The 71,676-nt window shown below is 45.6% G+C and overlaps 1 protein-coding gene across 3 annotated transcripts; it reads right to left on the bottom strand.

The window, feature by feature from the left end:
* Positions 1-5,087: 5,087 nt before the first annotated feature.
* On the bottom strand, positions 5,088-49,675 carry Ascc2 (activating signal cointegrator 1 complex subunit 2). Of its 3 annotated transcripts, XM_076938210.1 has the most exons (21): positions 49,568-49,631; positions 47,557-47,646; positions 46,387-46,484; positions 40,493-40,651; positions 39,961-40,131; positions 37,005-37,134; positions 31,944-32,011; positions 29,829-29,939; positions 28,656-28,768; positions 23,770-23,844; positions 22,320-22,427; positions 22,051-22,119; positions 21,745-21,819; positions 20,275-20,461; positions 18,578-18,792; positions 17,519-17,638; positions 11,574-11,667; positions 11,368-11,489; positions 10,808-10,907; positions 9,258-9,337; positions 7,779-7,999 (listed from the first exon to the last, which is right to left on the bottom strand). In XM_076938210.1, exons 3-21 carry the CDS (start codon positions 46,465-46,467, stop codon positions 7,828-7,830), a joined length of 2,250 nt encoding a protein of 749 aa, XP_076794325.1. In that variant the 5' UTR covers positions 46,468-46,484; positions 47,557-47,646; positions 49,568-49,631; the 3' UTR covers positions 7,779-7,827. The 3 variants fall into 3 exon arrangements, with proteins under 3 accessions (XP_034364775.1, XP_076794325.1, XP_034364776.1); XM_034508884.2 differs by lacking the exon at positions 47,557-47,646 and having other exon boundaries at positions 5,088-7,999; positions 49,568-49,675; XM_034508885.2 differs by lacking the exons at positions 47,557-47,646; positions 49,568-49,631 and adding an exon at positions 47,394-47,527.
* Between the last annotated feature and the right edge of the window lie 22,001 nt (positions 49,676-71,676).

The following is a 71,676-nucleotide window of genomic DNA, read 5'->3' on the forward strand; positions in this document are numbered from 1 at the left end:
CAGGGGTGGGTAAGCAGGGGAGGACAGAGATTCAGACGTGATTGAGAATGAAGAGATGAGCTAAGAGGAGAGGTTCCAAGAAGACATAATGAGAAAAAACATCTGAAGCCCAAAGAGTCTGATCAATAATACCAACTCTCATGGATTCATGGCTGAGAGGTAGCCATATTAGCATAAGGGTTATTATAGACCATTTAACTGCTCAGCTATTGACATGTAGCTTACAATAAATAAATCTTGGTTTCTATGTGTGGTTACTAGGGACTAGCATAAGAAATACAGCTGCTGAATTAATTCACTGCTTATATTAAAAAAATTCATTTTACACCAACTCTTGGAAGTTATCCTCTGATAGAAACATGCTTACATGTGCATACATGTGCACACACACACACACACACACACACACACACACACACAGTCCAAAACAAAAAAACAACAACAATGGGCTGGAGAGATGAATCAGTGGTTAAGAACACTGACTGCTCTTCCAAAGGTTCTGAGTTCAATTCCCAGCAACCACATGGTGGCTCACAACCATTTGTAATGGGATCTGATGCCCTCTTCTGGTGTGTCTGAAGACAGCTACAGTGTACTCAGATATATAAAATAAGAATCTTTTTATAAAAAACAAAAACAAGCCAGGCAGTGGTGGTGCATGCCTTTAATCCCAGCACTTGGGAGGCAGAGGCAGGCAGATTTCTGAGTTCGAGGCCAGCCTGGTCTACAGAGTGAGTTCCAGGACAGCCAGAGCTATACAGAGAAACCCTGTATTGAAAAACCAACCAACCAACCAACCAAACAAACAAAAACCCAAAAAACAAAAACCAAACTCTAGCCTTTCCAGTCTCCATCTGGGAGACCTGGCAGGCTGCTTCTCCTTTGGAGGCCTGCTTCCTCTTACGTGGGAGATGGAACATTAAGGCCTTCATTGTCTCCTACAGTGGCAGGGAAGCGATGTCACAGTGGTTACAGTATGCCTAGCCCAGGCCTACCAGGTTGGCTTTGCTATACTGCAGTAGCAAAGAAATGAACAGGCGAGGATGGAGAGACAGCTTAGCCCTTACGAACACTTACTGCCCTTGCAGAGGACTCAGGTTTGAGTCCAGCACCCACGTGGAGCCTCACAAACATCCATAACTCCAGTTCTCAGAGAGCCAACATCCTCTTTTGGCCTCTGTGGGCACCAGGTATACATGGGGTGGACAGACATCCCTGCAAGCAAAAACACTTATAAAATAAGTCTAAACAGATTTAAAAAAAATTAAATGGGGGCTCCTTGTCCAGTTTCTAGGGAGCAGCATGAATTAGCATATTTGATCCACTCAGTGAGGGCTGAGAGCTTTGGGGACTGTGCAGATGAATCATCTAAGTGTCTCTTATGTGCTGTTCCTTCTGAGGCCTGATCATGTTCTCTTGATTGCCACCTGTGTCCCTGGCAATCTTGCATCTCCAACACTATTTAGACCTCAGGCACTCCTGGGCAGCCCTTATCTCACCCCACACCTCACCCTGAGCAACTGAATCTTCTTTACTTCCCTGTCCTTGGTATCTGCACAGACCTGGCTCCTTCTCGTGCAGGCCTCCAGTGGCAGGGGCCAGCAGCCGGCCTCTTCCTTGTGATGGCTGATTATTTAATGAAGCCTTTCCAACTGGGCCCTCCTAGGAGACCCCTCCCTCCATGGATAGAGGCTGTGGTAAAGTGGAAATGGTAAAGTGGAAATGGTAAAACCGTATTCTGCCCAGCTTCTTATTTTCCCCTTCCTTTGGCCCTCTGTTTACAGAATGATGTCAATTATAAATTGAATCAGCAGAAGAACCATGGTTAGAATCAAGGAGGTAATGAAACCCCCTAGTCCATGTTAAGCAAATACATTCCCTCCCCAACTCCCCCCCCCACCCCCACCCCAGCTCAAGTACCAACTAGAGAGAAGCAGGAAGCTGAGGGGTTGAGGACGTGGACTTTGGAGGCTGGCTGACCCACCTGAATTCTGCCTTGGCCACTTTGCATCCTTAAGCAAAGGACTGAGCTGCTGCTGCTGCTATTGCTATTTAAATTTGCTGTGTAAATGAGGCTGGCCTGCAACTCTATCTAAGATCTAACAGTCTCTGCCTCCTGTGTGCTGAGATTAAAGGTGCGTGCTGCTGCTCCTGGTCTATTGCCTTTACTTGGGTGTTGGGGATCAGAACTCAGGTTTTTATGTTTAGGCAGCATTCACTTTACCAGCTAGTCTACCTCTCTACCTCTTGGCTCCTGGCCTTCAGTCCACTGCTCTTTTGAACCACCTCCCATCCTCCTTTATAGACGGATTAGCAATAAAAAGAACAGGTACGAGCAGGCCTGAGAATCTGGGTGAAGGAACGCTGAGCAAGTGGACCAAAATGTGAGAGGGGAACAGGACTGAGCCTGTGCACAAACATTAAAAGACCACGCCAGATTCTACAGGACTCAGGGTTCAGCCCAGGAGGCTCCTTTTCTATTTGGCTCTTGAATGAAAACCACTTTTATGGGGCGTGGGGGTGGGGAGCCATAATTACCTTACCTCCTTGGAATGGCAGAACACTTTAAGAGACATGTCACAGTGATGGGTGGTGAGTGTCTTGCAACTGGGAAAAATTGGTGTCATAATGTCCTTTTTTGGAAAACTAGAACTTAGTGTCACTTTAGTCATTCAGACCACAGCAAGTAAACTGATGGAAACTCTGTGTCTCAGAGAGCCCCACAGAGGATTCAGCCCAAATCCTCACGACAGTCTGCTAGGGCTGCAGGAGACACAGTCTGCTGGGGTTTAATAAACTGAGTATGCTGAGGGCCTCTTGACGCCTGTGGAAAACCCTCTATCCTGGTGGCAGAGATTTTTCTGTGATATGAAGGCAAAACGCTCATGGCTATTTCAGGGACTCTCATCCCTCACTCACATCCTGCTATAACATAGGTCTACAGACAGTCCAGTCACCTGCACCAACTGTTTAAAAGAGTTTGTGTAGGTGTTTGGCCTGCATGTATGTCTGTGCACATGTACACCATGTATGCAGCGCACACTGGAGGCCAGAGAGGGCTTCTGATCCCCAAGACTGGAATTACAGAGCCCCACCATATGGGTGCTGGAGATTGAACCAGGGTCCTTTAGAACAGCCAGCGCTTTTTTTTTTTTTTTTTTTTTTGGTTTTTCGAGACAGGGTTTCTCTGTGTAGCCCTGGCTGTCCTGGAACTCACTCTGTAGACCAGGCTGGCCTTGAACTCAGAAATCCGCCTGCCTCTGCCTCCCAAGTGCTGGGATTAAAAGCAGGCACCACCACTGCCCGGCCAGCCAGCGCTTTTGATGAGTAAGCTGCTGCTCAGGTTCCTTTGCAACCTTGGTTAGGGCTGCAGAGCTGCAGCCACCACCTTTGGCCTCGGCCAGGTCCCTCCTGTTGCTTCAGATCCAAGAATCTTGGTAAGAGTGGAGGCCAGGGATAGCTTAGCAGACTGGTTATGAATTCCAGCCTACCTTTCTTCCCATGGGTCCCTGGTACCCTGGCTCCTTTGAGAAAGTTAAAGGTGGGGTTGGGCCAGCCTACCTTGTTTACCTCTAATCCTCCTCTTCTTCCTCTTCAATCCGGAGTTCCTAAATCAGCTTTCCTGCAGCCTGACTCCTCTCTATATCCCCTACCACTGTGAGACAAGCTATGCTAGCCCCATAGCCTCTGGTGACCTCTTGCTGATGCCCAATGCACAAACAGCCTGGGCTTCTTCAGTCCTTCTGCTCTTGGCCTCTTTCTGCTTTTCCAAAATATTTCACTTAATATCCAATGTGTCCTTTGTACTGTGACTTCCAGGAGGGCAGAGGCGGGCCTTATGTACACATGCTGACACTAAGAAGGGGTTTGAAATGCACACTGTAAATGGGGGTACTAGTCCTCACTCTTGGCTTCTCTGTAGTGGATGCTGGCTATTTGGGACAGGCTGGGCTTGTGGTCAGAGCTCTCCCAGGCTTCAATGCCATTCAGAACACCACAACCTTTCCCCCTTCTCTCTCTCTTGGTTTTCCGAGACAGGGTTTCTCTGTATAGCCCTGGCTGTGCTGGAACTCAACTCTGTAGACCAGGCTGGCCTTGCACTCAGAAATCCACCTGCCTCTGCCCCTCAAGTGCTGGGATTAAAGGCACTAGCACCACCACTGCCTGGTTTCCTCCTTTCTCTTAAGGAGAGGTTTCATGCCTATAATTCCAGCATGCTGGAGGCTAAGGCAGGAGGATCTCAAATTTGATTCTGTCTCACAAAATAAGGACCTGGTGAGAAGGTTCAGAGGTTAAGAGTGTGCACTGCTCTTGCAGATGACCCAGGTCCATCTGACAGCACCTATGTCAGGTGGCTCATAACTGTATTTAACTCCAGTTCAGGGGATCCAATTTCCTCTGGTCTGCACAGGCACCTGCATACATGTGGTACATATAAACTCATGCACACATGCGTGCACACACACACAAATACCAACTAAAAAAAGCTTTAAAATAGTTCTTTAAGAACACACACATGCACAAAGTGTTTTTAGTAGCCTGAACAGTAGACTAAACAAACTTCTTGGAAGGAGAGAGAGAGAGAGAGAGAGAGAGAGAGAGAGAGAGAGAGAGAGAGAGAGAGAGAAGAGACCAAGACCCCCAGCTCCAGTTCTGTGGGACAATATCCCATGTTTTTGAGAATTCTACCAGCCTAGTGTGCCCAAGCACCCTGTAAGAACTAGCCTGTGTCTTCTTTGCAGTGAGAGGGGACAGTATGGCTTGAGTCAGGCTTCAGGAGACATCCCTGGGACTGATCCTGGCTTTTTTGTTTTGTTTTTTGAGACAGGGTTTCTCTGTGTAGCCCTGGCTGTCCTAGAATTCTCTCTGTAGACCAGGCTGGCCTTGAACTCAGAAATCCACCTGTCTCTGCCTCCCAAGTGCTGGGATTAAAGGCATGCACCACCACTGCCCAGTCCTGGGACTGATCCTAACTGCGGTCCCTTGCTATGTGACCTCTCCACCTTCATCTTCTCACTTGATCCAGTGTTGCAAGATTAAGCAAGAGAATGGACTCCAGGAAAACACACAGGAAACTCTGGCACGAGTGAGACTCAGGAAACCTGTTTATTGCCAACAGCAGGAATCCCGGTCCTGCCACCACCAGCACATGTGCAGTTCCTTCCACACTGGTGTGTGTGCAAAAGGAGCTTTAACATTCTCACAAACAATGCCTTACAGTACTACGTTCACATATTCTGCCCCTTAAGTTTTTTCTTCAGAAATATTTGGTTTTTATTTACTTATAGACAGGGTCTCATATAGCTCGGGCTATCCCTGAACTGTCTCTACCTTCCAAGAAGTGCGTGCCACCACCATGTCTAACTCTGATTTTATTTTTCTGTGCTGTCACTGAATCTGAGCTCCTGGTATGGCAGTGACATGCAGGCTTGAGCCAACTGTTTCCTCCTCCAGCTTCAGCTGGGGCAGTTTAACAAGGACATGCATCCACTGCTAAGATACTATGGGCAGAATGCTTGCTCTGCTCCTCCCCACAGGCTCTTAGGTTTCTTATAAACCATCTCTGGTTTTGCCTCACAGGGGCACAACGCTCTTGGGCCATGCATAGACATGGAATAAAGACACTTGGGTCTTGTATCCTTTTAGAGGTACAAGGTTTTAAAAGTTTCCTCAGGGCCAGGTGTAGTGGTACATGCCTTTAATCCCAGCAGAGGCAGGATTAAAGCAGATCTCTGTGTGTTCGAGGCCTAGTTTACAAAATTCAGGACAGCCAGGGCTATTACACAAGAGAAACCCTGTCTTGAAAAAAAAAAAGTTTCTCCAGAAACACCTATGAAAGTCATATTCTCTGTAGGGCATAGAAAAGGCACTTGGAGCCCCTCCCCCCTGCATAGGACAGCAGGGGGGTAGAGGTAGGGTGGGTCTAGGAACTGAAGGGTTCACCCACCTAACACTCTTGGGCTGCTAATCTTAAATTTGGAATCCCTTGGGGACTTTATGTAAATAATAAATTTGGAATCCCTTGGGGACTTCCTTTCCGTAGTGATGGGATGACCCTAAGCCTTGTATGTTAGGCAAGGGCTCTCTCTCCTATTGAGCAACAGCCTCAGTAGTCATCTTTAGGGACTTCACCACCACCAAGTAGTGCCATTCATCTCACTGAGGCGGAAGGGAGGGGGTAACAGGAATGCTCCAGGCTAGTTTCAAAGCACCCTGAAAGGGTGTCCTGGAGAGCTAACAGACACAAGCAGCAGCTCCTCAGGGGGCATTAGGTTTGATCTGGCCCAATGAGCTAAGAAACAGAAGAGATGGTGATGTCCTTTCAGCCAGACTGTTCCCAGGAAACCTGAGTGGTCCTCTAGGTGGCTGAAGGAATAGATAGATGGTCAAGAGCAGATATAGGCTGCTGCAGGGAAGCGCAGCAGGCAAGGCAGATGAAGACCAGGAGCTCCCAAGCCCATCAGCCTTGCATGAGACAGCAGCTTGGTCTGAGTTTAGTCAGGGAGGAAAGAAATGACTGTGCCACTGAGCTGGGCCACTGGTGAATGCTTCTAGGAGGAAACAGTTTTCCTGCAGTCTCAGTATGGCCAACTCTGCCAGATCTCAGCTAATTCAGCAGCCCTGGGGAGGATCCCACCCCGTACCTGCTCTGTATCTCAAATGCTCCCAGAGGCCAGCAAGACGCAGAGGGATTGGCATTTAGTTTCACTTGTGCAGCCTGGCCTAATAAAACAATCCATCAAGTATCTGTCTGCCTGCTAGTCCTAGCTACAAGCAAATCAATGTCCCTGGCGTCTAAAAGATCTGTTGGTAAGGCTCCAGGTCCTGTTGCATCAGGAGGAGCCCAGCAGAGACCCCACTGCAGAGCTCCTGAACATTAGTGAAACCCAGGAGACCCATTAGCCGATTCCCCCTGCAGAGTGAGCCACAAGGGGAAGGGGAAAGGGCTCTGGAAGCCAGCCTAGTCCTCACTTCAACAGGGCTTGGCGACATACCTTCACTTCTTAATACCGGTTTCCAATCTCTCCATTGGGAGGGTGGGGCTAATAGTACATTTAGAACTATGACACTCTGAAACTGGCCAAGTGTCCTTGTGCCAGTTGTGACACAGGGGTTGACATAATCTACATGGGTCTAGAGCCTATACTGCCAGGGTCAGACAGAGCTTCCAAGACCTGCTCTGCCATTTCCTTCCTGTGGCCTAGGAACACTCTCAGCCTTCACACCCCACTCCCCTCATGAGTCCTGTAACAGACAACAGTAGCTACTTCCTGAGGAGGGGGCGCAGGAGGTAACCACAGAAGGGACCTTAGGCCTCACACTGGCCACTTCCTTCCACAGGCACAGAGGTCACACAGCACGGTAGAACAGCATTAGAAGGTGTGCCAGGAGGGCAAGCATGGAAAGTCTGAACAGAGTATGGGAGCACCGTGCCTTCTTGTCATTCAGGAGTTGGTGTTTCTGAGGAAGGACAGAGGGAAAAGGCTGGAGCACATCACGGAGCACTGTTGGAAGGTCAGAAACTTTATTCATGGGCCTTTTGTTGCTTCTGAACGTACAGGTCTCCTGCCATCCACTTCCAGAGGTGATGCCTCGCTGCACAAGATGGAGGACACTGTGGTTCTGTATCCCCATCCTGCCTGCCAGCACAGCTTGGAGACAGCCTGCTTGATGGCACTGGGTTCCTCCACCAAGGGATAAGGCACTGTGTGTTTGACAAGAAGGCGCTCATGGCTGGCTGGTAGGTGAGGTGTGGTGGTGGTCTTGAGGGGCTCTGGATGGCAGAGCTGCCTTGGAGGGTCTGCCTCATCCAGGCAGTCTGTGGTCTCAGGACGGGATCATGCCTTTGCTTCTTTTTCGGTCGGCCATGGTTCTACGGCTGTGGTTGGCTCTGGCTGCCTTGTTGGCTTCTTTCTTCCTGCGTTCCTGGGTTGTTTCTCGGCTTTGCCCATGGCCCCGGGGACTGCCTGTCACTGCAGTGGAGTTCTCAGGCCGATACCTAAGGGAGTACCATCCACCCCATAATGAAGGAAATGTGCTGGAAGGAAATGTGGGGTCTGACTGGGAGACCCCACAGCCCACCCTGATGGCTTCTACTAAGGACACACCCTGGCCAGGTCTAGATAGGAAGGGAAATGGAACCCAGCCCCAGGCCTGATTTTCTCCTGAGCCTCACCTCCAGATGGATCCGCCACCATCTGTGGGTATGAACATCAGTCGCTGAATGGTAGCGACTTCCCTCTGCCACACAGATACCTCCTTCCCACCCCGCCCAAATTAGGCAATGCTCATATTTTACACACCAGGTCCTAACTTGGTGGTCCCCAATGGTCACATGTGTTTACAGAGCTGACAGAGGTCTCTTCAGCCCATCAGTCTCTGAAGTCTACTTGGAGCATTAGTGTCAAGGGGTTGGATGGAAGAAGTCAGAATATCTTGCTCTCTGACCAACAACCTATGACTCCCAGTTGCCTTCAGAATGAACTCAAATGTCTCTTGGGGAGGTTTCACCTGTACCCAGAGCTTAGGTTCCATTCACTCCTGGCCCATTTGGCCAGTTCTCCACTAAGAAAAAGAGAGAGCCTCAAAGTCAGGTCAGGGGTCCCTACTAAAGACCCTCTCTGACAGACTTGTGCTTCCTTAGCTCAAGCGCCCAGTGTCTCGACCATGAATCTATGTTACTAAGGTGTTTTACCTGCCGGGCTCTTTTTATTCTGCACATATGAGATAGCCCTGCCTGCACTCTAATGCTGAGTGACAGACTTACACTGTCTGTCAAGCACTGGTTATGAGTGGGGAACATGAAACTGAGCCATCTGGGCTCAATCTTTTATTTACTTGTTTTGGGGACAGGCTCTCACTATGTGTCCTCTGACCACTCTTGTCTTTGCCATGTGCATATTGGGATCACAGGCTTACACTGTGATCTTGGTTGTATTCATGTGCGAAAGAGTTTTGCTACATTGCCAACACTGGCTTTGAAATTCTAGTTTCAAATGATTCTCTTGCTTCAGCCCAAGTAGCTGAGACTATTGGCACTCACTTCATCTTTAGGTACTATTTAATGCTGTATGACCGTTACTAAGTTATTTAATGTCTCTGGGCCAACAGAGAGAATGATACTGGTACTAATAGTTACTTCCTAAAGTCAGATGTTAGCTAAGGAACTACCCAAAAATGGCCCCAGGGATTCCCGCATGGCCGGCTGGTTCTCCTGATGGGTTTCCTCCAGGTGAATTAGCCCCTCCAATGCTCACCCCTTCCGGGCGAGGAAGGCCATGCGCCTAGCTTCAGCCTTCTCCCTCAGCACTGCAGGATCCTGAATGAAATGGTCCGGCTGTGGAAGGAAGAGAAGACAAAATGTGCAATCATGAGCTTTTCCACTTTCCGAGGCTGTGTGGGGCCATGCTGGACGGGATCCTCAAGTGCCCACAAGGGGGCATGGATTGCTACAGCAGGCAGGGAGGCACTTGGGATAGTGCCCACAAGGGGGCATGGATTGCTACAGCAGGCAGGGAGGCACTTGGGATAGTACCCACAAGGGGGCATGGATTGCTACAGCAGGCAGGGAGGCACTTGGGATAGTACCCACAAGGGGGCATGGATTGCTACAGCAGGCAGGGAGGCACTTGGGATAGTGCCCACAAGGGGGCATGGATTGCTACAGCAGGCAGGGAGGCACTTGGGATAGTACCCACAAGGGGGCATGGATTGCTACAGCAGGCAGGGTAGGCACTTGGGATAGTACCCACAAGGGGGCATGGATTGCTACAGCAGGCAGAGAGGCACTTGGGTTGGAGCTGGGGGAATGTGGGGTAGGCTGTTGGGGTTGAAAGGACCACGGGAGGCACATCAATGGGAGTACGTAATGTTTGTTGTCTGAGAAGGCCAACAGGAAAGTACACAAAGGGCCCGAGAGCCATGGAAGGCCCTTGGAAGCATACTTGTCCTAGGACTTGGGACCAGAGAGGCTTCACTCTGGTGCCAAAGCAGAGTGTGTGAGAGCTCCTCTTGAGCTCCCTCTGCCCAGAGTCCATGGTGGTGGGCCTGGCCTGTGCAGGGGACAGCTGGGACCTCAGGAAACCAGCAGGCTCTGACAGATAGTATATCTTAAAAACAAAAACAAATTTCTAAAGGAATAGTATATCTTAAAAACAAAAACAAATTCCTAAAGGAATAGTGACATGGAAAGATAGTGACTTCATATCAAATGTGGATTTAAGCCCAGGTTGAGCAAAGAGGAGGTGAGGCAGTAGAGGGCTGAAAGCCCTGTGGCAGGGCGTGTACCTCTCGTGCTAGCCGGGCCCTCTACACAGCCCTGTAAACATCTATCTCCCTTTGTCCCCTATTGGGGCTAAGGACTGCAGACTGCCTGGCTACTGCCTCAACTAGAGGGAGATCATTTCATCTGTTTTCTATGTTGAGTTTCAAGTTAAGATTTTAGCAGAAGAAAAAGTTTAGCTGCTAAAACTGATTTTTCAGACCTACAGGATCTAGCTGGCTCCAGAGCCTCAGGCCTCTTAAGTCTTTTCTGATTTTTAAGAACTGCCATCTGGGCTCCAGCAGCTACCCTTCCCTCTCCTAGACCATAACACCTAATGAACTCAGCTGCTCAGACCCAGGCTCTAATTTGTCCCCTGAGAGACCCCTGGGCAGTGGAGGTGAGATCAAAGCCAGCAGCTCTCCAAATGGTCTGTATTTAAAAGGACCCTTCCTAACCCCAGAGGCAGGGAGAGACGGGAGGCACAGAGCTTCCGCTTGCCCTTCAGACTGCACTTCTTTTATCTGCCATCTGCCTAGGATATACCTTGGGGGCCTCCTCTTCAACCTCATCCTCTTCATCATCCTCTTCTTCCTGCAATTCTCCAGGCATTTTGGTTCTCAGCACCTGAGGGATGGTGAAAGGCCTGAGGGTTGGAAAAAAAGAGAGATCAAAGACTGGGTCTACTAGGAGAATGGCCTCCTGCCTCAGGGAGAAGGCTGGGGAAGCCAGGGACCCCACAGGGATTTTCAAGCAGGCTTCTCTTTAGTTCCCAGATTCTTTAAAGAAAGGTCCCACAGTCTGATGTGGAGAGAGCAGGGGGTAGCAGAGCTTGAGCCCTTGGGATCCTCAGTCTTCTTTGTTCATCAGGGAAGCCCTGCTTTGATGTGCAATGGGGGAATCTCTACAAGATTCTGCGAGAAAAATGTTCTGTACTTTGGAAAAAAAACCATGGAAAATGACTTGCCAAGACCAAATAAATGCTTCCTGATTTAGTGTGTGCTGAGTTGAAGGAGCAGGAGGTGGGGGTAGGGTTGGGAAGCCTGGCTGTGGCTTGGGTGCTGGTGCTCTTTGCTCTACACTGGTATGTAAGCCTCACAGCTCACCTGCGGCTGATGAGTTCATCATCAGAGTCTGCATCGTTGGCGCCCACCTGGTTGCCGTCATACGTGTCATCATACTCGTCCTCATAGTCATCAGCCTGGTATTCTCCTGGCTGCAAGGGGACCTACAACAACACACTCATGGGTCAGAGAAGCAGGCGGACTACTGGATTTCCCACACCCAGCATAGCCCTGACTGGGCAGCCTACCTCCTCCACTACCACACTGTACTTCTGGTAGCGATGCCACTGTGCCACCACAGCCTCCTTGTCATTCACCAGGCTCCTCACGTTCTCCTCCTTCCTGGAGAGAGACAGAAAGAGGACATCATCAGGTCAGGAAGACTGAGGAAGGCAAAAGGCCCAGAGAGAGGTTGGGTTCACTTCTCTATACCTTGGATCATGCTGAGGCTACATGCAGCTTTGTACTAAGCCTAGGAAAGACCCAAGGTCTCTTGGGCAAGGCAAGAGGGGGTCTGCCTTCTTCCTCTCACCCCCTCACTATGGCAGCTCCTAAATCTCTGTTCTACAGTGGCAGCTTCCAAGTAAGAGTGCCGTGGGAGGAGGAAAGTCTGGTAGTCCAACTGCCATAAGTGAGGACAGATGGGAGCAGTGGAGGGAGAAGGGACAACTTGGCTCACACTGAATTGTACATCAGTGTCAGCAGGGTCTCAGGTCTCTTGATTGTGGCTTTGTAAACCTGTAGAGAAACTTGGCTTGTCAGCCACATACACAAGCCTGTGGAATGTGGTTTTTGGCCCTGCAGGGGAAAATCAATTAGAGATGCCAAGCAAGAAATTCAGCTTAGCAGTGAGATCTGGTCTCTGGAATGTATCAAGAGGAGAGGGTCCAACAAAAAACGGAGACATACAAATTCTGCATAGACCTTCTAATCACCAGCTCTGGGTGGATGGCAGGCATCTGAGTCTGTAGGGCTGTCTGGGAACCTGGGGCAGGTGGGGACTGTAGCCTCAGTGTGGTCAGTAAAGCTTGCTGCCCCATGACAATCTTTATTAAAGGCCTACTATGTACTAGCATTCTAAGGCTGAGAAGGGAGATTTAGAAATGGGTCAGATATGTATCTGTACTCACAGTGGAGTTGTGGGTGAACAGCACAAAATACGCTGAATGGAGGTGGGCCTACTATCTGAAAGGGACAGAAGTGAGCCCTGACGATGGTGCCCAGCATGGGTCTGGGGGCAGAAATGAGGAAACCCCGTGACAAGAGGGTATATGAGTGTACCAGGAGCACTACAATGGGACAGAAAGGATGCTGTATTTGATTTAGATATGAGAAAAACCTTAGGTAAACAGGCATTTTAGCAATAGTGACTCATGCCTATAATCCTAGCGTTATAGAGGTTGAGGCAGGAGAACTGCCGAGAGTTAAAAGGCCAGCCTAGGCTACAGAGATCCCTATCTCAAATACACAAAACCAAAGTTGGGCATGGTGGCACATGTCTATGATCCTAGAATGAGAGGAAGTGAGATGATCAGGAGCTCAAGCTAAACATCAGCTTAGGCTACAAGAGCCCTTATCTTAACCAACTAAAAACAAACAAGCCAACAAACCAACTAACCACTCCAGGAATCTTTTCCAGCCACCAGGACTGGGATTATGGATCTGTCACAGTGGTTTTGGCACTGCACCTGGCTCTCTTTGCCAGGTTGCAAAAAGGGCAAAAAACCGAAAGGGATCTAAGTTTATCCAGGTAGCTTACCAAAGGTGCACAGTCACGCACCCAGCCATGCATCCTGAGAGGCTAGGTTCTGTGCTGGGCCAGGGGCCAACTAAGAACTGGCAGCCCCGAGGCTTCTGATTGCTCACGCCAGTGAGGTAGTTCTTGTGTGTTGGGTAGTCTCTAGTTATATGGCTCTTTGCAGAGCCAGATGTAGAAGCCACCCTCTATGGACCCGACCTGGGCCCTGGGAGACAACAGGCAGCAGAGTCAGGGCCTGGGGAGTCTGTCTAGGGCACTGCACTTGGCTTCTTGACTAGACTTGCAGCCAAGGAGAAAACAAATGCACAGGCAGCTGGGAAAGATCCATTCATAGGCCAGACCATCATCCTAGACTAGAAATAGGCAACATGGGCTTTGGAGCCTGCCTTTGGAATCATGGCTTCCTACAAAGTGGCAGTAAGCACAGCTCTCCTGAAACTGGTCACCTTTTCTCTCCTCATCTACTCACCCTTGTTCTATAAGTCCAGTGCAAACAGGTCTTTATGGCCTACAAAGAACCTGGACCCCCCCCCATTCTTTCTAGGTGAGGAAGCAGTAGCATTCAGAAAGGCAGCAGTGCCAGTCCAGCGTCATACAGCTTCTAAAGAAGGGCCGGGTCTCCTGACTTGACTCTGCTCTACATTTACTTAGCTGTGGATCACAGCAAGTCTCTAGCCTCATTAAATCTTAGTTCTGTGCTTGTGGTGGTGGTGTCTGTCTGCCTGCACTAGCAGGGCTGGAGAGATGGTTAACAGCATTGCTGTTCTTGTAAAAGACCAGGATTCAATTCCCACCATTTGAATGGTAGCTTACGACCATCTGTAATAAAAAACAAAAACAAAACAAAACAAAGCAACCACCCCCCCCCCCAAAAAAAAAAAAAAAAAAAGAAAAAAAAACCAAAACAAGGATAGGGTGAGCCCAGCATTAAGGCAGCAGAGACAGGAGGATTTCTGTGAATTTTAGGCCGGCCTGGTCTACATAGTGAGTTCCAGCCAGCCAGGGCTACACAGTGAGACCCTGTCTCAAACCACCAAGCCCCCTCCCCCAAACCCAACCCCTTAGTTCCTGCTTTCAGCAGTCACCTCTAGGGGTGGGCTGGGAATGAACAGAGATGCGTAGGAGCTGAGCAGAGTGGCTCACTACACACGGCTGCCATCTCAGTGCTTGGGGCACAGAGGAGGGAGAAAACAAGGTCAGGGGCAGCTCTGGCTACTGAGTGAGTTTAAAGCTACCTGGAGTTACAATGGACTCTGTCTCAGACAGAAAAACCAAAAACAAAGAAGACACAAAAGACAGACAGGGACCTGCATTTGCTGCACTCAACACAACGAATCCATTTCTTCTGTTTCAGTTTTGCATGCTAGTATACTCTGTGATTCTCCAAGAGGCAGACAATCAGGCCATACAATCTTTGTTGAGGGGAAACTCTTGTTCCCTTCCTAGGTTTCTATAGAACAGTTCAAAGGAATTAGAGGCCGTGTTGTGTACACAGCTTCCTTCACTGGCTGTGATACACTGGTGGCAAGGTGCTTAGTGTTCAACCTGACACCCTCTAGTCTAGACATTCTAAAAGACTTCATCTTCTTTTTATTATTATTGTTATTATTATTTGCTTATTTTGAAACAAGACCTTATGATGTAGCCCAGGCTGGCCTCAACCTCTAAAGCCTCCCATGTGCTGGGATAATGAGCCAGGCTCAGCTGCTGGGACTCAGGTTTAGATCATACACTTTTACACTCCATATCAGAGGGCCAAAGGCTGGCCCAGTTCTATCGATGATACATGAGGAAAATATGGAAGCTTCTGGGCAAGTTTTGCTACTCTCTAAAAAAAAAGATTAGGGCTAGAGATATGGTCCATTGGTAAAACACTTGCCTGGCATGTGCAAGGCCCTGGCTTTGATCACTAGCATTTCCAAACAAACAAACAAACAAACAAAAGATAAAAGAGACAAGAATGCTTGTCTGGACTCCCTCTTGGCATTATGGTTTCTAGTAGCCAGAGTCCAAATAGCTGAATTCCCCCAACCCCATCCCACCCCAACCCCATCCTCCTAAGAACCCCTAAGCCAGAGTCCCAGAAGACAGAAAAGATCCACTGTGTGCTTGTTACCAAATAAAAACCACAGGGTAACCCAGCCTCACCTCTGGCCCTCTTTAGCTTTGTGTGTAAGGAACAGTGCAGACCCCACGTGTTACCAAAGCCGTCGAGCATACTCAACAGTTAGTGCATATGTACACAGGTGTGACGAGCCTTGTGCTACTTAATTCTCCACCTGCTACCTGAACGCAGGGCCCTCGCCCTTCTACCTTGCCCTGACTAGGACAGGTGTCCCTGTTGAACTCCAAGTGCACCTGCTTATTTGATCATCTGTCTTTCCCACGGTCTCTGCCCTTTGTTGGCAAAGCCAGGGTACCCTGCTCACCTTGTTTTCCTGGTGCCTCACACAGGATCTCGTGCTAGTAAAGCACTTAATAAATATTTGCTGAGTGGATAAATACTGAACACATGAACGAAGGTTTTGCCTTTTTACAATCCTTGCCCCTGGGCTGCCCAGCAGAGTGGGACTGGTAAACACCCATCATCCAGTCTCTGCTGGCAGTCAGAGTGCCACAGAATTAGGACACAGCCTTCAGGACACCTGTCTGCTTCAGTCCTGCTGGTGACCCTGACAGCTGAGAGCAGCCCACTCACAAATGCTCATAGGTCGCCTACGGTTGGGTGGGGATGAGGAGTGACTTAGGTGAATCTGCAGATGAACGTCAAGGGGAAAACCTGCGTCCAGAGATGCTAAGTAATATGGAGGAACCGACCAGTTAGGCTCCCTGTGCCTTCTGCTGGTCTTGGAGACCCTGTCTGACCCTTCCACACAGAAGCCACCTAGAGGGATCTGCTAGGGGGAGGGAAGGGATCCAGGGGTGTCACAATGCGAGTGACTAAGCAATGTGCCAGGGTTTCCTGTCCAGCAAGCCAGATGGCTTCAGAGTTGCCTTGGGCCTGCTGAGCCCTCAGTCACAAGCTTCAGGCAGCACACAACTCCAGGACTCAAGACTGACAGCTTCCTCCCTTTCTGCACTCTGTTGCCTCTGATATTATATTGGGGTCAGAACAGGCTGCACTTGAGCAGAACTCCTAGATTTCTGGCTTCTATGAGTCAATGTGACTACAGAACTTTGAAGCAGAATTATCTATCCACGCTTCCTGCCCCCATTCTTTACCTGGCTGTCACACTTTCTGCCATTACCACGGATTTCAGTTTCTCCCAGGAAAACCAGTTCCAAAGCCTAGTACTTGATTTATTTATGAGATAGGGTCTCACTTAGATTGAGATGGAACTCACTAGGCAGCCATGAAACCTCTTCTTAGTGTCTCAGTTAGAGGCAGGAATGACCATGCCCAGCTTGGTCATTTATAAAACGTAACACTCATGAGCTCATGGTACCTTTCCCTCACTCACATTGGCCCTGAAGCCACTGTTCCTGTTGCTCACTCAGCCTGGGAGGTTTCCCTCCTGGTGTGCAGAGCCACCTCAACACATCCTTCAGCTCTCTGTCATTTTTCCAGAGGTCTCTAGGCTGACACCTCTAGCAGGAGCCCCAGAGGCTGCCCACTACAATGCTTGTTTGATGAGCTGAACAATACAAATTCCACAGGGACACAGGCAGTGTCTGCTTTGCTCTCTACTACAGCTATAGCACTAAACTAACCTAGGGTGATAAGCACCGGGCAAATATTTGGTGAATTAATGAATAGGACATGAATGCACTTTTCAATGCTGAGAAAGCGGGGAGAAGCTAAGCTACAAATAAAAGAAAGCCTTAAAACAGAATTTTTTCATCTTTGGAAAAAACTTAACACAACTTAATTTTCTTGTTGTGTCACAGCCTGAAGACAATCAGGTCAAAAAGTGGCCTCTAGGACGCACTGTCTAGCTCTGCACCCACAGCACCAACTGTCCACATGGCAAAGGGTAAGAGGGACAAGGGACAGATTTGGCCCTCTGGCCTCTACCACTAACATGGAGGGATCACTAACAGTCGCCCCCACACAGCTGGACACTGTTAAAGAACCTGCTCTTGTAGGCTGGCAGTGTACAGGGCCAGGCTTCAGAGGGATCCCTGTGGTGCTAAAGAGATGGCTCAGCAGTTAAAAGCACTTGCTGCTCTTGCAGAGGACCTAGGTTTGGTTCCCAGCACCCACATGGCAGCTCACAGTTGTCTGTATTTCCAGCCCTAGGTGCTTTTCTGGGTGCACCTATGGGCACATACATGTAGGGAAAGCATTCATACAAATAAAATAAAAATAAATTAGGAAGAAGAGTGGTGGCGTGCTCTGAGTGGAAGCCCCATGGCTAAGAGTTCTGTCAAGGGCCCTGCTTTCTCTCCCTACCTCCAGAACTGGGCTCAGAGGCCATGTTTCACCACACTCACCTCCTGCCCTTGTGCACTCGGCTCAGGTCCACTGAGTCCCTGCTGAACACATCAAACTCATCGTTCTGGAAGACGTTGTGACGCGATGACAACAGGGGTGTAGGGTCTGGCTTCGCTTGTCTGGGGATCACAGCACAGAAATCAACTGAAAAGCCCTGCCAGCTAATAAGATCTGCCTATGTCCCAGGCCCCATCTTCCCATCATACTGTCACTCCATTTTAAAAGCTGCACCTAGGACATGAGTTAGGTCCTTTAATGGGGAGCCTTTAATTAGGCTCTCCTTAACCTGGCCCCCGCCAAGAACCCACAGCCACACCTCACCCTCATTCCCTACATACCACACATACTAGTTTTCCATTTCATAAAAGCTTTGTCCCTCATTTAAATGCCCACAACAACCCAATGAGACAGAGAGTTACAGGTCATTCATCCTCTTATTTTGGGGGTAGTGACACTTGCTTTTGGTACTAGGAATGCAATGTATAACCTCACATAACCTAAGCCCATGCTCTACCACTGAGCTAGACCCTCAGCTCCTAATGTCTCCTTGTGTCTCAGCACTTTCATCTGTAAAATGGAACACATACAGGCTGAGGAATGTGTCCAAAGGCACAAAGCTAACTTCACTCATTCATTTGGCAAACATAATTTGTTCATGGAAGAAACATCCATCTGTGTCCTTGTTCCTGCTGTCTCCTGAGGCTTTCGGGATAGCAGTGGGCCCAAACCAAGAGGTTCAATGCTGAGAAAGTGAGTGGCTTGGCTGTGCTAACTCAGAATCTGGGAATGTGCTAAGGATGGCACAGATCTAGAGCTGGGGGTGTGTCACTGGCCTTTGACACACTGCTAGTCTCTAGTAAGTCCTCCTATAAGACCTCGAGGGGACAGCCAGCTGTGTGCTGAGAACCTTGAGGGCCCTGGGTTTGCTTTCTTTAAAGAGGGCACTAGTTCAAACTGTTGGAGACACTGCTGTAAAAAAGACGCAAACTGAACCCCCAGTCTAGGGTAGAGTGGGAGGCAGGGTAAGGGGAGGACCTTTTCCCATCTGTCTCTCCCACCTTTCTAGGCTTCGGTCCAGCTGACTGAGCTCAGGGGCCAGCCGATCCTCCAGGATGTTGTTGATCACCTGCTCTGAATCATAGCTGTAGTGCTCCAGGCAGGCCAGAATAAAGCCCTCCCCGAGGTCTGGCAGCAGGTCCTTCACTTGGGAGATGAGTGAGTCTAGTTCCACACCACTCACGGTGGGGCCCAGGGCAGCTGCTGCACCCATGCACTGCAATGGAGAGCCAGAGTGATGCAGGGCAAGATTAAGCTGGGCAAGAAAAGAGGTAAGAGTCTCCAAACAGCATTGAAGTTGGCATCACAGGCCCTGGCCTTGCCTCTCCCTAGTTGTAGGACTTTGCCAAGTGACTTAAATTGAGCCCCTGTTCGCCTCATATGTGGAGAAAGGGGCTCTATGACTTTCTAGCTGAGTCACCTCTGCTTATATGTCTTGGGGCACTGTACATGAGCTCTCTGAACCGTTTCCTCCTTATGAAGTGGACAAGATGTCCTTAACTCATAGGGTTATTTCAAATAGTTCAACCAAGAGATGCATATTACCCACAGGGAAGAGTGGTATGCAGGAGGGCCTCCATAGACAGTCATGTGCAAGTGATCAAGGTCCTTGCCCAATTCCAAGGTAACTGATTTGGAAGGACAACAGCAACTACAGTGAGGCTGTGTGGAGATGCTCCCCTTAAGTAACATTCTTTTCAGTAAGGACACTTCACTTCAGATACTGCCCAAATGTGGCTTCATTTTATAATGCTTTTTAAGGAGATGGGAAAAGAAAAACAATAAAGGGCTAGAGATATAACTAACTAATGGTAGTCCCTGCCCTTGATCTAGGGTCTTGCACAGCATCAGCAAGATCCTGGGCTTAATCCCAGCACTAGAAAAGTCATGATGATGAAGATGATGATAAAGCCACCAAACAGGGAAGAAAGGATCTGGGGTCTAACAGGAGGAACGGTAGCATTTGCTAATGAGGCACTAAGGGCCAGCTAACCCACAAGTGTTCCATATAGCATTGCTATATGGAACCCCAATAACCTCATGGAAGCAGGCACTGCACACATCTGTATGTCCATAGGATCAACTCTATACAAAGAATACTCTTGAACACAAGAGATATATGACATGCAATTGGCAAGCAGAAGATCAGTTTACCACTGAGCAGCCTGCCCTGAGATCGTGTGGTCTCCATGCTTGTACCACACAGGGAGAAGCCCTTCCACATAGGCTTGGCTGACCTTGGAAAAGCTGGGAGAGGAAGCACTAGATCCAAGCCTTCCAACAGTGTTCAGTGGAGCCCTGTGATTATTGGGAGGTGGGCCAGGTATCACTCTTAGCTGCCACCAAAGAAGCTCTACCTTTTCCAGTGTGTGCACAAGCAAAAGCTTCACCTCTTCATTCTATAGAGGGAAACAGGGCTGGGCATTGTAGTGCATGCTTGTAATCCCAGCAGCTGGAGGTAAACACTGGAGGATTGCTATGAATTCAAGGCTAATCTGGACCAAGTAGGATATCTTGTTTCAAAAGGGCTGGGTTCTCTTTTGTACAGAAGTAGTACAAACAGCCCCAGTGTTGGAAGCTACCAATCCCAAAGGACTTTTCCCTAAAGGCAGAACAAGCAAGGGAGCTTGGCTTCTTGTCTATCAAGAGGTGGCTAGGAGGTCTAAGGAATCAAGGGCAGGGTCTCCCAGATACATACCTCCTCATCCTCTTCTGAGTTCTCCAGCTGTGATGGCATTTCACTGACTGGCTCCGCTGTCATAGTGACTCCATTATTAGAATCCTTGGCCCTTGATGGGTCTTTAATGTCCTTGATTTTCTGTCTGTCCACCCCTTCCCATGCACTTTCCACAGCCTGTAGGATGTAGGCAGTCCGGGTCTCATCCCTAAGAGGTAGTAGTGTTAAGGGCTCTTGTGTTCAGGACCCACTTCCCCAGCTCTGGGGTAGTATGACTTCTCACTCCCTGTCTAGGATCTGACCATGTGGCTTCTTCCAATGGTCTTCTGGTCTGCCCAGTATGTGTCCTGTGGAACAGCATGCCAAAACACTGCCACACAGTCCTCGAACCATAGGACCTGCTGCCCAGCAGAGCAGCTCTGGGCGGAGAGGGCTAGGATTACTATTGGTGTCCTGGACACCGATAGTATGACCCAACAGCTACTCTTTTGCTCTGATATTCAAGAGGGCTATCAGTACTGTCACTGGACTGCCTGTCTACCATGTTGACGCTATTTTAAAGGGGCTGAGGGCCTACAGGGGATCCCTGAGGCAGGACTGGACCTGACTGGACCTGACCCAGCAACAGAAATAGCCCAAAGGCCAGCTCTTCCCTAGCTTCCTTCCTCTCTGCCACTCTGAACACTGGGCTAGAAATCCAAGGCGCCCCCACACCTTCTCTCTGCTTTTATTCCAAACCCACATGATCCATGCAGGGAGGCCTGTAGCAGCCATCTCAGCCTCTGGTGGTCCCAGGCTAGTCATTGTCCTCCCAGAGCCAAATGGAGCCTTTTCAGAGTATGAACAGCTCATGTCACTCTGCTTTTCAGCCTCCCATGCTCCCCAGCACCTGCAGAACTTCTTCATATGTGTCACACAAGGACCTTGACTGTTGGTCAACCCCAGATCACTTGCCACATCCTCACCAGACACCCCCCCCCCAACTGCCACACACACACATACACACACAGAGTCACAGTCACACATGACATTAAAAGACTCTTCAAAGAGCCAGTTCTCTTTGTCCTTCAACCCCTAGGAACACTCTTGTCCTCAACCTGAGCTTGGGCCAGGCCATTTTCTATCTGTCCTATCTTAGGCTTGGCTGTTCTCCTCTGATCCCACCCTGAGCTCTGCTATGTGGCCTGCAGTCTAGCACCTTCTCATGTGACATTTCCTAAGTGCCCATTTACCTGTCCTCATCCCCTTCAACGGGGCTCAAGGTCTCTAGAGTACAACATGAACACACAGGCCCAGACCCTCAGAACACACTTGGAGAAGAGGCTTCCCTTTGTTCCTCTATCAGAGCAGTTGCCAGATCCAGAAGGAGGAACTAAGGCCTTGTTAGACTTCTTGATGTGAGTATTCCAGGGTTACCTTCTATCCCTCTGGGTCCCAGTATGTCATGTCTGACCTAGGCAGGCCTTGGCCCAGTAGGCTACAGTAGGATACAAGGCTGATGACGCCTGCTGCAGCAAGCTGATGTCTTCAGCTACAGGGAAGAATGTGTCATAGTCACGGAGGAATCTATACGGCAGAACACAGAAAGGGGGTCAGGGATGGGACCATAAGGACAATGTTCTCTGGCAGGTCACCCTGTTACAGATGCTGTAACCAGAGCTGCTACCCAACCAGAGTCTCCAGAGCCTCTGTGCCATAGTAAGTATATATTAGTGGCTCCACTGAGAAAGGCCTCATGGGACTGGAGGGTAAGACATAGGTCTGTCCCAGAGCTGGTCCCAGCTCAGTCCCACTCACCTCTTTTCCTGCAGCAAAGAGCTGAAGATTTGAAGGAATTCTTCAATGAAGCCTTGAATGTTGTCACAGCTAGAACAGGACATGAGGGATGATGAGTTCATGCAATGTAACATGATCTGCAGGTTTCATGGGTGCTCTCCCTAGCCCTCTGCAGTCTCTCACCAGTTGGAGAAAAGCATTTTTCTGGGTTTCTCATTATGTTTGGCAGAGAGTAAGGAAGAAATGCAGGAGTGATGAGAAGCGCCTGCTAGAGGCTCCTTGGAGCTTACCTGCTCTCTAGAATGGGAAGGAGGCAGATCTGGTTCAGGATGATGTGAAACACCTCCATTAGCTTCTTCTTGGAATGGGAGAGCCTCTGCCACATGTCACCCAGGAGCCTTTGATGGACAGAGATAGAAGAGGTAGACTTAAGAGATGAAAGGTACCATGGAACGTCTTCCCAACAGTTAGAGATACTTCCCCAGCGCTGAGGCAGTCTTAAAGGTCACTGACGGGAGCAGCTGACAAAAGCCTACAACACTCAATAGAATAGCCAGATGGTCCAGATCATTTCTCAGTTAAACAGAGGGTCAGGAACAGCAAGGTCAGTTACCAAGAGCTTGAAGCAACAGCTGAGCTTACATGCAGGGACCAGCCATTATCTACTAGGACTTGGGGGTGGGGGACACTGAATTAATGGACTTGGGAGCCAAGAAGGACTCTCAGAAAATTTTCCCAGGATAGCCTATAGCAAGATAGTATGTCACTAATATTTAAATCCCTACCAGTGTGGTAGATAGAGATTAATGCAGACTGACTGGTCAGTGTGCAGGGAATGACATGTTAGGCTGTAAATGGTACATCTGTATCAAACCCCCCTCATCCAAAAGTCAGGGATCAGAAGAAGGGGTTGACAGATTGTAAAGCCAGGGGTTGGGGGTGATTACAAGGACACGACAGGGCAGCTGCACATATAAACTCAGAGACTGTGACAAAATGCATAAGGCATATACAAACTCAGCCAGGCCAAATCCTAGCTAAAGGGGGAGGTGGGCACAAAGTCCCTCCCCAGCTGAGGAGCTTTTGGAACTGATAGCTGCTGGGAGAGAGAGTTAGTTTTCTTTAAGGGTATGGCCCCTGTAAGGTTGACCATGCTTCAGTGGAAGGCGACACACATCTAAGAGTATATGAACTTCATATCTTAAAAAAAAAAAAAAAAAAAGGAAAAGAAAAAGGAGGACATAAGGGTTGGGTAGGCAGGGAATGGGGAGTGGGTCAGGAAGGAGTTGGGGGAGGGGTGAATACGGTCAAAATACATTGTATGAAATTCTCAAAGAGCTAAATAAAAATTACTAAAATAAAGCAAACAAACAATAAATCTCTACTTGCCAAAGTGTTTCTCTTTAGGTCCTCACACCAAGTCCTCACAAAGCAGGTATTTAAAAAAAAAAAAATCTTTAAGGGCTGAGGGTAGAGTTCTGTGGCAGAACAGGTGCTTAGCATGCATAAGGTCCAGGGTTCAATCATACACATATGATTGAATCATACACAGGGTTCAAGCACACAACATAAAAAATAAAACCTCAGGAACTGCCAACAAAACAAACAAACGGGGGCTGGAAGACCAGTGAGTATAGGAGCCCAATACCACAGTCTGGTCCCCTTTGTCCAGTAGTGAGAGCCTGCCTGTGCTCAGGCCTCCCTCCCCATGCAGTACTCTTAGTTCTGTCCCCGCCTCACTTGCTGTCTTCAAGTCTCCTCTTCTTAATTGCAGACTCCATTTCCGGAATTGCCATCTCATAAAAGGAAGCTAGTCTGCAGAAGCAAACACAGTAAAAAGGGGATTAATTTATAAATATCACATTTTGGTAGAAAATAAAGCCAACTCAAAGGAGCAGAAAGGTTCATTTTGTTCCCCACAAGCCCACAGCCTGTGTTCCTGTGTGTGTGGAAACCACAGGATAACTTCAGGGGCTGTGCTCAGGAAAGCAGTCCACCTCAGAAATGGGGTCTGTCATTGGCCTGATGCTGAACAACTAAGGCCAACGGGCCAGAGAGCTCCAGGATCTTCTTGTCTCTGTCCCCCAGCACTGGTATTACAGGAAGATTGACATCATATCCTACATTTTGACATGGGTTCTGAAGAGATCAAACTCAGATCCTCACTTTGCTTCACAGAGTCAAGCCACCCCTCCCAGCCCTGCCCAGTCCATAACCATTTTTTGGGGCCACCCAGGGGCTTTCCTGAGTCTACCCTGGAATGATGTACTGTGCTACTCCAACAGCCTCATGGGAAGTGACCATAACTTTGCTTACTCTAACAAAGTGACCAGAGGATCTACACAGGAATCCTGGGTTTGTAAAACAGGTACATGATTACCTTTCTTCTTGCTCAAAATTTGCCAATTCTATGAGCCCTGAAACGCACAGTTAGTTACCAATACCTTTTTCTCACTTTGGCTCTAAGAGATGAAGTAGTTCTGTCTGTTTTTAGAATGATTTGAAATCTCTACAATTGTTTACACATGACAATGCAATGTATTTACTAAGAACAGGCTCAATGTGCTCAGGACTTACATGCATTATACATTGTATTTGTTTTATGAACTAAGCCAGTTAGTTCATATGTAACTTTTCTGAAAGATTTATTTTAGTTATGTGTGTATGCATCTGTCAGTTGGTATGTAGAAATGAGTACAGGTGTTAGGCTTTCTACAATTTTTGTCTGTTCTGTTTTTTGAGACAGCTCTGGCTATCCTGGAACTCTCTCTGTAGACCAGGCTAGACTTGAACTCACAAGGATCCACCTGCCTCTGCCTCCTGAGTGTTGGGATTAAGGGCCTGTGCCACCACTGCCCGGCTGCACTATAACTCTTAGTAAACAGTTACAAGCTAGATGTGGTGGCTCATGCTTGTAATTCTAGCACTTGGGAATTTGAAGCAGGAGGATCATAAGTTGGAAGCCAGCCTGGACTATACAGCAAGACCCTGTCTTAATAGCAAAACAATTAGAAATTATATACACACAACGGGGCTGGGGAGGCAGCTCAGGAGTTAGCGTACTTGTTGCTCTTCCAGAGGACCTGGGTTTGGTTACAAGGACCCACATGGTGACTCACAATGTTTGTAACTCCAGTTCCAGGAGATCTGATGCCTTCTGTACTCCACAGGCACCAGACAAGCACATGGTGTACATACATGCATACAGGCAAAAATACGTGCATGAACAAAATAAATCTGTAATTTCCTCAAAAAATTATACGCACATACATTAAGAGTCTGGCACAGCTACATATGATTGTACTTCCAGCAACTTGGGAAGCTGAGGCAGGAAGCTTGAACCTGGAGTCTGAGACTAGTGGAGGTGGGCGGCACGGTGAAGCAGCTGCCCTTGTCCTCCTCACCCTGCAGCATTCCAGGTCTACCTCCTCACTGTGTACTTAGCCATAAGATTCTTCCTTCCAGGGTCCAGATTTGCTGCACACAGGACATGTTGCCCTGATAACTGACAAACAGTTCTTTTCTAGGGTCAAATTCTTCCTCTTAACATCTTAAGTTTCCCAGAGTCAGAGGTGCACTTAAATGCCTAGGGTAGTGCTGAATTCATACGGGTGCTCTGCAGGCGTGTCCTGTCCTCTGGCAGGCTTCTGCAATGTCTATCTCACTGCAGCACTGCACGTGTAAGCCAAAAGAAACAAGCCCTACTAGACACAGCATCAGCAGGGGCCAGAGAGGACAGCTGGGTGTAAGCTGGTTCAACTCTTGCCAGGCTATGTTGGTAGGAGGGTAAAACTAGACCCACCCCTACGGAGGGTGATTTGGCAAGATGTATGAGAATTAAAGATGCACATACCATCTGTCCCTGAATTTCTACTTCTAGGAATTAATCCTCAAATATGCTTGCAAAGGTAAGAAGTGGTGTGTGTACAATGTTACATATTTTGAAACAGCAAACAACTGAAAAAAGCCACAAAAAATAAAACTCTGTCTCTGGTGTCTAGCATGGCAGATGCATAGGCTGCTCAGTCACTCTGAAGACACTGAGCCATCTCCCTGTCACAGCTTCCAATTTGTAAAAAAAGGGAGGGCTTGGGGAGGGTAGCTCGGTGGTAGAATTCCTGCTCAGCATTTGTAAAGGCCAGGACTTCAGGCACTGCAGAAGGAGTGACAATGTGCTTATCTCCCGCTCTGCACACCTTTGCAAAATCCCACCCACACTAAAGACACTGTTGACCTGAGAGAAAGAACTAGAAAAGGGGGATGAAGACAGTTTATCAGAGAGTATACATTGTTAAAAGTTTTTTTTTTTTTTTCAAATTGTGTTTGTCCGTGTGTGAGTGGCATGTGTAAGAGTCCCCACAGAAGCCAGGAGACCTGGAGTGGTGTTACAGGGTACGGGGAAGTGGACTCTGTCCCTGGAAGACAGACCCTGCTCTTAATTGCTGAGTCACTGTTCTTTTTGAGTTCTGTCAAAGTGAAAGTACTGACTCATGACCAAGAGCAGACACTGCACACTCTGAGTGGGTGGGAGAGGAAAGTGAAACAAGCTCTTTGGATAAGTGTGATCGCTAACCCAGTGCTGTGGGAACTGGGGTTCTGTGTATGTGTGGGTGTCTAGCAAAGGGTTTTCATGTCTGCAGCACAGGCTGGAACATGTTGGGCCAGCTGCAGGCTATAGATGAGTCAAAGGCAGTCACTTCTAAAGTACATCCTTTCTTCCCTATACCCCACGATGGGTGGGGAATCTTCTGCTTTCACCATCTCTTACAGGAGAAATCTGCTCTCCCAGAGCTTCCTCCCTCAGAAGCCATCTGTGCTTATTTGGGGAGATGCTTGGACAAAATGAGAAAACTGCTTAAAGTAAATGGAAATAGGCAGAGTATACAATGCCCAGAGCAGTAGGATTCCTGAAGGTGACTTCAGTCTCTGGCTTTCTATCTTTTTACATTTCCACATGCTCTTTTATTATTAAAGATACCTTTCTCCCCAAAGTAGACAGCTACAGACCTATCCCAAGTCCTTTCCTATCTGGAGAATGCTGGTTGGCACTTTATTCTCATGATCCCTGGGAAACTGATGAACCTTAATGTCTGACTTCCACAGTAGAGGAGATCACAGAGGAGTCAGAGGACCAGCTGCCATGTCTGGCACATGTCAGAGCTAGATAAATGTTCTGTTGAATGGGTGGGTAAATGGCAGAATGGATGGAGAGATGGGAAGGAGGGTAAATGGAGTTGGACTGCTCCCAGAAGCTGCTGCAAATGGTTGGGAGTTGCCTGGCAAGAGCAATAGTTATAGGCCACTGGGAATAGGCCAGTACTTTTTGTTGCCAGGCAATGAGCAGGCGGCTGGTCCTTTCACCATAGCCTGGGAATGCCCTAGCTCACATTCTCCACCTTCTCACAGCACAGAAAGATCTCATGATGCTAACTGGGCAAAGGTTCCCTTCTTGCCATAGATCCCTCTGAGCTCTTTGCTAGGACTCTCTGGATTAAAGCCTCCCATGGTTTCCAGTGTATATGAATAAACACCCATTCTTGCCAGCATTCTCCCACTCTCCACAGCCTGTCACCAAATAGTAAAACCCTCATTTTATTATCAACTCCTTTTTTCTGGAGTCCTGGAGTCCTCAACCAATTTATCAGGCTACATTCCACTCCCTGGTTCTCTCTGGAACAGTCTGAGTGTTTTGTTTGTTTGTTTTGAGACTTTTTCTGTAGCCCTGGAGATCCTGGAACTCTCTATATAGACCTCAAACTCACAGGTTTGCCTGCCTCTCCCTCCCAAGTGCTAGGACTAAAGGCCTGTGCCACCACACCTGGCAGTTCATTAGTCTGGGCTTTTAGTACATTTCACATGTGCTTCAACACTTCTCCTGTCACCAGAACCTTTCTATCTTGAACATTTGGATCCTTCTTCTTCATCTTAGATTCTGAGACCAGGTCTAGTTATGTTGACTAGGCTAGCTTCAAATCCTGGGGCTCAAGTGCCTCTCTTGTCTTAGCTTCCTGAAGAGATGGGATAGCAGGAACAGCCAGTGCACCAGGCTTCCTGCTCATTGTTCAAGGATGTTTTTAGGACTCATTCTCCTTTTGCACACCCCTGCACCAAAGAAGAAACACCTCTGCTGTTTCCTCGTTATGCTGGTTCTTACTGCTGTCACTGTGTCCCCTGATAAGGCATACAAAACAAACAAGGCAGACTTGAAACTGTCATCTTGCTGTGGGTTTTTTCTCCTCTCTTATCCCATTCTTAGCTACAATTGGGAGGGCTCCTCTCAGCAGAAGTTTTACTTATGTTTCTCATTGTGTCCCCAGGCTGGAAAACAGGCTGGTATATTTTTTTTTAATGATTTATTCATTGTAATTGTATGTACATTGGTGTTTTGCCTGCATGTTCGTCTGAGTGTGGGTGTTAGGTCCTCTGGAACTGAGGTTACAGACAGTTGTGAGCTGCCATGTGGGTGGTGGGAATTGAGCCTGGGTCCTCTGCAAGAGCAGCCAAGTGCTCTTAACTACTGGGTCATCTCTTCAGCCCTGCTCTGGTATATTCTAAGAACCATATCAATATATATTTGAGTAATGTATGGACCAGAGCCCTTACTTTAACCAGAAGTCCCACTGTACCTGTAACAAAAGTCATGTTTCTGGAAGGTTTGGCAGGCTAAAGGGAAGATGTCCAGAAAGGCCCACAGTGTGGTGGAAGTATCACACAGGTAGAGAACAATGTCCTTTAATTCCTGTTATCAAGAGAAGACATAGTATTATTCTCTCTACCCCATAGACAGCTCTGCAGAGGGCCTGAATCATAACTGACAAAGGCAGAGTTCCCAGCAGGCAGGAACGAGGGTGTGTGTGGGGCAGAGGGCAGTAGAGTCAGCCTAAATGGTCCATCTATGGGAGGGTAACCTGGACTACCTAATCATTCTAAGTCTCAGAATTTGCTATTGTAGCTTAGTGGCCTACATTCAATGATAGCTAACGTCACCTGTAACTGTGATATAGTCTTTTCTACCTGCAGGAAAATGAACCCTGAATCTGAACACTGGGCCCAGAGAGAGATCACCCAGCCTGGTGAAGACCGAAGCTCACATTTTAAAGAGGGTCCACAGGACACAGGGAGTTTGCTCATCTGCTTTGCTGATTTTCATACCAACTTGAAGAAGCAGGTTGGGTGGCTCCTGGGCTCTCCATGTTACAGGTACGGAAAGTGAGACTCAGAGTCCTAAGATGATTTGCTCCCACAGTTCCTGGCATGTATGCTTCTGAAATACTTGGTCAATGGATATTTTCTCACTAGATGGCAAATGCCAAGAAGGTAACTCACAGTTGCCTTATTCTGGCTGTCTGTAGTGATTAACACAGCACCTAGGCTCCTTAAATGTTTGCTTTCTGTATGTCATCCTCAGTAAAGTTCTAAGTGCCATAAAATGGGTACCATGTCTTCTTCTGCTTGCTGCTTTATCCCTCAGGCTCAGCACAGGACCTGGCATATATCAGAGATCCCTCAGTACAGATTCAATGACTGGTCCCAGGAATGAGCCTGCTAAGCAGAACTGAGGAGTTCTCAAATCCTCATGCCTTGTTCTTTTTGGTGTTCCATAAAGGTTTCCCAGGGAGGAACAAAACCTAAAAGCCTGTTAACCCACAGGACAGACAGAAACAGATGAAATCAAAGGCAGAAGTCAGGGGCAGGGAGGAAACCGCTGTGCCTGGAGCACTGGTGATCCTCTCAGCTCAGGGCAACCAGGCTTTGGCTGAAGGTCTCAGCCAGAAGAAGCTGGGTTCAGGCAACCTTACCAAGAGAGGCATGTCACTGGGGGTCAACCGATCCCTCTCCCCGAGTTTCTGGGGTGTGGTGCTGGTCCCATCCCCTTGCAAACCACAGTGCTGGAGGATATTGCTGAAGACCTAAGAAAGGCAAAAAGGGTTCTCATCCACATTTTGCTGAACAAGCACCTAGGATCCCCACCCCACAACTGAAGACAAGTGACCCAAGAACTGCCTTAGAACCTAGAGACAGAGCATCCAATGGGATGTGGACAGGATTAAATGTAAATCATGTAGGGTTGAGGGTATGGCTCAGTGACAGACTGCAGCCCAAGTACATGTAAGGCCTTGGGTTCCAGGTTGGGTGTGGTACTGTATACCTTTAATCTTAGCACTCAGAAGGTAGAGGTAGGTGAATCTCTGAGTTTAAAGTCAGCCTGGTCTATATAGCCTGTTCTAGGCCATAGTTAAGAGCCTGTCTCAAAAAACAAAACCATGAGTTCCATTTTTAGTAACCATACATGGAACATATATACAAAATATAAACCCCCAAGAATCCTCCATCTATGATTTGACTGAATAGACTCAGCAAATATATATCTGAGAAATACTTTCAGCAATATTTAAGAGAATTTTTTAGATTCCTTTATAGATGACTATAGGATAATTTTTATAAATGTGTGAAATGTGTGGATGTGTGTGTGTATGCATAGATATACATACATACATATATAAACTAAAGTATATATGTATGTGTGTGTGTATATATATATATATACATATACATATATACACATACATACATACATACATACATACACACACACACACACACACACACACACACACACACACATATATTTGAGTAGGGTCTCATGAAGGCCAGGATGCCTTTGATCTCACTATGCAGACAAGGATGACCACCTTGAACTCCTAATCTTTGCATCTCTACTTTCCAAATGCAGAAATTATAGACATAAGCTATCACACTCAGTGGTTATCGGAATTTTGTTAAAACAAAAGACAAATTAACAGAGTTGAAAACAGAATCTGTCATAAAATCAAGCAAGACTGAACTGGCAATGTTGTCTGTCTGTCTTTCCTTTTACTTACTTGTGTGTGTGTATAGGCATGTGTGTGAAAGTCAGGGGATAACTTGTCTCCTTCCACTATGTGGGTTCTGGGGATCAGTCAGGTCCTCAGGCTTGGTGGCAGGCATTCTGACATACTTAGCCATATTGACAGGGCATGTGATCTTGATTTTTGTAATTAAAATCTTAATTTTGAAGCTGGGTATGGTGGCATATACCTTTAATTCCAGCACTTGGGAGGCAGAGGCAGGCAGATCTCTGTGAGCTTGAGGCCAGCCTGGTCACACAGTAAGTTTCAGGATAGAGCTACACTGAAAAACCCTATCTCAAAAAAAAACAAAAAACAAAAAACAAAACCCAAACTCCAAAGCAAAACTACACACACAAACACACACAAACACACACACACACACACCCCAAACAAACACACAAAAAAACCCCCCAAAATGCATTTTTGTTTTTTTGAGGCAAGTTCTCATTATGTAGCCTTAGCTTGCCTAGAAACTCTTATCTCCTGCCGTAGGCCCCCCCCTGCCCCCCAGCTGGGACTACAGGCATGATTCACCACGCCCAGCTCCTTTCAGCTTTTGAACATTCTTCCTATTTTCTACAATACACATTAATCTTTCACAAAACGGTTTTATAAACCCTCACAGCTCCAATTTGAGAAATGCAGGTCTCTGAAAGGAGTAACTGTTGGCTGTTGGAAAAGGAGACAAAATACAAACCAAATCCTTTTGTATGAAGGCCAGATAATCTTTAGATATCAGTCTTGTTCAAGAATGGCAAAGGGTGAATTGAAAGGCATGTAGCCAAGGGTAGGACAAAGACAATCTGGGGAATGAGTTCTTTCTCTTCTCCCCTCCCCCTCCTTTTCCCTCTCCTTCTCCCTTCTCCTGCTGAAGACAAAATGGCCTACACTGTGCTACATTTCAAGATGAGTCTGGGAGGAATGGAAGGCAAACATTTCTCTCAGGTTCCTCAAGAAAAATCCAAAGACGTTTTCTCCCCCTACCTAGCTTGCTCTCCCCAGGGCAGGGGTAAGAGATGGTACCTGAAGTATGGTAGGAATGGTTTCATCCAGGTCACTATAGTAACTTGGCTGCTGGGTAAATATGTTTCCTAAAAAGAGAAGAGAAAGGGAAAAAGTGGGGGGAGGTCAAGAGGGATGGGTAGGACATATTAAAATTGGTTATTAGCATGTTCTATGACCTTTCTCGCTTCCTAAGCCTGCCTGTGGGGAGGATCTAGGATGAGTCTTGGTCTCAGGCCCAGCTAGTACTGAGCTTTGTCCTCATTGAGAAACTTCCCAAGGCTGAGAAAGGAAGTTACTCAGTACTATATATCCTTTTAAGTACCTTTGAAATATGTAAAACAATGAGCAGCCCTGTCAAACCAGTTACTCCTGATGTCCTCAGGGAGTGACCAAACTTGGATAACATGTCTCTCCTATGATAGCACTAGCTGTGGGACTGGGACTTGCATTATGCAGGAAATTTAGGAACTGATTCCTTTATTCAATAAACCTACAATAACTCATGAGTCTTGACAAGCCACAACTCAAAGAATGTGAGGAGATGCTAGGGGGAAATGTCTCTATAATTTTGCTTTTGAACTGCTACCATCTCAATCCACCTTCCTGCAAACAGGAGGCAGGAACAATGCACACAGACGGACTTGGCACATGCTGGCAGTTGTTGGGTTCAGATGAAGCCTGTCTCTGATGTTTATAACCCTTTACCTGCTGCTACATGTGCCTCCTTACAGCATATGGTAGCTAGGACAGAACCCAGTGTTTCTCTGTCCAAATGGGGAGGGAGGAAGATGAGGGAAGGAATCATAGCTGAAGGACATGGCAATGAGAAATACCAGGGCTGAAGGCCTGAGATGTCTCATCTCACCATAATTTTTCCCTCTCAGGCTGGTGGCCAGCTTTGAGCCCCTCTGTCTCTAAAGAGGTCTTGTTTTTATGTTTAGATTTCAGTCCTGTTTGAGAATGGCAAAGGGTGAATTCAAAGAGGTATGGCCAAGAGTAAGACAAAGAAACCATCTGGGGAGAAAGGAGTCTTTTTCTCTGCCTCTGTCTGCGTCTCTCCTGCAATGTACATGAGGGCCAGAGCATACAATATTGACAACCCTGCAGCCCTAGTCCAGTTCCAGGGAAGGGTAACATGAAGGGATAAAATGCCAGGTGAGGCTGATGAGTTAGCAAGTAGCTGGGCTTTTCATCAGCACAGTCCTAGATGCCATTTACTCCTTGATTCCAAAAAGCCCAGCCTCCTTAGCTCACTGCTCCTACCTTCCTGTAATCTATGAAGGTTTGCCAAGACCATCTATACCATCCTCCTCCACAGAGGGAAGGAATGCCCTGATCCTCCAGGGCTAGTCTGAACTGACTTTAATACAAAAAGCCCTAAGAAATCTAGCCCCTGCTGGCACCAAAGACCACCCAGCTTCTACTCCCTGCATCAGAGTCCTCCCTTGGATCTAATCAGAGCCATCCTTAACCTCAGACAACAGTCTTGTCCTGTCTCCCAAACCTCCCAGAGTTCACCCCATCTTAAGATATGTGTCACCTCCTCTACACAGTGCTTCTGGAATAGGCACTCCCAGGGCCATGACATATTTCTCTTGCCATCCTGACCACCAAGAATGAGGTAGACATTTCCTCATTGCCTGCCACAAAAATAAATTCTTTTTTCAAGCATCAAGATAACTCAAATTTTTTCTCCTTTGTTTCCTTTGATTTTTCAAAACAAGGTTTCTCTGTGTAACAGCCCTGGCTGTCTTTTGTTTGGTTTGGTTTTGTTTTTCGAGACAGGGTTTCTCTGTGTAGCCCTGGCTATCCTGGAACTCACTCTGTAGACCAGGCTGGCCTCGAACTCAGAAATCCGCCTGCCTTTGCCTCCAAAGTGCTGGGATTAAAGGCGTGCACCACCACTGCAGCCCTGGTTGTCTTAAACTTAAACTTAAAACTTGCTTTGTAGACCAGGATGGCATCAAACTCAGAGATCTACCTGTCTCTGCCTTCCAAGTGCTGAGATCAAAGGCATATGTCACCACTTCTGGCAAGATAACTCAAATTTCACAATCCAAAGATCCTTAGGGTCTTCAGAGTCTCTTCTTCTTTATCTGATTCCAATGAGAATTCAGATCTCTCTTGCTTTTGATCAAAAAACAAAACAACAAAAACCCAAAACACAAAAAAAAACAGGGCCAGAGAGCTGGCTCAGCAGTTAAGAGCACTTGCTGCTCATGCAGAGGATTTAAGTTCAGTTCAGGATCTACACGGTGGCTCACACTCATCTGTAACTCCAATTCCATGGACCTGATGCCCTCTTCAGGTCTCCATGGGCATCAGGCGCGCGCGCGTGCGCGCGCACACACACACACACACGCACACACACACACACACACACACACACACACACACACACACACACACACAAGACCAAGATTGAGGTGCATGTGAAATTCACAGGAAACCAATAAAAAGTTTTTAAATAAATACATCTTGAGCCTAGAGAGATGGTTCATTGGTTGAGAGCACTGGTTGCTCTTCTAGAGGACCTGGGTTAGTGTCTCAGGACCCAGAGTGTCTAACAACCACTCGTAATGCTAGTGCTAAGGGATCCGATGTCCTCTTCTGGCCTTTGCAGGCACTGCATGAACATGTGTACACATACATTCAGGCAAAGCACCCACACACATATAAAGAAATAAAAAATAAATAAAAGTTGAAAACTGCTTGTTATCTTAAGAATTAGTACAGAGGTTAAGAAGAAGCAGGGCATCCTGGGGCTCCCTCTTCCCTGATGAGCCAGGGTGAACAGGAGACACGGCTATACATGTCACCAACCTATGAAGGATACAGGGCTTCGTTTTTTCCTGATATGCAAAGAAGCTTGAGAGAGACTGAGGAGCCCTGCTTTCGGAAGCTAATTGCTGATAGCCAATGCCAACCTTGTCAGTTTATTAAATAAGAGAGGACCATGATCATCCCCACAGGGCAGCTCACCCTCCCATCTTTTCTTCCTCATCATTTTTATAATAATTGCTTTGCCACAGAGTCTTTGTGGTACTGAAAGTGGAAGCTGCCCTTGTTCCTTCTATTCAAAGACTGAAAAGAGAGCTGCTCTTAGAGAGAGAGCAAGAAAGACAAGCACCTCCGCGGGCTTCTCTACATCTGCGGCCACACACAGGCTCCAAGTGCCTGGTATGCACCTTCTAGGAGCCAAAACTGAGATTCTTCTTACTAAGTCAGTTTAGAATCCTCAACCTGGCGACACCCCACCATTTGGGAGACAGAGGCAGGAGGAGCCTATGTTCAAGTCTAAGGCCAGCCAGGACTATGTAGCAACTTCTAGGCTGATCTTGGCTACACAGTAAGACCAGTCCCAAAACAAAACAACAATCCCCTCCAAAACTTAAGAAAAGTCAGGTATGATTGCCCACATCTGTAACTTCAGCCCTTGTGAGGTAGAAGCAGAAGAGTTCCAGCCTGGGCTTCATATCACTAGTAAGGGGGAAAAACGAACTCATGGCATGCTGTGGCTGTGGCTGTGGCTGTGGCTGTGGCTGTGGCTGTGGCTGTGGCTGTGCCTGTGGCTGTGGCTGTGCTGTGCTGGCTGCAAGCTAGAGTAATTTGAGAAGAGGGACTCTCAACTGAGAAAGCACCACCACCAGAATAGCCTGTATGTAGACAAGTCCACAGGACACTCTTGATGTAGGAGGATCTAGGCAATTGTAGGTGGTACAACCCCTAGGCAGGTGGTTCTAGATGGTATAAGAAAGCAGGCTGAGCAAGCCATGGAGAGCAAGCCAGTAAGCAGCACCAAGTTTCTGCCTTCACTTTTTCAATACCAATGTACTCTGTAAGTTGAATAAATTCTTGCCTCCCTGAGTTACTTTTGGTCATGGTGTTTGTCATAGCAATAGAAATCTAAGACAATCAGCAAGATGGCTCAGCGGGAAAATGCACCATTCATCATGTTTGATGGCCTTAGTTTCATGTCTGGGAGCCACTTAGTGGAAGGAGAGAACCTACTCCTGCACAAAATAAAAGTTTGAAACGTAAGTTCTATGACATCTATCTTTCACCTGATTCTTAAAGCCGGTGGCCCAAATGATGAAAGCCTAGGCAGCAGGTAATGTTTTCTCGGTCTGTCCTTGATACCCATATCCCAGCATCTCCTCACAGCGATCTTGTATTAATACAGCAATTAATCAAAGGTATCATTGCTTTTAACTCACAAGGTACATTACCAAGTCCTAAAGGACATTTTTTCTTCCTCCTCCTCCTCCTCCTCCTCCTCCTCCTTCTTCTTCTTCTTCTTCTCTCTCTCTCTCTCTCTCTCTCTCTCTCTCTCTCTCTCTCTCTCTCCTCCACTATTGTTAAGTTTTTTCTTATAACCTTCCACTCTAACCAAACTAGCCTGGTAACTGTTTCCCTAACTTATTATGCTTTCTGTTGCTCTGGGAACATAAACACGATTACCTATATTCAAGCAATAACTAGACTCAAATGAGAAACCAAGAATGTTTTAATGAAATTGACAGGCAAAAATTTCACATATATTATGATTTAACAGAGAAATGACCTGAAGTGAATAATAAATAAATAAATAAATAAATAAATAACAGACTCATAAATATCTACTAATGATTTTTCTCCTTCTTTGCTCTTTCTCTGTAGGCTGTGGATGTAGCTCTATTAAGAGCACTTGCCTAGCTGGATCTGAGTTTGAGGCCAGCCTGGTCTATAGAGTGAGTTCCAGGATAGACAGAGATATATAGAGAAACTCTGTCTCAGAAAGCAAAAACAAAACAAACTTCTCAAAAAACAGTTATAGATTTATATAGTTACATATAAAATTTAGATTCATATATATATATATACTTTACATATACATATAACTATTTGTATTTCTTTTGTATACGTATAAAGTTATATATAAACTTTATATATATAACTATGTATGTGCGTGTATGTATATAAATTCAGTTAGGAGAAAAAAGAAGAAAGGGAGGGAGGGGGAGAGAGAGAGAGAGAGAGAGAGAGAGAGAGAGAGAGAGAGAGAGAGAGAGAGAAATATCGATCCTCCTTCCTACTTACCTATCATTTTCTGGAGCAGTGGTGAGTTGCCTTTTCCAAAGAGCACACAGAGGTCCAGGATCTTTGGGATGTCAAAGAGGAAGTTGTTGTAAAGGATTTCTCCAAATGCAGATGGAGAAATGAAATGGTCCTAAGGGGAAAGTATGGAGAAAGAGTGGAGGCTGAGTGCAGATGCTGCAACAGCAAACTCATGAGAAAACACCTTGATATTCATCAGCTGGGCACAGGCTAATTCATGGTAGCATGCCCATATTGTATATATGTCTGAGCTTTAGGAAAAGACCCAAAACTATAGTGATTCTGCATTTTCAAGTAAACAGAAATATATTAGGAAAGAGAAGAGTCAGCTAGGGGTTTGCTTTTCAGTATTTATAGGTAAATCATCAGTGTCTAGGATTACATAAACACACTTCAATTAAAAAAAAAACTCAGACTCAACAAGAGTGACAAAACCTTGGTAAGTACACAGGTGGTGTAAGGGGGACATGGGACTCATTGTTCTATACACATGAAGCTTTCTCTTGAGTATATATACATATTTGAAATTTAATCATAATGAAAATGTAGTTTGAAAATCCCCTGGGTTTGTTGGTGAATGCCTGTGAAAGTCAGTCTTCAGAGGCACTGCAAGGATGGCTCAGCAGAAAGCACTTCCTGCTCTTACAGAGGCCACATGTTCACTTTTCAGCATCCACATGGTAGGTAGTTCCCAACCACCTGTAACTCCAGTTCTAAGAGAGCTGATGTCTTTTAACATCTAAGGGCTCATACACACACGTGAGTACATACATATTAAAAATATGCATATCAGTATTTAGATGCGAAAACAGGACAATGGTAAGTTGGAGGTTAGTCTGGCCTACACTGGGAGATCCTGTCTCCAAATAAAGAAACAAATAAAACAAGATCCCTTTTCCACTGTGATGTCAGGGACCAGACCCTGGGCCTTGTGCATACTAGGCAAATACCATACTACCAAACTACATCTCAACCCCAAGATCCAATCTTTAAAATTTTCTGTTCCCAGCCACACAAAACTTCCCTAAAGTAAGGGCCAGAGAAATGGCTGTGGTTAGGAGCTTTTGCTGCTCTTACAGAGGACAGGAGTTTGGTTTCCAGCATCCACACTGGGCAGCTCACAACTGCCTGTAACTCCAGCTCCAAGGGGTCAAACATCCTCTTTTGGCCTCCATGGATACTGACACACATGAGCATATACACATACGGTCATATACATACATAAGTAAAATTAAACAAATCTTAAAAATAGGCACCTGTACATAACAACACAGAGACACACATATAATTATAAATAATAAAAACAGGGCTGGAGAGATGGCTCAGCAGTTAAGAGCACTGACTGCTCTTCTAGAGGTTCTGAGTTCGATGCCCAACAACCACATGGTGGCTCACAATCATCTGTAATGGCTGCACTCTTCCAATGGCTTCTTCTAGTGTGTATCTGAAGACAGCTGTAGTATACTCATATAAATAAAAATAATGCCGGGCAGTGGTGGCGCACGCCTTTAATCCCAGCACTTGGGAGGCAGAGGCAGGCGGATTTCTGAGTTCAAGACCAGCCTGGTCTACAGAGTGAGTTCCAGGACAGCCAGGGCTACACAGAGAAACCCTGTCTCGAAAAACCAAAATAAATAAATAAATAAATAAATAAATAAATAAAAATAATATTTTTTTTGAGACTGAGTCTCACTAAGTAGACCAGGTTGGACTCACAGAAATCCACCTGCCTCTACTTCCTGAGTTACTGGGAATTAAAGGAATGTGTCACTATGCCTCACAAAACAAATCTTTTAAAAAAATGTTAGATTCCATGAAGGAACATGAAATTAGCATTACATTAACAGTAGTGATTTGAAGGCTGATGAGATGGCTCAAGTAAAGGTACTTGCTGTTAAGTCTGATGACCTGAGTTCAATCCCCAGGACCTACAGGGTGGAAATAAAGGCCACGCTCACAAGTTGTCATCTGACCTTCATACATGGGACATGGCACTCACGTGCACACACAAAGGACAAGAAGTCCATGAAGGAACATGCACATTAACAGTAGTAATACTGAGTGCTGACAAGGTGGCTCACTAGAGAAGGGTACCTGTAGCCAAGTCTGATGACATGAGTTCCATCTCCAGGACTTACATGGTTATAGAACCAATTCCTGTAAGTTGTCTTCTGACAATGTACTTATACACACACATACACATACACACATAAAAAATATAATTTTTAAAAATGGTAGTAACTTTAGGCCAGGGGATTTTTGTGAATAGCATTCATTATCTTTCTACTATCTCTATAACACTGAGTTATTTGAGAACAGTACTTATGCTTTCTTTTTTTTAGTATTAGAGATGAATCTTCCTTTATGTCAGGCTCTATCACAGCCAAACTCCCAGCTCAATAATGATTTCTTTTAAGTGCATATATAAGGAGCTAGAGAGATGACTTACTGGTTAAGATGGAGTTCCCTGCACCCCCTTGGTTTGCTTATGACCACCTACAACTCCAACTCCTGGGGATCTAATGCCCTCTTCTGGTTTCTTTGGCACATGTGTAACACATATGCACATACACATATGGAGACATATATGCATATATAAATTAATAAAATAAATATGTTTTAAAGTACACATATTTGAATTCTTCCAAAAGTCAGAATCAGTGTCTTTACTCTTTGTCACATGAGTAAAGTCACAGTCACATGTCAACTGCGACAAGGACCCTAGAGGTCCTGCTGATGAAAACACTGGGTATACTGTGGGCAGGCTGGTGGACTAGAGGACAAGAGAAGTGACACAGATTCTTTCCCCAAAAGGCAGGAATAAAGAGGGGAGACAAAGAGGAAACCTGAACCTCCAGAGCCTTCTTTCCCAGGGGTAGAGTCTGGCACAGAGGTGTTGGGTGTCGAGTGGACACTTGTCCCAGGAGCACGGACTTACTTTGGATTCCTTGTGTGTGGACATTCGAAGGAAGGTGAGGAAAACACTTCGGTGCAGGTGCTTCTGCATGTCAGCAACCTCAGGAGTCGGGGCCACCCACTCATCAAACTTTCGGGGTACATAGTGCAGGTAGGAGTCCAGGCACTTCTGCAGGGTCTCATCAAAAATAACCTAAGCCAGGTAAGAGAGGAGAGCAAGGACTGATTCCTGAGGTTCAAAGGTTTGTGGGTAGACTACACAGGTGCTTATGGCCCATCAGACCTGACTTACTGCAAACACTCCAACCCTAAGGGACCAAGGAGGTATGAATGAGCCCAGGGGTAAATATAAGTTTCTTAAAATGGCATGCTGATGGACAGTGGGTAAACATCAGGAAAGCTGCAACATGAGACAGCAATCCTAACCACAATTTGCAGTTAAGGATCCAAGGAAAGTAGACAAAAAAGCAATTTCAAGGGAAGAGAAAAATAATAGCAACCAACCAGGATATGGCATATGCTTTATCTTCGTGTGAATTTTGATAGAATGTTACCTGGCACCAGAATTTATCGTGAGGCAAGGCCAGGAGCCAGTCGAGGTCATTGGCTACGAAGTTGGCACGTTCCAGGTACTCCTCCACTAGGGCGGGAATGTTGTCTTTAGGGGGCGGTTTGTACAACACAAAATACCGGTCTGCCTTCTGCTCAGGGTGCTACGAATCCAAAAACCACGTGTTAACGTGGCAGAGGTTAGTCAGCGAGGGCCCATTTGCCAACCCACAGCAATAACAGTACTTGGCTGTTCCAACCAGAGACCCTCCAGGAGCTTCTAAATATAAAGAACCCAGTGTAGCTAACAAAGGAGCCATGGTTGCACCCAGCGAATACAAGATGGTTGTTAAAAAACAAAAAAAAAAACAAAAAACCATGTTTTTAGAGCATTTTAGTGGTGAGGGGACAGGTTAAGGGGAGAGAAAGAAGGAAACAAAATTTTAATATAACCAGGTTTGTAAATTTTTTAAGAAGTCAGTGTATTCATATACTGGTACAGATTTCTAAAGAGAAGGGAACAATTCCCAAACTTATACTGGTTATCGTGGGGTTAGGAATTATATTCATTATATTTTTCTGTATTTTCTCTTGAGACAAAGGCTCACACTCTGTAGACCAGCGGGCATCAAAAATTCCAGCACTGGGAGATCCACCTGCCTCCATCTCCCAGTGCTAGAATTAAAGGCATGAGCCACCATGCTTGACCTTATTTTCTCATATTTAAACAATGAGCATGTACTTTAAAAATTAATATTTAATTATCCAAGTAACACATAAGCATCTTTTCAAACACTAAGGGCTCAGGCTGAGGTTACAGCTCAGTGGCAGTGTGTGCTCAGTGTATGGGGGCCCTGGGTTCAATCCTCAGCATGGTGGGAGTGTGAAAGGGGAGAGCAGAGGAAAAGGAGAAGGGAAAGAAAAGGGGAGGGGGGGAAAGGAGAGTGAGAGGGGAGGGGAAGCATACTCTCAGTCTCCATGACCTCCCAGGAAGCCACTGAGCAGATGCTGTCCTAGTGACCTTTCTAAGCATTTACATTAGAATATAGTCATAGGCATATCAAATATTTAAGTCTGTTTTTCCATTCTGATACAAACAAATCAGACAAAATCAAAAAACAAAAAAATCATATTCTATATATCATTATTTTCTTTTTTATAACCAAAAAAAAAAAAAAAAAACCCTCAACTAATTTTTTTTTTAAAGATTCTAATCAAGTAGCTGCAGATCGCAGCTTGGAGTCACAAGTTCTCTTTCCCAGCCCTAACCACACCAGGAACAAACCTCACTTTGTTCACCATAATGAAGAGACGATGGGCTCAGTTTCCACCCCAGTCTACATGAGAGTGGCTTTCTCAGGGAGAAGTTGTAATAAGAGGAGGGCCAGGTACTGCCTCAGCTGTTATCAACCACAGCCTTCCACTTCCAGAGCTGACTCTAGAACAATCAAGACCGAAGGATCAGTCTCCTTAAGAACCTTGTGGGCCTTTGCAGGGATATGCAGGGATATGCAGGTCCCATAGGGTTCACTACAATCATTTAGCATTTGGTTCTGTGGACCCTCTCCCATTTAAATCCCATTTACACAGTGCCAACATTCCAGGTACTGATCTGTTGAAAAAGAGCCCATCTCCTTGCCTTCCAAGCTTCCTTCCTCTGACCCGATGACTCTCTTTACAGGGCCCCCAGTGTGCCAGGTTTGGGGGCACATGAATAAAAATCATTTAGTGATGCAGGTCTCAGAGGCTCAAGTTCTCTCCAGGTCACAAGCTTCACGTTCCACTGGGGAAGATGAACATCTAAGCCACCAAGGGAGCCCTAAACTGATGAAGTAACAACTCAGGCCTAAAGGGTCACAAGAGCACAGGAGAGAATTAGCAGCCTGTGGAAAAGGGATGCCTTTCAGGCAAGGCAGTACCTAAATTGAGCCTAGCAGGAGGAAAAGGATTTTTAGGTGAGAAAAAGTTAGCTTGCTTGTCTTCCCTTCCCTTCCCTTTCTCTCTCTCTCTTTCTCTCTTTCTCTCTCTCTCTCCCTCTCTCTCTCATTCTTACTATATAGCCCTGGCTGACCTGGAACTTGCTATGTAGACTAGGCTGGCCTTAGATTTAACAGGGATCTGCCTACCCGTGGGATCAATGGAGGCGCTACAATTAATAGAAGAAATCACCCCTCCACACCCAAGACAGGGTTTCTCTTTGGAGCCCTGGTTGCCCTGGAACTCACTCTGTAGAGACCAGGCTAGCCTGGAACTCATAAAGACACACACCTGGCTCTGCCTCTTGAGTGCTAGGACTAAAGGTGTGCAACACCACTGCCCAGATGAAGAAATCATTCTTATAGAGGCATAAAAACAGTCATATACCATGCACAGATGGACCTGGACACTGAGACATGGGTTTAAAGGGTGGGAGAATGATGACAACAAACCTATCACCCACTGAGGATATGCCCTACGCCAGCTGTGGAGCAGGCACATCAAACTTCCTATTGCTTTTTCTTGTCCATGATTAGCTAAAAGGGAGACAGCTGTCTGGCAGAGGACAAAACAAAGACTCAGCAGGGTCCAGAACTTTCCTAAAGGCCTTGAGGTTAACCCGGCAGCTGAGGCAGGATTAAAGCATAGCTTACACTGCAGACCAAGTATGAACTACAACACACACCTGCACAACACTAGCTCACTGCTTTTCCTTCTGACCTCACAACTCCCTAATTCCCTCTTAGGCTGGACAAAGAGGTTTCCTCATCTCTCCCAGCACCTGCATTGACTGCACATGACTATGGCTCTTGCTAAACTGCATCAAAGTCACTTTTGGATCAGTTGCTGCTGGCCTCAGGGAGAAAGGAAGGAATGGATTACAGTCGGATACAAGGGACTTCTAGGGAAGGTGAAAATGTTCTCTTGATCATAGGTGATGGTGTCATTAGTATATTACCAATGCTGAAAACAAATTGTTGGCTTTAACTATGATGATTACTGTCTTTCAATGATACTTCAACAGCGCTTGGCATTGAGAGGACTCCACATATTCATTAGCTGGACAAAAGAATGAAAAATCTTTAGGACTTTAAATGACAAGCTTTGTAAAAGGGACTCTATGAGTAGCCATAGATGGTTTCAGAGCAGGAGTAGCAGACTCCAATTGTGTCTCTCCTGCTGAGATTTAATCACACCTTTCAGAAAGTCTGGCTTAGGGCCTATCTGCTCTGGCAGACTAGGAAAATACTGCCCATCAAGCCTTTATGGATCTGGATCTGGATGGCAACTCATTTTCTTAGTGTCCATCAAGGAATGGTGGAAGGGTCCAACACTACTTCTTACAGGTTTTCAAGTGCATGATCCTTGAATAGTAACTAATAAACATGGATGAGCTCACTTATCACTCTGCAGAGGCACTGCTCCTTGGCAGAGATCGTTCTGTCCCAAACTGAGACTCAAAACACAGAATCCTACACATATCTCAGGACAATGTTTCAGGAGCTTCCTGCAGCCTATCGGTTACTGTCCTTCAGTATGACCAACAAGACTTGTCTCCAACCAGGCAATTGTCTTTCAGCTCATCCCTCTTCCCATCCTAGCCCCTAGTCAATGTCACAGCTGCTGCTTGTTATCACCAGCATAATTACAATCTATTGAGTACTGCTCTGTTCAGGCACAGTAGTAATCCACAGACATTTCATTTGATCTCCACCATGCCGGGCCCATTATTATCCTTTTTTGGCTCCTGAGGTCTAGCAGTTAAATACCTTACCAAATAGGTTACAGAGCCTGTGTTCCTTAGTCCTGCCATAGTGCCACCCCACCACCAGGGATCTTTCTTGACCTAAGAGTCAGCCTCCCCCAAGCATCCCTGAGTTTTCTAACCAGGGCCTTGTCCAGATAGAGCTAATGCATCTTTCAACATCCAGTGCAGGACCGCTCTCCTCCAGGAAGCCATCCTTAGCTATACACCCCTCCTACCAGCACAAGATCTTCCTTCTGTGCACTCCAAACTCTGATCTGAACCAGCTCTGCTTTTGTGTCAGAACCCGGCCTTCCTCCTAGTCTACTGTCATCATACTGCTAGAAGCTACTGGTGGCAGGCTGTGGGCCCCACAAGCACAGGACTAGACATTTTCTCTTTGAGGATCTAGCATCAGGCAGTAGGTCTGACTGAGGTTTCTGACTTAAAGAATTTTTCCAGAGAGCTTACTGTGCCTGTTACTGAGAAGCTAGTCATGAAAGGGACCAGACCTCTGCCCTCCTAGTCCTACAACTAACAACCCAGGAGTTCATTCAGCACACAGGGAAGGACTCAGGTTTAAAACCAGCCTCAACCACTCAAGTCTCCACCAGCACTGTCCAACAGAAAAGTCTGTGACAGTGGAACTGTATCGTCTGCCTGAACAACACAGTAGGCTCATCACACAGGATATCTCACTTACATAGTCCACACTTTAAGCACTCTGCACACTACAATGGTTACACGATCCTAGTGTCTGGTACCTGTTAGATGGTTACAATGGTTACACGATTGTAGTGCCCGGTACATGTTAGATGGCTACTGAATTAAATAGTACAGTTTTAGCTTTTCTGACAAACGTCCTCTATATGCAAAGTTATGAACAGGAAAGCAAGCTGCTTTATAGAAGAAAGGGTGAGTACAGGACATTTTGGGGCTGGACTGGCTAATGTACCATCCTAGCTCTCCTGATTTCCTGGCTTTATGGCCACGAACTCTGTAAAACAGTGACAATCAAAACATCCATTGGTAGGGATATGCTGCGGCTTAAACAAGATAACCTGGGGAGATGGCATGAAGTCCCACCGCTAGCTACGGAACTACTGGTAATGGTTAGCTGACAGAGGGAAAGAGTTGGTTTTCTCTAAGGGGACAGGTGCTAGTGGGCTGGCCACCTTTCAAGTAAGGCCACACATCCAAGAGCATATGGGCAGCAGCAAATGGACCCAATGGGCTTTTTAAAAAGGACACAAGGCTGAGTGGGTGGAAATGGGGTTGATCTGTACAAAATTCTCAAAGAACTAATTTAAAATAAGGGGAAAAAGAAAGAAGAAAAATTAATCTGGGTGACTTGTTCAGAATAGGTACCCACACAGGGCACTATGTATGTTAAGTTCTATATTTAGAGATTGAATAGGAAATAATAAAAGCCGACCAAAATGCAGGAAATAAAATACTTAGCTCCCATTTCCCACAACTTTACTCAAGTCTCCAGACACTACTTCTTCCCACCTTGTGCAAGTAAGCTCATATTCTTGGGAAATCTACAAGTGGGTTCAAGAACTCAAATCCCCACTTCTGTCCCTTTCTTTAGCAGCCTGGCACCTCTCCATGGCTCTAATCTCTCTCTGATGCTGGGAACTGGCAGGTTCACAGCCTCCTTAGTTTTCAGTTTCACAGGCCTTGTCAGAGTCTCTCCATGTCTCACTTCTTGTACCAGATTAAAAAGAAGACCAGGTCAACCTCAGAAAACAGTGAGCCTACAGAAGTCTGGGGAGAAGATTTTACACACACACACACACACACACACACACACACACACACTCTCCTACATGAAACCTTAAGTCCCAATAAAGGGAAATCACCAAACTAAGATGTGGAACCATTTCCAGCCCAGCTCAGGCTATGTCAGAATTGCCTTCAGAATGATTGAAAATAAATACAGGGGGGTAGGAGGGGAATGACATGACTTGACATGGAAAACACTATCGAATTTGACTGCTACTCAGAAACAAAGTTCTACACTAGGCTTGGAAGGGCCTAGTAGTGTCTCAACTACTGATCAGTAGCCATAGCCCTTGGGTCATTCTTGGAACAGAAAAGGAACAAATTTCCTTTTTACTTTGCAATTGCGAGGCTGATCCTGCAAGGCTGAACAGCATCAAGGCATTGGCTCACCAGCGCTGCTGAAGTCCTCAGCTTTCCTGTCTTCGGGTCTTTGTGGGTGATCTGAAGTTGGTCCAGGGGCAGAGCTGGCATTGTGCTGCGTGACCCTCCTGAAAGGAATATGGATGGGAAGAAGAAAGCAGACACACAGATTCCTGGGGTAGGGCTTACTCTGGGAGTTATCCCAGCATCAGCGTCAACCCCGGGCCACAGTGGGCTCCTAATATGGGCTTTCAAGATCTCATGTGCATTTGCTGTCCTAGAACAGTTCTCAGTTCTGAAGGAAAATACCTTCCAGATAACTCCTACCCACTATAAGAAAGAAGTCCTGCTAGGCATGGTGGTGCACACCTTTAATCCCAACACAATCGGGGCAGAGGTAGGTGGATTTCTTTGAGTTTGAGGCCAGCCTGATCTATAGAGCAAGTTCTAGGACAGCCAGGGCTACACAGAGAAACCCTGCCTCAAAAAACAAAACGAAAGTCCTGGCTAAAAGAACCTATACTGTTTTTTTATTTTTTTATTTTTAAAACCCAGGGCCTCCAGCTGTACTCAAGCATCCTGTGGGCACTGTAAAGATTGCCCACAGTTCTTTTTCTTGCTATTTTCCCTATAACCAGCACCAGCCTAGCAGATGCAGCCTCACCAAACGTTTGATGAATGACTAGGAAGAGAAATTTCTTTGCTGCTGCAATGGGGACTGAACTCATGACAAATCACAAATGCTAGGCTAGCTTTACCTCTGAGCTACATTCCTCAGAACAAGAACTCTCCTCATAACTCTCACTAGATCTTGGGTCTTTTAAGGATTAGAACAAGGGACTTTCCCTCATATGTAGACCATGTTAAGACTTTACAGTTTCTCCAGGCTTCAAAGAAGGACATGACAAACTAATGGAAGGAAGAGAAAATCCTTAGAAACCTGCCAACATAAGATCCCTTCCACAGAGGAACCAAATTAGTTTCAAAGCCAGGAGTTGGTCAGTGGGGTACAGCTCAGTGATAGAATTTGTGCTTACCACATGCAAGTCCCTGGGTTCAGTCTTAAATAAATAAACAGGAAAGGTAGTCACAGAGTAGACTAGGAGACAGCTCAGTCAGCATTGTCCAGGCTGCACAAGCATGAGAATCTGAGTTCAATTTCCAAAAGCACATTAAAAGGCGGGATGTGATGGTATAGACCTGTAATCTCAGCATTGGGAAAGTAGAAGACCAAAGCTTCCTTGGCCAGTCAGGACAGTCCACTAGGCAAGCTCCAAGCCAATGAGAGACCTTGTCTCAAAAGAAAAAAGAAAAACGGGTGACATCTGAGGAACAACTCCAATTCCCAAGGTTGACCTTTGACTTCCACACATATGCATTTGTACCCACATACATGTGAACATGGGATTCAACCCAAGGTTGACCTTTGAATTCCACATATACACATTTGTACCCACATACATGTGAACATAGGATTCAAAACCAAACTAGCAGAGCAGCTCTTCTGGGTTCTCACTTAGTATTTGTTTTTTTAACACCACTTGGCTTTATCCACAAGAAAGACATGTGTATTGGGCGAATCATGCAATGGAAATCAATCAACCCTTTCAAAAGGCATGCCAGCAAAAGAGCATTACGACATGAACCGTGAAAACATCAGGGCTAGAAGGAAGAAATCACTATGTCCTCCCAGACAAGTTGAGGATATAATCAGCCATTTCTTACTAGGTGTCCCCATGTCAGATGTCTGGCCCAGCACTGGTGATATAAGACATATTGACAAGACAATAGCATCATGTTTGTCAGTACTGAGTGCTCTTTTAAGTGCTTTTCTTGGCATTAACGTAATTTTGTATTTAAAATATCTAGGAAACAAGGTCTCGTGATATAAACTGGCTCCTAACCCCAGCAATCTCCTGCTTCAGTCTCCTGAGTGCTGGTATACACCACTATATTACTATATGCAACATCACACCCGGCTCTCTCTCTTTTCATATATATATATATATAATATATATTACATATAATATATATTATATATATATACATATATTTCACATATATATTTTTCATATGTATATATATATGTGTGTGTGTGTGTGTGTGTGTGTGTGAATTAATTAATTTTGGTACATTGTAAGACAGGGTCTCATGTAGCCTAAGCTGTTTTTGACTCAATCCTTCTGACTCACCCTCCTGAGTGCTGGGACTACAAGTATGTGTCATCACACCCGACTCTAGATGCTTCAGTTCCAACTATGTAGTAGGCAATGATGTCCAGAAAATACCAACGTGGACAAAACAAAAAACAAAAAACAAAACCAAAACAAAAAAAACCCTGATCTGATGGTGACATTCACAAAGCTTAGTCTTCATGAGAACGACAGACACAAATCTAATTGCCAGCCATACAAATAATAACCTATGCCATGATGTTTGCCACATATGCAAAGCTCATGAAGCATTTAACAAAGACTTACAGAAGTTACAGAAGGGAGACATCAAAGAGGACTTCGGTTTTCACTTAACATATGGATAGAAAATAATGCTAAGACTAGACTTTGAGTTGTAAAAGGGCCAGGACAGGTGTGCACCACTATACCTCCTATGCTGGGCAAGGCAGCAGAGGCCAATAGTTAAGGTAAGTGTTTTCAGGTGGAGGGTCGTGATATAATCAACAACTGTAACATGCCAGAGGGCATCTCGAGGGCTACTGTTACCTCAGTTTCTCTATCAGAAATCCTTCTCAGGTTTTCCCCCTGAAGCAGTCTCTCTCCTTGTTACTCACTATCATATTTTTAATTGCTTTATGTATTTATTTGTTAACAGTCTCCTTCCTCTAGACTGTAAGTTTCACAAGAGGAAGAGCCTTGTCTGTCCTGCTGTTTGTACCCTCGGCGCCTAAGTCTGTACTAGACACGTGGGTGTCGGTCAATAAATACATGTTGAATGAATGAATGAACACCGAGGAAACTGAAGCTTGGGAGAAGGTGGTGGGGACCGGGGTTCGTCCCAGGCCACTCTGAGACCAAGCCTTAAAATGAACCGGAACTCCAGGATCTGATTCTCCTGAGAGGGGTGACTCACAGCCCCTAGGGTAGTGTAAGCCTGGGTCCGCCGCGAAGCCCGTGGGCTGGGGGTGCCGAGGGCGTCCGAAGCACGGTCCTGGCTCCTCCCGAGCACCACCGGTGGGGCCCGGGCACGTACTTACCTCCCCGGCTCCACACCCTAAGTTGTTCAGCCGCAATACACAGCGACAGCGTCCACAGATCCAGCACTTCCGGGGTCAAACTGTGATTCCGTAGGCGCAGAAAGGAAGCCCCGCCCTGCTCTGCATGGCCCCGCCCCCGGCGCCAACTGTGGAGGAAGGGACTGCCACGGCAGGGCCACGCCCCCCAAAGACGACTCCGCCCCCTGTAGGCGCAGAGACCTGACCCTGACCCTTCCCTCTTGGTGGCCACCCTCCTGGGTTAAGGCAATCCAGTTTGGGAAGCTCTCAGAAGTCCAGGCTTCCACTTCCTCAGTTAAAACTTTTCAAATATAATCCAGAGAAGTTTTAACGAGTCAAAAATCACAAATGTGACGCTGAGAGAGCAGAAGGCAGATAAACTCGTATAGTTTACTTACTGAATGCTCTAAAACAAAAATGTATAGTAATGGCTTTTGATGGTGGTTACTTCTTAGGTTTGTAAAGAGGAAGGTCCCACAAATGAAGATGGAGGTCTTCATCTTGGCGGTGACCACATACGCAGATGGACTTACTTAGGAGGACTTAGCAAATTGTACACTTATATGTATACAATACAAAATTATTTAGATGGGTACCTTGTAGGCAAGCTGACACAAAACTCACTGTGTAACTCAGTAGAGCTTGGAATTGATGACTATCCTCCTGCTTCAGCCTTCCAGGTTCTGGAATTAAAAGTGTCTACCACAAGCACCACATGTTGTTTAAATCAGAAAGGCTGGGTATAGCTATTTTAAGGGCAGGATGCATTTTTTCCAAAGAAATGTCTCAGATGGTGAAGAGCTAGTGGCTCCCAAGCCTGGATAAGAATCACCACAGAAAACTAGTGGATAATACCCATCTGCTGCTGGCGGTGGTGCAGCCTGTAATTCTAGCCCTTTGGGAGGCTGTGGAATGATTGAGGATTTCAGGCCAGCCAGGGCTATACTGTGGAAGAGTTCACACTCTAGGGAAAACAAGAAAATAGTTGTGAAGTAATGCAATAGATGTTAAGTGGCTGAATAAGTGGGTTGATGGACTCTAAACCAGAAACGGGAGGAGCGTGCTAATTGATTATATTTCACTATGAAACAAATTCTCATAGACTTTGCAACTTATTACAACACAGCCCACATTTTCTTTAGATTAAGAATCTAAACCTGGCCTGGCAGAGGTGGCACACACCTTTAATCCCAGCACTTGGGAGGCAGAGGCAGGCAGATTTCTGAGTTCGAGGCTAGCCTGGTCTACAGAGTGAGTTCCGGGACAGCCAGGACTACACAGAGAAACCCTGTCTCGAAAAACCAAAAAAAAAAAAAAAAAAAAAAAAAAAAAAAAAAAAAAAAAAAAACAAAAAACAAAAAACCAAACCCAAAACAGACAAAACGAATCTAAACCTGGCTGAGCGGTGGTGGCACGGGCCTTTAATCTCAGCATTCTGGAGGCAGAGCCAGGCTGATCTCCATGAGTTTGAGGCTAGCCTGGTCTATAAAGCTAGTTCTATGACAGCCAGGGCTGTTACACAGAAACTCTGCTTTGAAAAACAATAAACAAAAAATGGATCTAGGCATGACTTAGCAAGTTTTGTTACTTCTGAGTGCCCCACAAGGCTTCAATCAAGGTGTCAGCCAGGGTTAGAGTCAGTTCCAGCTGAAGGTCCAAAAAGAATCTGCTTCCAAGTTTACCAAGCTCAGGCTGGGTTATAGTTCTTTTGTGGAGTACTCACCAATGAAGACTACTCAAACATGGCTTTAAGGCAATAGCAAATGGTTATTAGCTGGCCATCGACTACGATGCATGTTCCATATCTCAGTGTAGCACTAAGTCTTTCTCAGGGTGAGCTTTTACATGCAAAAACCATGTCCTGGGTAGATACACTTCCATTAACAAGAACAGTTAGCCAGAAGCAGAACTACAGAAGCCAAAAAACAAGGCTGGTACTTTTAGATATGTTCCCAGAACTATAGAGTTTGATGGATTAGTCCTTGGTTTTGTTTTGGCAGGTGGTGCTGTCTACGCATTGAGTCTTGTGGCCTGAAGGATACTTTCATCATGGAGTCAGTTGTGCTAAGGTCTGGGGCCCTGTTACAGTTCAGTGATAACACACCTGTTTAGCACATACAAGGTTTAATTCCCAACACTCTCTCTCTCTCTCCTCAAATTCCAAGTTCACACAGCTCCAAATTCTATTACTGTCAGGGAGTTAGCCTAAGGCTTTCCCTCCCATGCATCTAAAATTCTCTTAATAACCTGCTTCAAAGAATGCAAACTGACAAGACAGTAAGGAGCTTCTAGGAAGACAGACGTAATCTCACTATGTCACAAAAGTGATTTCTATTTTGCTATGTTCTGTTGGTTAGAAGCAAGTCACAATTCCTGCCTGAGGGCATGATGAGAACCAGGATAGGAGTATCAGAAAGAACCATCTTAGAGTTGGCCTGCCAAGTGGCAATTACCCATCTGCCCCGGGTCTGAGGATGTAGTAGAGACAGTTGTGATTTAATAAACATATTTGCATTAGCCCAGATAATGGATTATGAATTTCATACATATTATTTTCTTGACTATAAAAATAGTCAAGGCAGTAGTAGAAGGCAGTCGTAGTGATACACACCTATAATTCCAGTTCTTGTGTGCCTGAGACAAGAGGATAACCAGCTCAAGGTTAGATTGGCTTAGTATATAGGAAGTATCTGGTCATTTAGTAGAGTTTAGAGACAAAATCTGGGTCCTAGAACCAGTAAGAGAGTAGGAGGGTGGATCTAGTCATACCTGCACCCTAGAACCTATCTTCATGGCCTTCTTGCCAAGGCCTTCCTAAGGCTCAAGAGTCAAGCTTACAGGAATCTTAGTCTAGAAAAAAAAAAGATCTGTGGCCAAATGCCACAGAATGTGTCAGGACAGTGACACTCCCTGTACTGCTGTCCTAGTTTAGCCTTCTATTGATGTGGAAAGGACTACTTTGTTTTAATTTGTTAACATACATATTGGGCACAAAGGAAATACAGTCTGTATCTTGGTAAGGAAATCATGTTGGGAGTAAATCATATATAGCAGCCTTTGGGACAAGGAAAATTTAAGTTAGGACTTGTTGGGGGGAATTAATGTACTGTTTTCATCTTTTCCTATGAATATAAAGATACTCATGTCACTGAGGTCTTAGAGCTACATACCATAATGAGAGACAAAATAGATACAATGAAACACCCAACTTGAGACTGTAGATATGGCTCAGTGTTAGAGTGCAAGGTCTAGGATCAGTTCCCAAAACAGCAGCAACAGCAACAAGAAAAGGTTGGGGGGATGATGTAGCTTCTCCAAACATAGTTTCATTTTCTCTCTCCATCTGTCTCTCTGTCTTTCTCTCTGTCTTTCTCTCTCTCTCTCTCTCTCTCTCTCTCTCTCTCTCTCTCTCTCTCTCTCTCTCTCTCTCTCTCTCTCTCTCAGTGTATCTCTGTGTATCTCTGGCTCTCCTGGAACTTGCTCTGTATGCCAGGTTGGCCTTGAACTCAGAGATTCGCCTGCCTCTGTCTCCTAAGAGCTGGGATTAAAGCTGTGCACCACCACTGTCTAGCTTTCTTTCTCCTTCCTTCCTTCCTTCCTTCCTTCCTTCCTTCCTTCCTTCCTTCCTTCCTTCCTTCCTTTCGCTGGGGTTTCATTTTGCTTATTCTGAAGCTCAGGCTGGGCTTGAATTCATAATCATCCTGCCCTATTCACTTAAATAAATGTTAGCATTACAGGCTTGAGTCACCGTACATGGCTCAACAGATTTCTTTCTGTTTTATAAAAAGTGTTTTGTTTTTGTTTGTTGTGGCTGTTATGTGTGTGTGTTTGTGTCTGTGTGGTGGGGGTGCCACAGTGTGAGTGCACTTTTAGAAGATGACTTTTAGAAGTCAGATTTTGTTGAGGTAGGATCTGTTTTATTTCTGTGGCAAATATCTTGATCTTTAAAAAGGATCCCTATGGGACCTGTGAGGTGGTTCAGGGGTAAAGTTACTTTCCGTCAAGCCCACATGGTAGAAGAAGATAGCAGAACAAGAGAACTGGCTCCTGTGAGTTGTGCACACCACATGCTGTGGAACTGTGCACATATCCACACTAAATAAATGTAAAAATGTTTTCAATAAAAATAAAAAGAATCCCTAAGTCCCTCAGTTCTCACCTCATCATTATAAGACTTCAATAATAAAGAAAATTTCACCACATATAGTGTGTTATGATTCAGATCAGAAATGACCTCCAAAGGCCATGTGCTAGAGGTATGGATGCCAGCTGATGATGTGTTGGTGGGGACTGGAAACCTTAGGGCTGAAGCTAGGTGGGCATGTCCTGGAGGCATGCATCTTGCTTCCAGTGGCACAGCTCCTTTCCCCTTTGACCTCTCCTCCTCTCCTCTTCTCCTGTTTCCCCTTTGACCTCTCCTCCTCTCCTCCTCTCCTCCTCTCCTCCTCTCCTCTCTCTTTTCCTCCTCTCTGGCTGCTGCGAGGTGACTAGCTCTGTTCCCACATGTGTGCCTCACTTTGATGTTTAGCCTCAACACAGAGCCAGAAACAATGGAGCCAAATAACGATGACCTGCCCTCTGGTAAATTGATATTCTCAGACAGTTTGTCATAGTGACAGAACTCGGGTGACAAACAGGTGTCCAAGAAATTTTAATGGAGAGGAAGAAAGGAGAGGGAAAAAGAAAGAAAAGAAGGAAGGGGAGGGGAAGAATGAGGAGGAGGAAGAGGAGAAGAAGAAGAGGAAGAGGAAGAAGAAGAAGAGGAGGAGGAGGAGGAGGAAGAATCAGAAGAAAAAGAGGAGTGGGGAGGAGAAAGGAAGGTACAAGGGAATTCGGGAGAAAGGGTGGAAAGAGTGAGGGGTGGGGACCATTGTCAGAGAGCCTCTCCTTACACCCCTTTCATCTGTCCCCTTTCCCAAATCAGAACAATAAGGAATGTGAGGTTATGCAGGAGGCATCTTTGTCTGAGATAACATGTGTCCAACTGAAAAAATAATTAAAAAGCCAATTTAACAGGTGAAGCCTCAAACCAGGCACAAACTACACACAAATACAGAGGAATTTCTTGGCCCGTATTTTCTTCCCAACAAGAACAGCAGCTGATTTAACTGAAAGGGCAAAAGTTTTTAATTGGCAAATGAGGGGAGATTCCATAGCACTTACCCTCAGACCAAAAGTAAGGGTAATTAGCTGTCAAGTTGCGGTGAGAAAATCAGCATAGGATATAGTGTCAGGGCCTGAGAGTCCTGCCTGGCTTGGAAGACTGACTCACCACAGTGAATCAGTTTTTCTTTCCTTTGCTCTTCATTCCTCTAGCAAGTTTGTACAGAGCACTGCTGACTGTGACTGAGGTTAACTCCTGTGTGGCCCATTCCATTTTTTATGTTTCCCCCACCTGTCCCAATTTGATTACTTTGAGGAGTAATCCCTCCAGGTCACCACATGACTTCTTGCTCTGTGCTATCCCTTGGATCTGGGAGCCCTACCCAACCAAGGACCTATGTATCATAGATTTTGTGCCCAGCCAATGTCACTATTGAGTGGTGGTGAACCTTTAGGATGTACACCCTGCTAGGAGGCTTGGATGTCATTTAGAATGAGTCTTGAAGGGGATTACAGAAACCTGGTCTCTTCTTCCTCCTTTGATTCATAGCTATGAGGACCCTTTTCTCTGTACATATACTCCTGCCAAGATATATTACCACAGGCTCAAGGCAAAAGGGTAAATTGGCTGTGACCCAAAACTATGGGTTGAAACAAATCCTTTTTCTTTGTAAGTAGATTTGCATAGTAATGGAAAGCTGACTAACACATTTACAGTTTAGGTATCTGAATTGTATTAGTTATCTAGTAATGGAAATAAGTCATTATAAAACACAGGGGAGTAAGTACTAATAGTAACTTGTTATCTTACACAGTGTCAATGGGTTCTAGTTAGATGGTCTGGCTTAGGGTCTTTCGGATAGATGCAATCAGATGACAACTGGAATACAGTCATCTGCAAGTGTTCTCAGTTGATTTGTGTTGCTGTGATAAAATACTTTGACCAAAAACAATTTGGAGAGGAAAGGGTAGAATCGGATTACACTTCCAGGACACAGCCATCATTAAGTGAAATCAGGTCAAGGAGTTCAAGCAGGAACTGAAGAAGAAACTAGGGATGCTATTTACTGGTTTGCTCTCTGGCTCATGCTCATCTGGCTTTCTTATAGCCTAGGAGCCACCCACAGTGGGCTGGACCCTCCCACATCAATCACTAATAAAGATAATTTCTCATAGATATGACCATAGGCCAATCAGATTGAGTCTTCAGTTCAAGTGATTTGCCAAGAGATTCTAGATTGTATTAGGTTGACAATAATGACTAGTCAGAGCCTCCCTCCCCCCTCCTCCTCCTTCTTTCTTCCTCTTCTTTCTGCTTTTCTTCCTTTCTTTTTTCTTTCTTTCTTCCTTTCTTTCTTTTTTTCAGACAGGGTCTCACCATGTTTGGACTAAAGAAAGGTATGTGTCACCATACCCAGCAAGTCATTTCTTTTGTCATCTAATAGACTTTTTAAAAGTTGTATTACATTCATGGATGTTTTGTCATCCATTTTCATTCCAGGTACTCACTAGGGCAAGAAGAGGCCATCAGATACCCTGAACCTGCATTCCTGAACCTGCAAGGCCTTCTGGAAGGGCAGCCCAAGCTCTTGACCTCTGAGCCATCTTCCCAGTCCCCAGCAAGGAACTTTGATTGTTGCATTGAAATGTCTACTGTACAGAGGTCAGGGACGCTGCTAAATATCCTGCAACACTCAGCCCAGTCTCTACCATGGAGCTATCTGGCTAATAAATCTGAACAGTGTTAAGAGTAGGACCCTTAGGAACATTTGAGTTTTGGCATGGTGGCTGTGGTGACTTGGGTCTGGGCAGTCAGTCTTAGCACCATTGTGTCCTGGTCACTTGCCAATAGCAACTAAAAGGAGAGAGGATTCATTTCATTCCCAGGTTTTAGAGCCTTCAGATCATAGTCTTGGCTTCCTGGGTGAGGCAGAATGTCCTGGCAGCAGTAGTGTGTGCACAGAAAGCCAGGAGTAGGGCAGAGCCGGGGACCAGATATAACCCTCAAAACCATCCCACTAGTAGCCTGCTTCTTGGCACCAGACCATACCTTCCTTCCCAAAGTCTCCACCACATCCTCAAATCGCCTTACCAGCTGGGGACAAAGCATTCTACACCTGAGCCTGTGAGGAACATTTTATATTCAAACCATGAGACCTCAAAAGGGTCAAAGTGGGAGCTGCCAGACTTCTCAAGCTATAGGCTCTGGAACGTACATGGTATCACTTCTTCCATGTTTTAGATTGAAGCAAGTTAAAGCTGGGAGTGGTGGTACATGCGTATAGTTCTAGAACCTGGGAGGCAGATGCTGGAGGAGTGACATAAATTCATAGACCAACCTGGTTCACATAGCAAGTTCCAGACCAACCAGGGCTTAATAGTAAGACCTTGACTCACACATACACATACACACACGGGGAGGGGGGAGAGAGAGAGAGAGAGAGAGAGAGAGAGAGAGAGAGAGAGAGAGAGAGAGAGAGAGAGAGAGAATGGGCATTTGTATAGGTCAAAATATAAGTCTCCTTTTACTATGTGGGTTTCAGGATTGAACACAGGCTCTCAGGTTTGGGAACAGATACCATTACCCTCTGAGCCATCTTACTGGATCCATATCCAGATTTCTACATGGGCGTTAGGGATCAAACTCGTGTCTTCATACTTGCCTAGCAAGCACATTACTGCTAAAGTGATTTCCCAAGCCACTTCTGGCCAGTCGTGATTCAAAGGAGAGAAGAATTAGTCTTCTTTCCCACACAATCTCTCTTCTCTCTATATAAATGCTCGGTGCCTATTTTTATTTGCAATCTAGCAAAACCAGGGAGACTACTGAATGAGGGAGGTTTGTGTGTGAGGTGACAATGTGTAAAGAAGTCACCCTCAGAAGAAATAACTAATTGCAAAGTGTCACATCAATATAGGGTTTCATAATCCACTGCGTCCCCGGTCAGCAACTGATGTCCCCAGCAGTTTTCCATTAAGCCAGGCTTTCTGTCAATAGGCCTCTGCTCAGCATCTCCCCAACCCCCCTGCCCTCTGCTGAGTCCATCAAAGCTTTTGCTGATTCTAGAAGAATCCAGAGAATGAGCATTGGGCCTCTAACAGCAAAGCAGCTGCTCCACATTCTCCAATGCTCTCCTCACCCCTGCTTTAGTGAGAAAACTCGAGTTAAAATGATTATGAAGGCCAGGCTTCCTGGCTTTGAAGGTGGAGGGTTTGATTTGAAGGCATCTGGTTATCCTTTCATTCTAATCCACAAAGAGTAGTTGTCTTGTTTCCTGTCGCTGATCTGTGAACAACACAGAGGTTAAAACAGAGCAATCCAAGTTACCACACGGTAGGGATTAGAGGGCAGCAGCACAAGGCAGTGGGGAATATTAATAAACAGGAAATCCAAGCCTCTCATCTATGAATGAAGAAATTGACCTGCAGGGAGAGGATGGGACCTGCTCAGGGCTGCCTGGATGCTGATCAGGCATTGACACTGAAGTCTCCCTGCCAGGGGTCCCGGTCTGCTCTGTGCAGCCTGGAAGCACTATTCAGACCACCCATCAGAGTGACAACTGGTGCGTCCTATTCTCTCCACAACCATCAGTGTGGGACAACAGAAGCAAGAAGGGGAGACAGTCCCTTCAAGACTGGACACACACAGTTAAATCACAGAGGGCATTGTAGCAGGGATAGCCATATAAAGACAAGATAAACATTTAAGCTTTGGTTTTTAAATTCAGTATCATGGTGTACTTTTCACAAAGGATGTGAGAGGAGGGACTTTCAAGATATCTCCAACAGAGAGGATGATGGGAAACTTGACAGTTTGTATGTTCATGTTTTCTGTAGTGTGTGTGTGACAGAGAGAGAGGGAAGGAGAGGGGGAGGGAGGGAGAGAGGGAGGGAGAGGGAGAGAGAGAGAGAGAGAGAGAGAGAGAGAGAGAGAGAGAGAGAGAGAGAGAGAACGCACATGTGCTCAGAAGACAATTTTGGGGATGGTCTTGCCTTTGACTTGCTTGGGGCATGATTTCTATGTTGTCTTCCCATGTGTGAATCAGGCTAGCTGCCACTCAAACTTCCTGGAACTCTCCTGCCTCTTCTCCCATGTTCCTGTAGGAACATTGGGTTTGTGTACATACTTGGTAGAGCACTTGGCATTTATGTGGGCTCTGAGGATCCAAACTCAGCTCCTCCCTCATGTGCAGCAAGTGCTTTACCTACTGGGCCATTGCTTCAACCTGGGGGGGGGGTCTTCTGTAGTTGTTTGTTGTTTGTTTGTTTGTTTGTTTTTGAGACAGGGTCTCAAGCTGGCCTCAAACTCATTATTGTAGCCAGGCTACAAAATTCCTGATCCTCCAGCCTCCACCTCTGAAGTGCTAGGATTAAAGCATGTGCCTCCAAGCCTGGCCAGACTTGACATTGCAAGCCAGTCACTATGAGTTTCAATCCGGTGGGCTATTGCTAGCTCCTTAGATTTCTTGGGATAAGAGAAGTTTCTGGAAGATGTGCCTTGACAATGATAGAGAGACCACCTATATTCTCTTCTTTCTTGTATCTATGGTCATGGTCCACACAATTCCCAAAGGACTCCAGTACGTAGCAACTCCAGTTTCTTAAGTATAGTTAGGGCACTAGCTCAAGCTGCTCCCCTGAAACAGTCTTAGTTAAGGTCCAGCATTCTCATTTTTTTTTCCGGTCTGGGGTTCAAACCCAGGGCCTCAAATACAATAGACAAGAAGCACAAACTCCCAGCTTCAACCCATCCTTTTCTTCGGGTCTGACGCACACATTCCTGTTTTCTGTACTTCCTTCTGTAGTGATTATGTTATGATTTATTCCACGCCTCCCTTGTTAGGCTATGTGTTCAGACACTCAAGGAACTTATCTGTTTTAGTCACAAGCCTTTTCTTCAGTTCTTATCTTGGTTCCCAGTACCTAAAACTTCACAAGAAATACTTGCTGAGTAGCCGGGTGGTGGTGGCGCACGCCTTTAATCCCAGCATTTGGGAGGCAGAGGCAGGTGGATTTCTGAATTCGAGGCCAGCCTGGTCTACAGAGTAAGTTCCAGGACAGCCAGGACTACACAGAGAAACCCTGTCTCGAAAAACCACAAAAAAAAAAAAAAAAAAAGAAAAGAAAAAGAAAAGAAAAACCAAAAAACAAACAAACAAACAAACAAAACAAAAAAAAGAAATACTTGCTGAGTGAGTACTGGGAATGTGGCTCAGAGGTAGACTATTTGCCCATGATGCACAAGACCCTGTGTTTGGTTCCCAGTATGGTAATTGATACATAAATAAATTGTTTTGGAAGTAGGTCAGTTTGAGTCAGGGTCTCACTTTGTAATCCAGGTCTTGAACTTGTAGCATCCTGCTTCTCTCAGGCCTCTCAAGTGCTGGGATTACATTAATATGTTAATGACTTGATTGTCAGTATAATCTTCTGATTTCCTTATGGTTTGTTTGTGCATTTGTTTTCTCAGAGTGGAGGACCAAACCCAGGGACATATGCTTGCTAGACAAGTTCTCTGTCACTGAGCTAAATCCTCAATCCCAGTATAATCTTTTATACTAAACCACCCAATTCCAAATCAAGGAACTGTGACCTAGAGATGGGCAACTTGCCCAGGGCCGTGCAACTGCATTCAACAGCTCGGTTCTGGTTCCTCGATTCCTTAGATCACACCAGGCGAGACAAGACAATGTCAAAGATGGTAAAAGGCTGAAAGATGAAGCTGTCTTCAACCGTGTGTGCAGATATAACAGAATTTCTGAGACTGTGCAATTTAAAAAGTACAAGTGCTTTTTTTTTTTTTTTTCTGCTCCTTTGTGTATGGAGCGGGTGGGGAATGTATGTATATGTGTGTATACAAGATCATGTCTGTATACATGTTCATGTGTGTGCACATACGCATGTAGATGCCAGAAGTTGGCCCCCAATGGCCTCCTCTTCATCTTGGGTGTTTTTGTTTTTATTTTTATTTTTTTTAATGAGGCAGTATCTGTCATTACATCTTGAGCTCACTGTTTCAGCTAGGCTAGTTGGCTACTGAGCTCCAGGGACCCACTTGGCTCCATCTACCTCAGGGCTGGAATTACTAATGCATGCTGTCACATCTGGCTTTTATGTAAGTGTTGGGGATTTGAACTTAGCTCCTGATGCTTGAATGACAAGCACTTTATTGACTGAGTTATCTCTCCAGCTCCTCTCAAGGTCGTTAAGGATCTGTAAAGTCCAAGGCACCAATAGGTTTGGTTGTCTTATAAGGGCTTCTTTCTGCTTCTAAGATGTTACATTAATGCAGTGTCTCCTGGAGAAGCAGTGTCCTTACCTATCAGGAGGCTGAAGGGCAAGAGGGCTGAAATCCTTCATTAAGGCCCTTTTTATAGGCATCAAGTCCCATTCATAAGGGTGGAGCCTCAAACAGATCCTGTAAGGTTTGTTGTTGTTGTTTTTTATTTCTTGCAGACAGGATTTCTGTGTAGCCTTGCCTGTCCTGGAACTAACTATGCAGACCAGAGTGTCCTGGACCTCAGACATTCACCTATTTCTGCCCCCTGAAGGGGTTAAAGGCATGAACCCCCAAACCTGGCTTATAATCTGTCTTCTCAACAAGAGACTTCCCACAATTGGGATTCTAAACCTGGGTTCACAAAGAGATGCTGAGATCTATGTACCCTTTGAATTGTACAAGAAGGTGCAGGGAACACATTTCAGTAGAGAGGCTCAAGACTCTCATCCAGTTCTGAACAAAGCAGTTCCCTGAAACCCCAGTCCAGGGCTGAGGTAGAAAGATTGAGCGATGGAGATCAGACTGGGTTACATAACAAGAACTAATCTAAAAGAAAGAAAAGAGTGTTTTCCCCAATGCTAAAAACTGCTCATGGCACCTTGCAGAAACTTCTCTTCCCTTTCAGCTAAAAAAGCCCAAGAACCTCTAATGGTGGACAGCTTGGCTTGAGACAGGTTGGGAGCAGGCAAAATGCACATCACACGGCATGAGATAGAAATCTATTTTCAGTTACAGCTGGTTGGGGCTAGAGGGGAGCATTCTGCAAAGGATGTCACTTAAGCTGGCTGTGATGGACTGGAGGGTCTGAGAGTGTAGCAAAGATGTGGTAGAAGGTACAGAAAGTAGAACCAGGAATGCACCTAACACCTCATTGTCCTCATCAACTATCCTGCCTCAAAGGAAAGCCTGTTTGCGGCAGTCAGTACTGGACTCACTCTCATTAGCCTGGTTGTTAATTTTTTTTTTCCTTCTCTTCCTGGATCAGCAGCAGGAGTGGAGAGGGCGGGGGAGGGGGGAATGAGCTGGGTTTGTGACATCAACCTTCACCAGCAGTTCTTTGTCCCCTCTGTTGAATTATTCATCCTGCAAGATAAATTATTAATTTTCAATTTCGTACAGCAAATGCCAGGCACACAGGTAGAAATGGAGTGTGAGACCCTGGGCTCAGAGCCATAGACCTCCCAGGGTTCCCTGAAGCTTAGGCTATCAGGGCCAAAAAATTATGCAGGAATCCATAAGGGGCTGGCATTGGAATGTTCTTGGCTGAAGACGAAGTTGGTGTACGATTAGGGTGTCCCTGAGGTGGCTGGGCTCCATTGTCTGCCGTCTTTTGGGCCCCATTCTCTCTGCCGTCTTAGCCAAGCACCCTGGTGGGCATTGCACAGCCAGTGTGGGCTCAAGCGGCAGTCGTTGGAGACTTTTAGGTTCAGTTTAGAGTCCTGACTTGATACTTCAAGCATTCTGCTTTCTCAGCTTCATCTCTATTAATATGGAACATTATAAAATTATTTTACTTTTAAAATTTTATGTGGATTGGTGTTCTGCTTACATGTATGTCTGTACTCCTCTTGTGTTGGGTGTCTATAAAGGCCAGAAGAAGGCATTGGATGCCCTGGAATTGGAGTCATAGATGGTTGTAAGCCACCAGGTGGGTGCTGGGAATCCAAGTTGGGTCTTCTAAAAGAGCGGCCAGTGATCTTACCTGCTGCACCCCTGCCCAGTCCACCATTCCTCTTCCTTGGATACCGGTCTGTGTACTGCTGCTTGTTGGTAACATGTTTGGCTCCTACCCACTACACACAGTAGCACAGCCCTGTCCCCTGCTCCAGTAGCAACTATCAAAACCATCTCTAAACATTAGAGAATGCCCTGGTCTCCTGGTAGGGAACACAGGTCCCATTTGAGAATGAGTAAACACTTTCATTTGTTTGGGTTTTGTTTGTTTCTTTAATTATTTCTTTTACGTACATGTGTGTTTCTCCTAGAAGAGTGTCTGTACACATGTGTGCCTACTGCATTCAGGATCAGAAGAGGATGTCAGATGCCCTGGATCTGAAGTTCTAGACAGCTGTGAGTCTCCATGTGGGTGTTAGGAATTGAACTCACATGCTCTACAGGAGCAGTAAGTGCTCTTCACCACAGAGCCGTCTCTCCAGCTCTGTTTTGGTTTTTTGAAATAGGGTCACTCACTGTATAACCCAAGCTGGCCTCAAACTTAAGATCCTGTTGCTTAAATCCAGAGAATATAAGGGAGAGACTCAACACTCAGCTCCTTTGTAGGGCTGGATTTGTGGAAAGATATTATGTAAATTTCATCTTATCATGGAATATCTTGGTTTCTCCATCTATGGTAATTGAGAGTTTTGCTGGGTATAGTAGCCTAGGCTGGCATTTGTGTTGTCTTAGGGTCTGTATCACATCTGCCCAGGGTCTTCTAGCTTTTATAGTCTCTGGTGAGAATTCTGGTGTAATTCTGATAAGTCTGCCTTTGTATGTTACTTGACCTTTTTCCCTTGCTGCCTTTAATATTCTTTCTTTGTTTTGTGCATTTGGTATTTTGAGTATTATGTGACAGGAGGAATTTCTTTTCTGGTCCAATCTATTTGGAGTTCTGTAGGCTTCTTGTATATTCATGGGCATCTCTTTCTTTAGGTTAGGGAAGATTGCTTCTATAATTTTGTTGAAGATATTTACTGGCCCTTTAAGTTGGGAATCTTTGCTCTCTTCTATACCTATTATCCTTAGATTTTTTTTTTTTTTTTTTTTTTTTCTCGAGACAGGGTTTCTCTGTGCAGCCTTGGCTGTCCTGGAGCTCACTCTGTAGACCAGGCTGGCCTCAAACTCAGAAATCCACCTACTTCTGCCTCCCAAGTGCTGGGATTAAAGGCATGGGCCACCACCGCCCGGCTATTATCCTTAGTTTTGGTCTTATTGTGTCCTGGATTTCCTGGATGTTTTGTGTTAGGAGCTTTTGTTTTGTACATTTTCTTTGACTGTTGTGTCAATGTTTTCCATGGTATCTTCTGCACCTGAAATTCTCTCTTCTCTCTCTTGTATTCTGTTGGTGATGCTTGCATCTATGACTCCTGATCTCTTTCCTAGGTTTTCTATCTCCAGAGTTGTCTCCCTTTGTGTTTTCTTTATTGTTTCTATTTCCATTTTTAGATCCTGGATGGTCTTGTTCAATTCCTTCTCCTGTTTGTGTTTTTCTGTAATTCTTTAAGGGATTTTTGTGTTTCCTCTTTAAGGGCTTCTACCTGTTTACCTGTGTTCTCCTGTATTTTTTTTTTTAAGGGAGTTATTTATGTCCTTCTTAAAGTGACTAATCATCATCATGAGAAGTGATTTTAGATCCAAATCTTGCTTTTCCGGTGTGATGATGTATCCAGGACTTGCTATGGTGGGAGAACTGGGTTCTGATGATGCCAGGTAACCTTGGTTCTGTTGCATTTGTTCTTAAGATTGCCTCTCGCCATCTGGTTATCTCTAGTGCTACCTGCCCTCGATGTCTCTGACTGGAGCCTGTCCCTCCTGTGATCTTGGTTGTGTCACAACTCCTCAGAGTCTAACTGTCTCTGTGATCCTGTGATTCTGGGATCCTGGGAACCTGAGATTCTGGGTGTGTCAGAGCTCCTGGGAGTCAAGCTGCCTTTGGGATCCTGAAATCCTGTTGTGACCAAGCTCTTGAGATCCTATGATCCTGGGCATGTTAAAGCATCTGGGAGTCAAACTTCTTGTGGATGTTGTGGGACTGAGTGCAAAGCTAGTCAACACTCTTTGAGTTTCTTTTTATAATCTTTTGTTTATGTTTTGTTTTTCTAAACATGGTTTCTCTGTGTAGCCCTGTCCTGGAACTCACTGTGTAGGTTAGGCTGGCCTTGAACTCACAGTGATCCACCTGCCTCTGCCTCCCAAATGCTGGAATTAAAAGTGTACACCACCACTGCCTGACATCTTTTTATAATCCTTTTGATGGGGAATCAGAATACTAGTGACTAAGCTGAGGTGATACTCAGACAAGATCAGGGGTCTTGGAGGGCTCTGTTAGGTAGACCATGAGTGCTTGGTCTCCTGCTGTAGCCTCTACGATGTCCAACTTACTCTGAGACTTTTCTCTTGTTTTATTTTGTTGTTTTGTTTTTCCTGATTTTGTTTTTGTTTATTTGAGATAGGGTCTCTTCGGACCCCCTGGAGGAGTAGTCACAGGCAGTTAGGAGAGATACTGGGAGCTTACTGGGAGCCTCTGGAGGAGCTCTGAACCAACTCTCTTACACCCTGTCTTGTTTTTTGTTTTTTGTTTTTTTTTTTTTTTTTTTTTTTTTTTTTTTTGTTTTTTGTTTTTTGTTTTTAAATAAAAAGTAAGCAAACAAGTCTCATGTAAGCAGAGGCTGGCCTTGAACTTGCAATTCTTCTGTTTGGGATTGAAAATTGTCCAGATGCTGGGATGACAGGCTTGTACCAGCATAACCTACTTACACTGGAAATTTCTTATTTTTTAATGCATGAAGTAATGGTTCTCTTTTGAGTTTAACTTTGGATTTTGGTTCAGAAAATCCACCTTAAATTCCTTTGGACAATGAGAGGGAGCAATTGCTTCCTTTAGCCGGATGCCCAAGCAATATGTCAAGTTTCAGGTTTGATTGATTCAACAAGTCACCCATATTCCCAAAGACCAGTTCTGCCTCTTTGCTCTGGCAAAGGCAGTGAGTGATATGACTGCTTCATTGTTGGATCTTAGAAAGCCTTCTACTACTGATGGAAGTGTGCTCTTCTCTTCAGAGCAGAAGGAACACATTTACTCTCAGATTCCAAGTTAGACTCCTGAGAGTCACTGGGTGAGCCATGTAGGTCACATGCCTGCTCCACAATTAGTGTGACTCTGCAGTAAAATAGATGTGCTGGTTGGTGTTTAACCCTGGGACTTGGGATGGTCCATCCCTGGGACTTAGGCTGAAATTGTATCTCAGATGCATACAACTTTGCATACAAATGAAGGTTTAAGTACCATCAGCACCCATTGACTGTTTCAGAAACCAATCTCCAAGGCTGCAGTGGGAAACAGGCTATATTGATTGGTCCTGGGACTTAGCTTACCCTTGGAGTTAGTGGCATGCAAAAACTGTGGTTGCCTCACCCAGCCACACAGAGTGGAAGCTGGGGAGAGCTGGATTCCCTATCCTAAAATAGAGATGCTGACAAAAACAGAGTAAATAATGCTGGTCAAGCAGGAATGGAGGGTGGACGTTCACTGCAAGAGGCTGAGAGAGGCAGTGTAGACTGGTGCTAGGATATCTGTCACATGAACCAGATACTTCTGGTGCACCCCTCTGATCTCTCCTTTATTCCAATCAGAGATACAACTCTGAGGTACAACTTGACATCACTTTGCCTCTCCATCCTATGCCACAGGGGTGTGAAACACCTGCCAAGCTAAATACTCATCCATATGTAAGTAGGGAGGGTTAGACAATGGCTGATCAGTACCTTACCCAACAGGGGTAGGTATTGATGGATTAATGTGTTGCCCTTTGTTACTTACAGGGAATGTTTCCAAGATGTTTTTCCTCAGGCTGTTCAGAAGGTCTCCAAGGGTTGAGCCATTAGTTACCATATTAGGACCATTGTTTAGCTTAGCTGTGTGTGTGTGTGTGTGTGTGTGTGTGTGTGTGTGTGTGTGGGTATGTAGAGTTCAGAAGACAATGTCAAGTGTCATCTTCAGGAATGTCATCCGTCTCCTTTGTGACAGGATTGCTCACTGGCCTGGAGTTCACAATTAGGTTAGGTTGGCTGGCCAACAAGCCCCAGGGATCTGCTTGTCTCTACCTTCCCAGAGCTGGGATTACAAGGGTGTACCACCAGCCCTGGCTTTTTACATGGGTGCTGCAGATAGTACTTAGTTCCTCACATTTGCAAAGCAAGCACTTAATAGATTGAACTATTATGTTAGCCCCCTGGCTTATTTTAATTGTATCTCATTTTCATACATTTCCCTCAAACTTACTGTGTAGTGTTAAATGATCTTAAACTTTTCTTTCTTTCTTTCTATTTTATTTTATTTTTGAGACAAGGTTTCACTATGTAGCCCCGGCTGGCCTGTAACTTACTATGTGGATCAGCCTGGCTTCTGACTCACAGAGATCCTCCTGCCTCTACCTCCTAGTGCTGGGATCTATGCCTGGCTAATATGATGCTGGAGACTGAACCTTGGCTTTGTGCACTCTAGGCAAGCATGCTACCAACGGAGCCACATCCCTTACTCTGAGCACATTCCTTACTCCCATATTTTTGTTTTGTTTTGTTTTCGAGACAGAGTCTTACTATGTTAACATTGGTTCTTCTGGAACTCACTGTATAGAACAGGCTGGCCTTGAACTCACAGAGATTCTCTTGCCTCTGCCTTCCGAGTGCTGGATCAAAGGTATGCACCACTGCACCCTCCTCCTTATTTCTGTTTTTATTCTTTGTCTGTCCTGTCCTTCTGTTCCCTTGTGTCATTTCTTAATAACACCTGACTACTCAGAAGCCTTGTATCAGACCTGCATTCTGGGTAACCAAGGACAATCCAGATTCTGAGTAACCAAGGACAATTAAGATTCTGATACTCTGAAGTTCATTTATTCACATTTGTTTTCTCTGAGTGGTGTGTGTGTGTGTGTGTGTGTGTGTGTGTGTGTGTAGCATGCACATGCTACAGAGATCTAAGAGATCTGGCTGCTAAGATCTGCTAAGCATCTGGCTGCTAAGAGATCTGGCTGGCCTGTCTTTAAATGTATAGATAACATATAAAAATATGTTTGGGAGTCTGAGGATATAGAGGAGTGGTAGATTATTTATTATGCATAAGACCCTTGGTTCAGTCCCCAGCACACACAGGAAAGGTAGGTTTTGTACCTTCACATTAGTGTTCTGGCTTTAGATCAGGAGCTGAAAGTTAAGAGTTTAGAATCCTTCCTGGAAGGAGGTAACAGCCTACCAGTTCTTGTAGTTCTTGTATCTGGGAAGACCAGACAGATGGCAGAAGTGTCCCAAGATGAACTGCTGTCCAGAGTGGTTGTCAAGGACTTACTTTTGGCCTTGCAGGCTTTATCAAGATGCCACTAGCCAAACAGGGAAGGCTGCCCTGACTCCAACTGAGTTTCTATGATTCAGACATCTGAGGACACCACCATGCCCCTGAGCACATTGTACTTGCTTAGGGTAGCTTGCCAGCAAAGGCAGAAAACAGCCTTTGTGGAGATCCTGAGGGAGGGACTGAAGCATGGCTTACCACCTTGTCTGTATGAGCCTCTCCTCCACTGACCACAGATGTATTATTACAATGCATCTCTGCTTCGTGCTACCCTGAACTCAGGCTCCTTTCCTGGTGCCTGCTGATAATCCCTGACACTGTTTGGAGGAATGCGTCACTTTCTCAACTGTCTGGCTCTTGCTGCACCGAGTACTGCACCTCCTTTGGGATAAGGTTGTTGGTCACTTGCCCAGAATAAAAATCCTCCCTGTTCTTGCTGATGGCCAAAGAAGTTTCTTCCGTGTTTTCACAATACAAAACCACGCAGTGTCTTCAAGCATCAAGGTGCTTGCTTTATACGCGTCTAGCAGACTGTCCACTTATGAAGGAGGCAGGGCTGTATGGTACTGATTAACCCAGACCAATGTTTTTCGGTGGCTACCACGGCAGTTGAAGGGCTTGTGTGAAACTCCTTTAACTTCCCCCAGCTAATTCCTCTGAACTCCAAGAAGTCTTTGCCATCTCCAACTGAGCAATGTTCCTTCTCTAAGTTCCCAGGTTGCCCAAAATAAACTGTAACACATTGCTGTGTGCCCATCTGCTTGTGTTTGTCTCCTGCAGTAGGTGAGAAATTCCTAGACACTCAGGCCTCGTTCTCACTCCTCAGGCCCCTAGAGCCACATAGAGAAGGTGCTTGGTTGAGTGGTTAAGTAAATGGAGTTCGGTTGTATGGCGATCCTTTAGCGCATGTGAAACCTTGGGTTCAATTCTTGTCACTGTCCCTATCCTCCACCCACCCCAAAGACTTTCACATGTCAGGATGCCTGAATGGGTAAAGTCATCTGCCACCAAAGCCTGATGACCCCAGTTTGATTCCTGGGACCCACATGATTCATAGAGAGAATCAGCTTCTGCAAGTTGCCCTTTGACCTCTGCACACTACATACCTCTTTCCCCCAGACAGATAGATAAAAGGGAATATTATATAATTCACATGTTAATGTGGCATACTGGTATTATCAAGTTATGTTAACATGAAATACATATTTGCATAGACAAATATCTTAAAATTCATGCAAACACAAATTGAAAGGCTATTATTAAATACGGGTAGAAAAGAAAAGAAACACAGTAACAGAAACACATCAGTGTTTGTTTCCCACAGCGCTTGCCTTGGGGCAGTGATGTCTTTCTAAGTAGCAGCACATGCTCTTTCTATCCTTTCACTTAGCATTACAACATCAACATTTTTTCAAATTGGAATGATGACCTTTGGAATGAAAAGGAAGTTTAGAAATGGTCCCATCTGCCTTCTTTATTTTTAGAGATTAGAAAAATTGATGTTCAGTAACGTGATTGGTTCCAAATCTCCCAATAAAATGACAACTCTAGTTAGTTAACTTTCTGACCTATGATGTCATCTTCCTGCCCCATAGCATTTGAGATCTCTTTGGTGAGTTCTCCATTATTGGTTCTAAATGAGAAAACACTTGGAAACTAGGATTCTGAGGCCAAGACTGATCAAAATTTGACTTGTGTATAATCATTTATTAGAGTTTAATGATGAAAAATTTCATAGTCTTGGGAGATGTCTCACACACTGCTGGTTGGAAAGTAAATTAGTATGACTACTTGGTTTTTTTTGTTTTTGTTTTTGTTTTTTGTTTTTCGAGACAGGGTTTCTCTGTGTAGCCTTGGCTGTCCTGGAACTCACTCTGTAGACCAGGCTGGCCTCGAACTCAGAAATCCGCCTGCCTCTGTTTCCCAAGTGCTGGGATTAAAGGCGTGCACCACCACTGCCCGGCGTATGACTACTTTGAAAAGCCAAAACTGTTCTAGAAGCCAGGTGGTGGCAGTGGCAGTGGCAGTGTATGGACAGCCTTTGATCCCAGCACTGGGAGGCAGAGTTAGGCAAATCTCTGTGAGCTTGAGGCCAGTCTGGTCTAGAAAGAGAGTTCCAGGACAGACAGGGCCACACAGAGAAATCCTGTCTTGAAAAACAAAACACCAACCAACCAAAAGTAAGCTATTTTAGAATCTGTGATTCATTCCAGCCCATTTGTCCATCAGAAATGCAGGGAGGCACTGAGATCGCTGAATTGGGTAAGGCAGAGTCCGTGCTGCTAAGTCTGCTGACCCGAGTTCCAGCCCTGCAGCCCATATGGTAGAAAGAAAAAATTGACTGATGCAAATTGTCATCTTCCTTCATATGTGTGCACATGCCTCCCTCTTCCACTTTCCATAAAAGAGATGAGTCCTTAGGTTGAACAAACATCACATATGTACAAGGATTCTCAGTACTTTCTTATTAATGATGCCAGAAATTGGATACAATCTCTATGTCCACCCTCAGCAAATGCACAAATAATTTTGGTCTATTCATAAAAAAACAACAAAGCTGGGGCTGGAGCCATGGCTCAGAGGTTAAGAACACTAACTGACTTTTTTCAGAGGTTCTGAATTTAATTCCCAGCAACCACATGGTGGCTCACAACCATCTGTAATGAGATCCGATGCCCTCTTCTGGTGTGTCTGAAGACAGCAACAGTGTACTCACATACATTAAATAAATAAATCTTAAAAACAAAACAAAACAAAACCTCAAAAAACAAAAGCAACAACAATAAAGCAACTGCCTGGGGCTGGAGAGTTGGCTCAGCAGTTTAGGGCACTGGCTGTTCTTCCAGAGGATCCAGGCTTGCTTCCCAGCACCCACATGGTGCCTCACAACCATCTGTAACTCCAGTTCCAGGGGATCTGAGACTCTGTTCTGACCTCCAGCCACACGTGTGGTCCACACACATACATCCATGCAACATACCATACATAGAAAATAAAATCATTCTTAAAGGTTAATTTAAAATTACTACACCACAAGGAAAAACAATGAATCACTGCCACATGCCAGGTCACAGATCTCACAAACATAAGACTGATGGACAGAAACCAGGTAAAGGAAGGAAGGAACAAGGCTTGATTTATTTAAGATTGAAGACAGAATGCCTGACAATGATAAAAGAGTGTTTGTCAGCTGGCACTGTGGCCGAATGGCAGAGAGTTCCTCTAGCATGCACAAGGTCCTGGCTTCCAACCCCGGCACTATAAAGCAAAAGTAAAACTAAAAGAGAGTGGTGGTGTAGGAGAGCAAATCCTGCTTCAAAGAGGGTCCGAGGGACCAGGAAACATGGTGAAGTGGAGTGGTGATGTTTTATAGCAATTAAAAATAAGTTTTGAGACAGAGTCTTACCATGGCCCAGCCTGGCTTGGAACTCAGTCTATAGACTGGGCTGGCCTTGAACTCACGGAGACCAGCCTCCTCTGCCTCCAGCGATTTGGAGTTAAAGGAGTGTGCCACCTCATCTGGTGAAAACACTTCTCGGGGCTAGAAGCATAGATTAGTGGTAAAGTATTTTCTGCAGTGTGCAAGGCTCTGGTTCCTATCCCTAGCCACACAAAATAAACAAATGACCACCAAAAACG

This window comes from Arvicanthis niloticus, chromosome 7 (genome assembly GCF_011762505.2).
Source record: "Arvicanthis niloticus isolate mArvNil1 chromosome 7, mArvNil1.pat.X, whole genome shotgun sequence".
NCBI lineage: Eukaryota > Metazoa > Chordata > Mammalia > Rodentia > Muridae > Arvicanthis > Arvicanthis niloticus.

Bases quoted from the DNA above. Each gene is read 5' to 3' on its own strand.
- Ascc2 (XM_034508884.2), bottom strand. From the start codon at position 46,467: ATGCCAGCTCTGCCCCTGGACCAACTTCAGATCACCCACAAAGACCCG. The intron at 18,793-20,274 runs GTATGTATCTGG...TCTCCATTGCAG, and splicing joins ACTCAGAAGAGGATGAGGAG to TGCATGGGTGCAGCAGCTGC. The intron at 9,338-10,807 runs GTATATCCTAGG...TTCCTTCCACAG, and splicing joins TTGAAGAGGAGGCCCCCAAG to CCGGACCATTTCATTCAGGA.